Raw genomic sequence first — 60,948 nt, 5'->3', positions numbered from 1 at the left:
TTTTTTTCTTGTGTTTGCAACGATCATTTATCGAAGGGACACTATTAAATTCAGCGCCATGTGATGATAACGCACGTCTCATCTTTTTTCTCTCAACTCTTTAGCTAACATTCTCTTTCCGTGATATATAGAATTAACACTTTGAAAATCCTGGTATCGTCATACCGCTGTCATTTTACGTTAATTCATTCTCGATAGTTCTCTTCTTATCGATATGAGTAAACTAATATAAGATTAATAAAACCTGTCTAAAAGAAGAGAAGTTTTTAAAAATAAATAAATCTTTAAAAAATCTTTCAGAGTGTCTCTAGGAATCATCAGTACATATTTTGCTTGGATCATTTATGACTCCACTTTTTCTTTAAAAGAAAGCACAAGACTGCTTTTATAGATATAAAGAAAATACAAAGCACAAGAAAGCACAAGACTGCTTTTATATATAGAAAATTTAAATTTTCAGAACATGAAATAAAATTAGCATTAGAAATTTTGCAATCTAAGTTTTTTAATTCAATTTTTTTTCAAAGCTAATAAAGAATAAAAAATTCAAAAATAAAAGTTTTTCTTTAAAAAAATATATATTCACATATATTACCGCAAGATGTGTTAACGGATCCAGTGTGTCTCTTACTAAAGATTCGGTTTTAATTATCCGTAAAATGTGTACCGAAAATTCTGGGACACCCCGTATACACCGGTAGGAGCGGACAGGATCTGAACCTGATGTGCCAGTGTAGGGTTATCTCCTCGTTAAAATGTACATACATACGCTGATCTCCTCTCGCGCTTCCTCCCTACGCGCGACTTTCTGACAGCTATGCGCAACACGTTCGATTTTTATTTCCATCATCGCACAGAGATAAAATGCGAAAACGAATTCACACGCAATAATAATAATATCTTTAGACACGCTCGCACACATTTCGCCATCATTTCCCTCCGATTTTCGTTATTTCCGATTGGATCCTTTCTCTCCCCCCCCCCCGCCGCGGAGGATTTTTTCCCTTTTTTTCGATTGTTGACAAGTACTGGCGTTGTTGGTAAGAATAACGATACATATTGTAATTAATGGCAATTCCATAACATGCACGTATACCGCGTACGCATAACTATCGCTACGCATGCACATACGCGTGTCGCGAAGCGTACTACTTTTTTCCCTACCGATTCGCATCGTTATACAATTATTAAATATTCGAGATTTGCGTTTTTCGTTTCGTTTCGTTCTTAAAAAGATTTGTTTTTTATACTCCCTCTTCTCAGCTGTGGAACATATTTTTATGTGCGTATAGAGTATCAGCGACAAACACAACCTTGGAGGTTTCCTCGTTTCCGCAGACATATCAGAGGGGACCGTCGTGAATGATTCCCGTTATTATAAAATTTTCGAGAGATTTGATTTTTCATAATATTCGTTATTTTTTTCTTCCTTTACAATCACACGTTTCAACCCAAATTCAGCCAAGCGCTATTTCCAACGATGAGGTGTACGATGTGGACGGGATGTGGGAAGCTTGGCAGCGATGAATTAAAAAAAAAAAAAAAAAAGAAAAATTTATATCCTGAAATCGAATGTAACTTTTCGACGAGTTCGGATTCCGAATGGCGTAGAATCGTGTAAATGCGTCTGTTTACATTTATTCGCGAGAAAGAAATTGCAATCGTTCTTTATAGCTATATCTTTCCATCTCGGTCAGCATCGGAAGCCAAACTCGCTGAGGGATTATAGTCATCGATTTTAGTTTCTGGTCTTGATGGAGTTGCATTACTGCTGATAAACAATTCCGATGACAAGCAACCGACGACAGCGATGAGGCTGATCGCGCAGAAAGTGGAACACAGGTTGCCAAGTTGGTTTTCTTGCATTGACTTTTATTCGAACAATTTTTCACGTAAACGTCACTGTTAATCAGCAGTTACAATGATGATCGTGACGATGAGATTCAATAATGTCGTTGAAATAAAAATCTTGGCGAACATCCAAACGTCTGTGTGTCTGTGTATGTATCTGTGTGTGTATGCATGTACGTGATGATCGTCGAGGTAACCAACGGCGATCGTCGTGGCTGGTTCGCGACGTGTTAGGAACCGGAAACAGATACGGGCGAGGATTTCCTTGGACGATGTTCGCTACTGCGACTCGTTGGATTCGTCGTAGGGCGGATTGTTTCGCATCAACCTATCTTTATCCATCGATCAATCGAATACTCAAGCGCAGCCAACCATCTGAAATAGCAGCAAAATGTTATTCATGGTAAACGTTGGAAAGAAATAATATTAGAAAACCTATATAAATTAAATCAAGGATGTTCACAAAAAAACGAGAGGGAACAACTTCAATCAGGGAAAAGTTTTTAACTTATTAATTTCTTAGAGTTATTGAGATAATTGGAAATTTATGAATATAACTTTGATTAATTAAGTTTCCAATTAGATAGTTAAAATAAAATAACAGACATATGGCTGTATCACTTTGAAAATTTTTTTAAAACTTTTTTCTTGAGTTTAAGATGCGACTATGAATTGGGTTCTCAAAGTAACAATATGCGCAAGTATTTTTTTCAAGAAACTTGTGATGAATACAGTTTCTTATAATTCTTTTTCTTTTCGATTTTTTTGTTTATGGTAGAATTTTAACATTGCAATTTTCAATTCTAAGGGGCATCCTCCATTCTACTCAAAAGAAAAAAAATTATTCATACTTAACACGTAAGGAGATAATAAGGTGTCTACTAAAATTATAAAAATTCTTTGAGAATTCCTTGATTCTTAAAATATTTAAAAAATACATCTTATATTATAACATATAAATAAAATAAATTTTATATAAATATATTTTGTTAAAAAAGGATCTAAATTTAAGGACCGAATAAAATATTTTTCATAGGTTCTTTCAAGAATCATCTTAAGAATTATAAAATATATAATTCTGAATTTTTGAATACTAGTCGTAGCCTTCTCATTCCAGATATATATGTAGGTGTGTATGTAACTTTTCTCAAAAATAGCAATTTGAAATAAATAGAGGAAGCTTTAAAAGCCACGTCTTGCAAGTAAGTACAAATATTTATGAAACTCCACATTTTCCAGAGAGCAGACATTCTAGGTAAATAAACGCATTACATTTCAAAAAGCTCACAATATTCACCTTTTCTTATCCATTTCTGATTCGGTGGCGAAGATGTAACTTCGCTGCGTGGGATCCGGTGGTTGCAGCTCGAAGGCGTGCTTCCGGCCGCCGGAGCTGGGCGCGCTGCTGTGTACCCTGAAACCGTGCAAGCACGCCACGCCGAACGCCTTCTCGGCGTTGGCGTCATCGTAGAAGTACAAGGCGGCGTCCTTCAACACGCAATACCGCCTGGACCAGCCAGTGGGAGAGGACGTTTTCCGCGCGTGTTCCTGCTGCTTGCTCAGATATCCGAAACAGTCCGGCCTCGCGATAGCGCACGCCGCCATTTCTCTCATTCTCAGCGACGAGTCCAGCCAAGTATCGATCTTAGGGAAATTATCGTGTCGTTATATTTTTTTCATAAACGAGCTCCGATCGAAAAGAATATCTAAGAGACTTGACATATAATGTATAAAAAAATATGCAAATAAATTCATCTGCGCTCGCGTGCGTTCTTAGGTTGCATCGAGCTGTTCACCTTGCCTACCTGATTGTTCCTCTCGACTGCTTCGCGTATAACTATAGTCCATCGAGCTGCCGCCTCCTCGGTATCGGCCCCTAGTCGTAATGTCGGAGCGCCTTGTTTCTTTATCGCGAAACTGTGCACTCTCAATTCAGGCGTTTGCTCTACGTCGTACTTGAGGAGCATCACCGCGCCCACCGGTTGCGAATCCTGAATTTTGCGACAAGTATATTGTACATTTAGTGGCTCGCACAAAGCAGTCCTGAATTTTTACTTCAAATTTTCCAGACCGAATTATACAATTCTCTTCATTCTTACAAATTTATATTTTTAAATATTTAAAAAATATATATATTTTTTAAATATATATATTTTTAAATATATATATTTAAAAAAATATATATATTTTATAAATATAAATTTATTAAAAAATATGTTTTTAAAAAACGTGCATTTTTTGGAAAAAAGGAGAAAAGAGGGACTCGGATTCTCTCCTTCTCTTTTTATAACTTTAATTATCGCAGCCGGACGTGTCCCTCGCAACTCACCGAATCAGTCTTGTAGCAATACAGGCAGTTGTCACGACGTAGAGCGAACCATCGGCGAACCCACTTCTCCGTGCTCGACGACGTTGACTTCCTCCACAGATATCCCGAGCAGAGCGGCGCCTCGTCGGCTCCTTCCTTCGCTCCCGTGCGCGCGATTCGCGGCGCCAGGACGTTGCAGGTCCTCGCCACTTCCAGCTCCAGGACGTCCGTGCCGGAGTGCGCGAGCCTTACGACCTCCGAGTGAGTGGCGTCCATGACGCTTCTGCCGTTCACCGACATGATGATGTCGCCAACCTCGAGGCCGGAACTCTCCGCGGGCGTGTCCGGCTCGATCGCGGAAACCACCACGGGTTTGGAGCCATGAATGCGGAATCCAAACTCGCCGCCAGCCTCGCGTTTCACGATTACCCTCTTGTCGCTCTCTATGCAAGTTGTAAAGTGAACATTTAAGAGGTTTACAAGAATAGTTTTCCTGGAAACTAATATACGTTAATTATTGAACGAATTAACATTCAAAATTTTTTCAATTTTTTTGTACATTTTTTAAAATATATTTATTTTTATGAATAATTTGAAATATTAAATGTGAATAATTTTATTATATTTAATAAAATTATTAAATAATCTTATTGTATTTTATTATTATAAATCAATATAAGAAACATGTGCTTTATAAATATATTATTATATACATCTTATTATAATTATTTACATGTGTATTATTCATAAATATATGCTTATAACAAAAATATTTTCACGATTATCTGTATTGAAAGAAATGGTATTTAATACGCTTTATAAGTCCCCTTACGAGCGTTTAATATGCAAATCCGTCCCGCCGGATGGATTATATTTAGACGAGGAGCATTTGATGCACGAGCAAAAAGAGAATCGTATATCCGAGGTGGTAAATTGTTAAGCCTCGCGCGCTTTACGGCCAGGCCACGTGCGGTATCGAGCGACCACCACGAGAATAGTTGCGGGGCACGATTACGAGCACGGTTACGGGGCCGCTCTAGATCGGCCGGGGCGGAAGAAGAAGAAGAAGATGAGGAAGAAAAAATGGATCGACGATGGCGACGTTTCACGTGCAAAAAAGTGCGCGCGGCTGCTCTAGTTTGCGCCACAAACGTAATCGAGCATATTTCGAGCCCAGACCTTTCCCTTCGTTAACACACACACATACACGCAGAGGTGACCACCGTCAAGCTTTTATTTTTGCGCCATCGCCATCGCCACTGGCGATCTAGTCCGTTTTAGTCCCCGCTTTGATCATGAACGTGAAAGACGCTGGAAAAAGAGCGCGACTTTATTGTGCGCGCGAAGTTCATCGTATATACAGTATTATAAGCATTGCCGGTTCTATGAATATACATGGATAAAGGGATGTGTGTGTATCCTGTATAATCCTAGATTCACCGTACGTGTGTCATCCGTGGCTTCCTCGATCCATTTAAACGCGATGAAAAAAAAAATACGTCGCAATACCAATAATGTCGTAAATATCAATAACGTCACGTCCCATCAATGAAATATAGGTCCTCTTACATGCCCCGGTGCAATTACGTTGAGATGATATATATGTACGTGGACGCGCGCGTTTGATGACGACAGGTGTACGCTCTCATTAAGATACTCGGGCTACGTCTTAACGATTCTTGGCCGACATTCGATTGTCGTCGAGAGTACACCTTCCGATATCTTTGTGTCAAGATACGGACGCGTATCTTCGCCACGGTTATTTACGTCGTCGTTAATTTGGCGCCGTCCAATGTTTCATGAATAGAGATCGAACCATGAATACAAAATGACACATTATCCCTACATAGCTTCTATGAACGATAATAACTGTCTGTAGAGTGAGCCTCGCGATATTGCAATTAAGGATCGCGAGATGAAAGAGTCAACTTTCGAAATAATAAAAAATATCTTTACACATGAGCGTCTGGAAAGTGTATCGCTTTTCATATGAAATCATTTCTTAGAGTGAGTAAAATATTTTATAGATCATTTAAGGATGTTTTGTATGTACAATCCCAGCAAAAAGTAGCTGAAAATCAATATTGACGAATATATCTACTTTTGGTGGATTTTGAGTATGAGAAATTGTGTGGAATATTACAATTTGATTTTATTGTAGCTACGCAAAGAAGTAAATATTTTTTAATATTTATTGCGTTTTTAATGAAATATTCCGAATTGTGTTAATCGAAATAATTAATTTTTGGCAGAGAATTTCGCCTTGTGACAGATACATGGCTAACTTCATTGAATTATATTTAATATCTTTTTAATCAGTCAATATTTGTATAATATTATTTGATCAAATATTTCCTCTGTATCTAAACTTATGCAAATTTTAAATAAATTCTGAATGTTATTTCCATGTGTTTTTGTCATTTGAATCGACGTGGTTATACGTTTCCCATAAGAACATATGTTAATTCGGTGTAAATTAAAATCTTTATAACTTGTGAACGCTTTAGTGAATCGATTTAAAAATTGTAGATTCTAAACATATGTAAGGACATTCTGTACAATTTTCATTAAATTCTCAATATTTTGAAAATAGGTACAAAACATCCTTAAACAGTATATAAGTATCTTGTAAATCTTGATTTAATTGGCTTGAGATTTCAACTTGGAACATTTAAAGCGTTAATTTTTCTATTCATATTTTAATACCGCTAGTGATCGATACCGATGCACAATCGTCTCATTTTTACTTCCTTTTTCGGAACATTACCTGTCGTCGACGCGCCAAATCTCGCCAGAGCTTGACTTTCCCTGCACCAGACCCTGAGCATGCATTTCAGCAGCTCCTCCAGGGCTTGCTTCAGCGTCACGTCCTTATCCACTTTCATCGCGCACTCGGAACTCGCGGAGTTGCACACCATCGTCGGTCGTCGGATGAAAGGAAGAAGGGAAAATGATTCGAGGGATCGAATTTGCTACCCTGTTGTTTCTTCCTCTCCCCTTTTTTCCCTCGCGCGCGCCGGAGCAGATGGCGGAGAGTCGACCCTCCGTTTCCACGGAGGAAAACGGTGTGAATCGCGAAGACGACGACGCCTCGAGTGGAATGCGTCTCGGCGCCCTGACCCACTGACTGGCCTGCCAAAAGCTCCTTCTTCGAGTCACGCACCGGCCCCCCTCGCTCGTGGATCCCCTCGTCCCCGACACGGGCCACCTTCCGTCGACTTTACACGCGCAGATATCATGTCGCTCTCCCCGAGGCTCCGCTCTTCCTCTACTCCGTCTTTCGTACGGAATCGGATTTGACGTCTCGCCTCGACGTCGGCCCCTGCTCTCGTCGGGTGGGTTATATTTAGACCGAGTATTACGCGGTGCTTATTTAAAGAATCGGGAAGAAACACCCTCTCTCTCTTTACCCGCATTTTTTCCCGCTTGCATCGTGACCCGATTTCCTTTCTTGCTCTCTTAATTTTTCTCTCTCTCCAATTTAGATATCCTTGAATATTCATGAGTTTACTCTCGTTAGCGGCTACAGCTTTTCTACGCATCGAGAAAATTCAGAAAAATTTGCAACATCGCCTGATTCTTTATTTTTGTAGAGATATTTCATTCAAAAGCGTGTTATTCTCTCTGTGTATACAATCTCTGATTTTCCTCAGAGAAAATTGATCTTGGAATAAATTTTATTTATTTTAACGCTCCGGACTTATCCGTCTGATCTATTTGTTTATCTATCTCTTCGCGCTATTTCGCGACATTCCAGACATTCTCTCTTGCCCTCGCTTCTCTTCGCCCATCTTTCTTTCTCTTTTATCTCGCCCTCGTTCACTCTCGCGAACCCGATTCTCCCTCTTGTCGGCAGATCTAACGTGCGGATGCCTTCGCGAGACGATTTAAGAACATTCTTCGCCGATGCGCAAATCGACATTAAAGCGGCTCGTTTGTGCCGCATCAGACGTTTATGCCGAATGATTTTATAACGCGGAGATGAAATTTTGGAATGTGGTTTAGACTTCTACATAAACGTGAGCATTTATAGAACAGCTGCATTGGTGAAACTCAAGTCGACGATCGCGATAACGCTATTAGGCGCTAATGGACTTGCATTTATAAGATTAAAATCGATAAAACAGTTTATAGGATTTTAAATGTAACCAGAATTTTCTGTGTAACAGCTATGTTTTTAATTATAATCTTTTTATATCAACGCAAGAATATCTTTATCTTGTATGATTATTTTCCGTAAATATTTTTAAGGCAAAGATTTTACTTTTGAATTGTTTTTCATAAAAGAAGTAAAGTTTTTCTCTTTGAAAAGTAAACTTTGTAATTTTAAACTAATTATTTAATTAGTATTTCAAATAATAATAAGATGAAATTGAAGAAAACGTGTAAATATCGTGAAAATTTCATATGAATACATTTTACGTCAAATTCTAGAACGACTACATTTTTTTTCTAAGGTATATTGGTTGTCAGATAAAAATAACGGTGCTTGACTCACCGAAACACTTTGTTTGTATCCTCTTGTACATCTCAACGCTACTCTTTCGGTGCACCATCCTATGCGTGGCCGCTTGATATCTCTTCTTAAAATTCTTCTCGCTCTCCGTGGATTCTTGAGAGTCCCGTCTGTCCTTATGAACACTGTCCGTGATATCGTCGTCACCGTCTCTGCTATCGGGCCTTTTCCAGACATGACTCTCTTCGAGATCCCCGATATAAATCCATTCGCTGCTCGTGTACGGTTCCACATAAGTATCTTCGTCTTCTCGTCCTGTCATCAAGTGAAAACAAAAAAACAAATATATTATGTATAAAAGTTTCTGTAATGATGTTATTTTGTTCTCATTTTATAAAAAAAAGAGCAAAAGAGGAAGAGAAAAATCTGAAAATTTTATATTATTTATTTCTAAAATAATTGAATATAAAAGTGATACTTTTTTAATATTAATAAACTTTTGCATTTAATTTTGCATTATTATATATTTCTCATGTATATATACATGTACATATATAAGGATAATTGAATTCTAATTCACAGAAATTACAATAATATTGATATTATAATAACAACGATAGAGAAATAAATTATAATGAGAAAATTATTGATATAATAATTATTGCTAATGTTATCCTCAGTTTTCTAGAAACATTAATGTTATTACATAAACTGTTGTTAAATCTTTTTTTCAGTATTTATTTTTACTCTTGCATAACGCGAAATAAGAACGAATGCTGACCTAAAAATAAGAGCGGCCTGAATAAGAAATATGTCTAAATATAAAACATGTTATTTTAAATTGAATCAGAGAAAATATTACTGATTAAAACAGTGATATAAGATTTCAGATACACTGATTTAATTTAAAAAATAGTATTTCAAATATTAAAATATTATTTGCGAATTATTTATAAACACATATAGAAATATAAATACTAATAACAGACATTTTAAAATCTTCAAATAATACTTTTTTAGAAGTTAGATTATTTCAAATATATTTTGAATGAATAAAAATTATGTCAGTAGATTATTATTAACATGTACATTAATTATAACTTTATAATTGAGAATTAAAAGAATATAAATAATGTACATATACTTTTTAGGCAAATTGATTATTTTAATTCGCAATATATCTCGATATAATATATTAAATACAATATTTAAATACCTAATAAAATATAATATATAATAATTAATATATAATATATAATACATTATAATTAATAATTATATATAATATTATATATAATAATTATATAATTATATATATATCCTTTTTTATAATAAATCCTTTATTTATATAAGTCTTCAAGAAATTAACTTTTAAGAAAACACTCGGAACTACAGCGACTACATTGATCGCATGCATGAGTAACTAAAATGTATGAAATAAATTTGTGTGAGTAATATTTACATTCAAAGAAAGTCGTTGACATTGTAAATAAACACGTTAATTCATACTTTCGGTGTGATAGGCGACACGGTTGAAAGTTGTTAAAAAAATATTGGTACATCTTTTTCTTTTAAGTTTTATCTACGTCTCGAGCTCGGGAAAGCCAAGTAGTGCTCCCTCGAGCGTGCTTTTTTAGGAATTAAAGGTAAGATATCGCGAGAAGGATACGATAAGGATGCGAAAAGGATGCAAGAAGAAAAATCCGGAACGCCAATAAGACGTGAGATATTTCGCGAGTCAACGAAATCCGAGTTCTATTGGATCCGAGAATCGAAGAACTATGATTATTAGCTATCGATCGTATCCGCGTGGAGTATTTAAGCTCAGTAGTCCGGGTGACTTATTTAGGTCAGGAAATTCGGAATGTCACCGATATTCCGTGAGACGTGTCACACGGAAAAACAATAAATCGCTCCAATGCCAATTAAATTTTGTCGAATCATGCAAATAGAACGTCTACGATTATTGGTCATCTATGTTTTTTGGACGGATTAATTAGTATATATTAATTTAATATAAGCTAAAAATCCTTGCCATCTTTATTTTTACTCCAAATGACTAAATTTCCTCCTCATAATTGCTCATAGTAAAAACAATCATAGGAAAAGTTTTTATTATATTAATATATATGTATATCTATATTTTTTTATATAATTAATTTAACACGTAATATAAAATATATATAAAATATATAAATATACAAAAAATATATAAAATATAAAAAAATATTTAAAATATATAAATAGATATTTATTATTTATTATTTGCATAAATTAAATTCACCTGTGAGGATCTCCATGCTGACATCGGTACTTCGAGCTTGCAGCCTCCTTCTACCAGTGTCGTCGATCGAACCTCTACTCCCTGATCGAGAAGTGGCTCTCTCCTCCGATTTAGCTCGAATGTCCGATCTACCGGCGCTGCCACGGCGATGTCTACGGTCCCCACGATCTTCCGATCTGTACCTCTTGTCAAACTTCTTATACAGCCGGTGTCCTGTAACGTGCTTGGCAGATGTTCTGTGTCCTTCCGGGGAGTCCGCAAAACCTGCCGGTGGTCGAACGATCTCTTCCGACACCTCGGGATGAAGCAACAGGAGGGCACACACGATAGAGAAAGAAGGCAGACAGATGGACAGATCGAAATAGATTGAAAGAAGAATCTACTTTGCATTACATATCATGTTATTCGTTCGTGGACATTCATTCTATGGAAAAATCAAGGCGACTACTGTGTGATTATAGCTCCTAGTAATATCTTTTTTTATATTTTTCATTATCTTATATTTTTTATTATCTTGTTGAAATAATTATACTATTTACTTAATTAGATTAAACATGAAACGGAAAGCAAATAATAGATTATGTATAACTATAAATTATTTTTTCCACTATTCAAAAGAATTATAGATGTAAATTTTATAAATATTTTTACTTTCAAAAATGCATAAAAAGTGCAAAAAAAATATGTTTGATATATGTATTCATGATCTATGTATTTATTCGCTTATTAATTTATCAAGCAAAGAAGAGCAAGTCACATGTCTAATTGATGCTAGTGAAAAGCAAACTACAAAAAGTGAATGCTATTTTTAAAACAAAGGGGGAGAAAGGCAACTATCCAGAGGATTTACTTTACGGCTCCTTCTAAATGTCAAAACCTCAAGAAAATAATAACATAATGATTATAATAACTCTTTAATTTTTAGAAAGTTGCAGTTTAAATTAGTAACAAGTATAATATTCGGTATCTATAATTCGCAATAAAGTCTAATTTAAAGCTACAATAAAGCTGCAGAAAAATTAGATGCATTCTACGCCTATTTTCCTAGTTTTCAGATAAAGAGAATTACTAAAGAAAATCTTTCGTAGATGATGAATGAAATCGTGAATAAATATGGTAAAAAATGTTATTAAACCCTGTTAACCCTTTACACTCGAAATCTCCTCTCAGTTAATCCAATATTATTAATTGCAATGTGTCTGTCGATCGAAAGCAGTTATAAATAGTCTGAAATCGAACACATCTATTTTCCTTTTTTTATCGATGTTGTGGCGATAGTCTAAACATGTTTATAATTAGTCTTAATAAATAATAATTTTTAAAATATATTCTTATATATGCAAAGATGCACAAAAAAATGTTAACGTAAATAAATTCTAATTTTTATTTTTCTCAAGTGCCAACAAGTTCTTAATTTTAATTTAACCTGTGTCAACGTAAATAAAGTTTGCGAAATTTCGCGAACAAAAAGAACAGTCGCATAGGCAAAGAGATTACGCCGAGTGCAAAGGGTTAATGCATGCAGGGGGGGCGAGCGAGTGATGCGATGATAAGCGATATATCACCTCTCGGCCGCAATGATGACAGTGCGCGGCGTCCAAAGCGGCGACGGCCGAGATGCAGGGCTGATCGGCGCTCTCGCTGTAGAAGACGCTGTCGCTGCCGGGGCTGACGGATCTCAACGATTCCGCGGACAATGCCTTCAGTCTGGCCTCCGGGCTTTGCGCCTCGACGACGAGCGCTCGTTGACCATTGTGCCCCGGACTACGCTGATAACGACCGGGGCTCAGACGAGTGGCGCAAACTATATCATCCGCGAGGCGCGATTTTCTTCGCGGCAAGCTACCTGTCAACGCCGCGTTCTTATCCTGCAACGCGATTTCATTCGCGATAAATGAATAATAATTTATATCTATCACACCTATAAATAAATAATTGACATATATGTATACATAATTAGTAATTAATAATAATAATAATTCATTAAGTAAGAAAGTAAGATTTTAATAATTTATTTAGTAATTATATATGGCAGTTTAACTAATAAAAAACTTGGATATTTTCTAACATCGTATAGCATTTTATTTCAGGTAAATAGACAAATATATTTTTATTTAAAAAATATACATTTTTAATAATAAAATTGAATTCGAATTTGAAATAATCGTTTGAAATTATATTTAATTTAAACTAAATTTAATTTAATGTATAGTTAATTAAAATAAATAAAATAAGTTTATTTAATTATGATTTAAAGTTATTTAAAGTTATTTAATTAAACATTTATTTAAGCCGTCTAGAAACTTTATTAGTCTATTTAAGAATATTAAAATACTTTTACTATATCCTACTTTTTATTCATTAGACTGTTATAATAATAAAATAATGTGAAATATCAGAGAGATACATTTTTATCATTGTTCTATTTATCTTTCTAATAGATCTTTGATTCATTGTACAAACGAGAAAGAGACGAAATAAAGAGATATGGATGAATTGTAAAACATACAACACAAATACTCCTACTACAGCAAACTCTTTTTTTCTTTCTCTTTCTCCTTTCGTCAATAATAAAACGGACACGATCTTTACCTCATTGCTACGTCTTCTGGTCGAGAGGTAACTGCTGGTCTTTCTCCTTGGGCTTTCCCTGGTCCGACGATGCCTTCCACTTTCCGCACCGTCTCGATGCATGTGATGATGATGGTGGTGATGCATATGATAATGATGACTGCAGCTAGAATCGTCGGACGTCGGCGCATGAGGACCGTCCTCGACCTGTTCGACTCTCCATTCGTCCTTCTGAGGGCTTCTGCTGAGCGTCTGCTGTTGTTGCTGCTGTTGTTGCTGCTGCTGCTGCTGCTGCGTCGACTGTTGCATCGCGTCTCGCTTCCTATTATTCCGATGGGGACTCCGAGCCGACGTCGGTTTGCTTCGCGATCGATGACGATGACTCGGCGTTGGACTGACCTCGACATTTTCCGAATACGCCGGCTCCGCGCTGTGCTCCAGCTCGACATTGTTCGACGCACTTCCGAGGAAGTCCAGGCTGAAGGTCTTCTTCTTCCGACGACGCTCCTCTTCGCTCCACATGCGAACGTCAGGAGGCGATTCGGCGTAACCTCCAGACGACGATCGGTGACCCTCCTATTGAAATTCTTTCTTATTAATAGAGATTATTTTCCTGAATAAAAATATTTTAATCAACCTAAATATTTCGATAACAATTTACCGCGATTTTTATTTGTATACACTCTCTTCTTTTATTTTCATTATTTTTTTCAAACCTTTCATAAATTTAATAGTTGTCTTCGATATGGTCTCTTACATTACTTACATCTCGATCTAATTCAGTCTCTGAGGTATGTCCACTGGGTGAAGCGACCTGCTCGAGGTCGTTATTCGGATCCGTCATCGCATCCTTTAGATCGTAGCTACCCGAGCTGCTGCTGCTGCTGGACCTCATCGGCGGAGGTAGTTCTAATCCAAATGCGAGTTCCGCTTCCTCTAAAATCGGCGGCGGACTACACGGCTCCTCGATGACGGCCTAAGGCAGAAGGTACGTATCAATCAGATTTCTTTCTCGTATGAATGCGACAAGATTTCGTTGCGCGACTAATTTTGGAGGCAATCTATAAACTTATTATTAAATCAGATTAATGATATAAATTGAAGATTTCAAATCTTAAAGTGATCGTTAATTACACCTTCTGAAAGAAAATTAAATTTGCCAATCAAAGAGGGTAGCGAGCGAAAACGGGGACACTTTAATTACATTATAAATTCATCCGAAAATTCTTTAATATCCGAATAATCCTGGAAGATGACGGGGCTTACCTCGCTCCTCGCCAGGCTGTAGATCGAACTGGCGCTTTCGAAGGAGCTGCCTTCCGCGGCGGTCGCGGTGGTCGAAGCCGGCGCCGACGCCGCCGACGCCGCGGCGCTGGATGTCTGCGGTGGCCTCGACCAGGAGCTGGTCGTGGCGGACGTGCCAGTGGTGGTCCCGGTTTCCGTAGAAGTATTGGCAGTGACGTAATCCTCGGAGGTCTCGGAGAGATCGGTGTTGGTGCGGCCGCCCGAGTCGGTCCTCGCCAGGCTTAAGCCGAACTCGCTCGACGACTGCGACTGGGGCTGCGATAAGGGCGGACCTGGACTAGCGCGACGTAACCCGCTCCTCGGTCGGCCGTTGCTCGCAGAAATAGACGATTCGATACTGGAGGAAAAACGTGGGGACTTTAATGCAGAGATCCTACGAACGGAAAAGGGGAGGCCAGGGGAGGAAGCAACATTTCAATTTTATATATATATATATATATATGTACATATTAAAAGAGAGAGAGAGAGAATGAGATGTTATATACATTAATGCTGATGAATTATCACAAAGGAAGAAGTTATGTGTATTAATAACGACATGACTTGGAAAGGATCGATTCTTCCTCGTTGCCAAAACCTCCCTAATTCCTATTAGATAGGGACTTAGATTGATACCGGAGAAAAATTATTATGGACTAAAATTATAATTATGTTTTATCAAATACGAAATAATAAAAGATTAGCAATTAAAAAATTAAAAAAAAATATATATATATAAATCGAAGCAAAAACAAGGATAAGCACGGATGGCGGCGTATATACAGAAATAGACGATTCGATACTGGAGGAAAAACGTGAGGACTTTAATACAGAGATCCCACAGACGGAAAAGGAAGGCCAGGGGGGAAACAACATTTCAATTTTATATACATGTACATATTATAAAGACAGGGAGAGAGAGAGAGAATGAAATGTTATATACATTAAGGCTGATGAATCATCACAGAAGAAGAAGTTATGCATATTAATAACGACATAACTTAGAGAGGATCGATCTTTCCTCGTTGCCAAAACTTCCCTAATCCTCTATTTAGATAGGCATTTGGATTGATATCGGAGGAAAATTATTATGGACTGAAATTATAACTATGTTTTATCAAATACGAAATAATAAAAGATTAGCAATCATAAAATTAAAAAAAAAAACAAAAATATATATATATAAATCGAAGCAAAAACAAAGATAAGCACGGATGGCGGCTTATATACAGAATAGACGATTCGATACTGGAGGAAAAACGTGGGGACTTTAATGCAAAGATCCCACGGACGGAAGAGGGAGGCCAGAGGGGAAGCAACATTTCAATTATATACAATATATATATATATATATATATATATATATATGTACATATTAAAAAAAGAGAGAGAGAGAATGAGATGTTATATACAAATGCTGATGAATCATCACAGAGGAAGAAGTTATGTGTATAAATAACGACATGACTTAAAGAGGATCAATCTCTCCTCGTTGCCAAAACCTCCCTAATCCCCTATTTAGATAGGGATTTAGATTGATACCGGAAGAAAATTATTATGGACTGAAATTATAATTATGTTTTATCGAAATAATAAAAGATTAGCGAGCAAAAAATTAAAAAAAAAAAAAATATATATATATATATAAATCGAAACAAAAACAAGGATAAGCACGGATGGGGGCGTATATACAGGGTGTATATCGTAAAATGTTACAAGCGATGTTTTCCTTGAAAGTAGAATTGGATATAGCAAATAACTTTTCTCGTTGGAATTTTAAGATTCGTTGTTGATCTTTATGAAACAAGCAGAGTATCTCGCTGCCAAGTTTTCTACGGCAGGAGGCCGAAGTCTCCGCTCACTTTTATTTAAGTGAAATCATCTTTCTTGCACGAATCGATTTTTTTTTATTATCCTACATCAAATTATTAACGTCAAATCGAAGGAAAGCAAATATTTTACGAGATATTTTTTATATCCCGACACAAAATGTATAAAATATCTCGTGGAATATTTCAAGATAATCTCATCTTAATATTTATATACATGGAAGGACGTGAAAAAATATCGATTTCTGATAACGAAACGAGTTATGGTGATTACGAACGGCTTTGATAAAACTTGTCAATTAACTTTAATTAGCGATTAATTTATCAAATAATATTTATATTCTATTGATATATTTTATTACAATATGAATAGGATTATTAAATTTTTATTGTTTGATACATGAAAAGAAAAATTAGATTAAAAATAACACGGATTATAAATTTAAAAATTTTGAAACATTTTTCTGTAAATAGATTCATCTTAGTTGAATCGCTAATTAGATTAATTAAGGTTTGATCAAAGCATAAGCTCTAAATGTAAGAAGTAAAAGTCCAAAAATGCCAACTTTACATTCTCGTAATTTTAATTTTATCAGAATCATTATAAATCAAAATACTTTTTGATAAAATTCAAATGCTATGTAGAACAGTTTTTAATAAAGTTATAATGACAAAAAAAGTTTAATACGAAATTTTAATAAATTTATAATAACAGGAAATCACTTTTAATTAAGAATTTAAAAAATTGGCATAATTTTTTCCGTTTTATTTTTGCGCTTCGAGTATTAATTGTTGAAATTTAATTTTGTAAAATGTATCAAGAATTCTAAATTTCTTTAGGGTAAAGCTTCTATCAAACTATTCAACTCCATCAATTATATCGATTTTTAAAATGGGGGGATCGTAGAAACGAAGGCAGATGTGGATGTAAATGTATTATCTTCAGCCTATTTTTAAATTTTCGATATAATTGACAGAATGTTGTTTTTCCAAAGACATCTAAAAATAAGACAAAAAATGTTGCGAAGATGATTTAGTTTAGAAGTTACTTAAAATTTGGGGTGCTCTACTATCGGATCAAAATACGTTATAATCTTACATATCGTAGGCATAAAAATGTGCTGTTGCGGATACATCATTGTAGTAAATTTGTTGAAACTGTACCGGTAACAGATCTTGTATTCTGTAATGGCGTCTGCAAAAAGTATCTCCTTTAAATAAAGCATACACAAGAGCGCCGATACGAAAAAATTCTCATTTAACATCTTTCGATCGAAATTTTCGACATATTCCCTCGCACACGTCCTGACTTTAATAACTTTCAACCGCGCGTAAAACTCTCTCGAAACAAATAAACTAGGGGCCTACCTTGGTGTGAGGGGTTGCACCGGAGTGGCCGGTTCCAGGCGTATTCGTGGACTCGGCGGACAAGGCTCCACTTCGTCCTCGACATCGAGAGCCTCGGTGTCCATCGAGGAGCGTTGCTGATGTTGCAGCAGCAGGAGGTGCCTTCTTCTCGAGGACGGCGTCAATAAAGCCAACGAGTCCGCTTGGAGAACTGTTGCTTGCGACTCGTTCCATATCCCGTCGCTATGGTCCCTGGTGACGTCGTTGGTCAATGAATCGCTCGACGCGAACGGCGAGGCCGCCTGGCCGATGATGCTGGTGCCGGGAATGCCGGTTCCGATGCTGAAGGCAGCCGGACATATCGCCGCGGGCAATAAGGCGCAGCTCGGCAACGAATCGTCCTTCGGAGTCTGCAAGATCCTACGTGGCGCTGAAAAGAATACCGCCGATGCTAATTGAATATTCATTTATTACAGATGATTTCTTAGGATCATTATTAAGGGGTAATTTTATTGCCTGATATTTAGTCTGATAGTCGAATTTAAAGACTGCTTCAACAATCTCACTGATTTCATATATATAAGCTCACTAATAAAAATGGATGATATTGTGTATGGATGATACATGACGTACCTGCTGCTGCAGTTGGCGATGTGGGTGAAGTAGGGAGTGACCTAGGAAGCATAAAGTCGTCCGACGACAGACCCTGCACGCCGTCCTCGAGGGATACGCTCCTCTTTCGGAAAAGACCCCGACGTATTAGATTTTCGTGAAACTCCTGAAATATGCGACAGAATGTTTCTTACAACCTATTCTTTAATTTCGACAAAAAATCAATTCTCACAAAACAGCTCTAATATTTTTCTTTTGTTACCTCTTCATGATGATCCTCGTGGGGCGAGAGGCTTCGCAACAAGGACAGATCCTCGGGCGTCGAGGAAAATTGGACGGGCGTTCTGACTCTGCCCCAGGAGTCCTGCTGATTCCTCCTGCAGGTGTGAGGATAACTCGGCTCGCTACTTTCGCCGATCAGCTCGCGTCTCTCGATACGAATCTCGCCGTCGGAGAAGGTCTTTTGAAGGGGTAGGAATCTACGCGTAGGCTCGGAGATTCGGCTGAGAAGCGCTCGCGCGTCTGGCGACACCGGTGCTGGTTTGAAATTTATGAAGATCTCCTGATCGTCGATGTCGAGGGACTTACGATGATAACGAGGCTGAAACGAATATAATTGTGGGTGAATTTCGAATTACATTTTTGTTTTTCACTTGCAAGTTGTCTAACAACTTTTCGTCGTCCAACCAATGTTTTTTTTAATATTTATTTTTATTTACAAATTTGATATTTTATCTTTAATATTTTCTAAAATATTAAAATATGTATTATATTTATTTTTATTTTAGATAAAAACAGTTATATTTAGCAAATTATTTAAGATAATGTTTGATAGATTTATTATACATTAATGTAGCGTATTTTAAAATATCTGCTTTCATCATTAACGTTTTTTAAGATACTATTTTTATATTATTTTTACATCCTAAATTCTAAAAACTATCTTTATCTCGTGATAAAATTCTGTTTATACTAAAAATAAGTCAAATAAATGAAAACTAAAATTATCTTTCTTATCCAAAATACAATTTCAGGTATATTTTCTTCTTCTAGATTATTTGAAGAGTTATATCTAAGCGGGACGTTTTCGATGGCAAAAACATGGCGCGGGATAACAATCCACATTTTTTTTCTTCTCGTAAAATGTGCAAAAAAGTGTCGGAGTACTCACAATTTCGGCGGGGACAATGTCTCCATTTGGCAAGGATTCTTCAATAACGACGGTGGTGGAGGAGGGGGGCAGCGGTGGCGTCGTTGAAACGAGAAAGGGCGACCTCGGTGGTTCCTCGCTTTGCGTCCTGTGAAGCGGTTCGTGCTCGATCTCCTCCTTCGTCGGCGCGCCTACCTGGCCGCCGCCGAGCGGAGTCCCCAATTGTCCGGCTTCCGAATAACTCTTTGTCAATTTTCTCCCGTTGAAAATACCATTCGTTTGTGCGCCCTGCGAAACCATCTTGACCCGATGGATGGTTCGGGGACTAAGGGTCACCGGGAGCACGCGACCGCGAAACATCGCTGGGATCTCGGTCTGCGTCGCCTGGGTCTTCATGGCACCGCGTTTAGGTGGTTTCTCTGGAACCCAGGGAGATCGCTACAAGTGGACTAAACTATCCTGTAAATCGACGTTCTTGAAAAAAAAATAATGCACTATTTTTTTAATATCGATTTATAGAATATAAATTCTAAGAATATAATATTCTAAGAATATAATATAAAGAATTTGTTTAAGGATGTTTTGTATGTATAAATCCAGCAAAAAGTAGCTGAAAATCAATATTGACGAATATATCTACTTTTGGTAGATTTTGAGTATGAGAAATTGTGTGGAATATTACAATTTGATTTTATTGTAGCTACGCAGAGAAGTAAATATTTTTTAATATTTATTGCGTTTTTAATGAAATTTCGAATTTTGTTAATCGAAACAATTAACTTTTGGCAGAGAATTTCGCCTTGTGACAGATACATGGTTAACTTCATTGAATTATATTTAATATCTTTTTAATCAGTATTTGTATAATACTGATACTAATATTATTTGATACTGATACTAATATTATTTGACCAGATATTTCCTCTGTATCTAAATTTTTGCAAATTTTAAATAAATTCTGAATATTATTTCCATGTGTTTTTGTCATTTGAATCGACGTGGTTGTACGTTTCCCATAAGAACATAATTTAATTCGGTGCAAATTAAAATCTTTATAACTTGTGAACGCTTTAGTGAATCGATTTAAAAATTGTACTGAAGATTCTAAACATATGTAAGCACATTCTGTACAATTTTCATAAAATTCTCAATATTTTGAAAATAGGTACAAAACATCCTTAAATGTCCTTTCGATTTTTGTAAAATTAACTTTTCGAATTTGTTAAGGGAAAATAGAATTGTTAAAATATAGAATTCAGCGATTTTAGTTCGACAAATCGATATATAATTTTATACAAATTTATTTCGTCGTCACGTCACCCTCCGATATATTCATATCCCATTTCGTCTTTTCCCCCAGGTCAGAATTTCTCGAGTGTTAATCTAGCTTATAACGAACTTTGCCGGCCACGGATAAATAGCCTCAACTATTCGTCCGGCTTAATCTGTGATACTTGGCTTGGGATCAAAACAGCTCGTACAGGATCATTACGCGACGCAAAATATCTGGCGCATTAAATTCCAATAAAATTAATCCAAGCGTTTTAGATTGTTGTATTTATATTTCATACGTTTGTACGTACGTTTAGAGTTTATACACGTGTATATGCGAGAAACTTTGCGATCGTGTTACTCGATACGATTGCAAGAAGCAAGTATACTTACCAAGTACGAGGACACGTGGCTCAATGCCAGGGTAAGGATGAGTTAAGGGCAAGGACGAAGGCAGTATAGCATTCTGCATTGTCGGCTGCGAGTCTATAAGACGTTCCGGATTATGTGGCCTCGGTGGGCTTCTGTTTCTTGGGACTTCGAACGACGTAAGTGTGTGCGATCGCGCGAAGCTCACGTGCTTCGTCTTAGGAACCTGAGGTCCTTGCATCGTCGTCAAGGAAGGAGGAAGGGGTATCACCGGCGGTAACACCGGCCGCGGACCTTCCAGTCTCATGGATTCTTCGTCTTCCGGCACCCAGGTGTATCTTGGTGAGAGAGAATCATGCGTTTCGTCAAATTACGTATTGCATTAAATTTTTTCTTATGATTGACTTGTCTTATCAATTAATATGAGTAAAATTGGAGGCAAAATTTCTCTTAAAAGTGATCTGATATGAAAGAAACTATGATTAATTTAAAAATTGTATTATTAATTAATTTAAAATATTATCAAGTTAAAAAAAGATATTAAAATTACCTTTATTAAAATGATCAAGTTAATGTAATTTACGCGTAATTGCGATAGAAGATTACTTTAATCGATAAAATAATGTATTGATTATATTTTGTAGTTAATAATAAAAATGAAATGGACTGGATAGAAGGCTGCATTGTCAAAAGATAATGGTCATGTACATAGACATTGTTGCAAATATAACTGGATTACACGTGTTACAGATACTATCGCAGGAAACAGAATGACATTATGTCATTCTATCGAGAAATAGATGACCCTCAAATGCATTATATACGTAAATCGTACATGTATTAATCGTCAGAATATTTTAGATGCTATTGTGCAAGATTAATTTTCATTTATCGCAAAACAATCGCGGAGAATGAACGATAAATAAACTAATAAAGATGATAATAAATTTAAAATAACATCGCTGGCGCACACAAAAGGCGCTATAATTATACCGTCGTACTAAAATCTATTTTATTGCCTCTGGATTTTCTTCTGTATATTCCGCATATAAACGGCGATTTTGCGCGCAACTATAATTTTTTAATTGACCGCTTTCCGTTGACCTTAAAAAGCTGATAAAGGGACGCTGCGGCACTCATGCTAATCAGAAATAAACCCAACCCCTTAGGTGCGCACGCTATACACTGGGGAGACCACGGAAGGCTTTACACGTAACAGTCGATGGAACATCGTGCGCTATATAAATATCGTTTTTATATCAGGTCTATCTAAAACCATAGGATGTTTCTTCTCTCTTTTTCTCTATTAATGTAAGTGCAAAGGTGGATTTTCGAGATAATTTTTATTGACTACGTAAAAATCATGCATTTTTGCTACAGATTTCTTGCCAAAAATTCATCGCTTTTTTTTAAATGGAAATTGTTCATACTTTTCAAATGCATAAAACTCATTTTTTTAACAGTTTTCATTTTATTTCCGAATAATTGTTTAATTAGAAAACGAATTTTTATTTTTATTTCTATTTTTATTCGAATTTTTTATTTAATTAGAAAACGAAGGAACGATTTGGCCGTGTGCGAAGGTCTTAAATTCCAATTTCATTGCCTTTCCGTTTGCACACTCGTCGCTACGACGCGACACGCCTTTCCATCAATTACGTTACCAAAGTCCTTACCAATAAATCGATCACTAGATACATACATTCTAAACGCGTCCCGCCAGAGTAATTTGCCCCAAATATCCGAGGAACTCGGCTCCTCGACATAGCCAAGGAGCCAAATATTATTGCCTTTGCACGTGTTGATGCAAGTATATCGCACTTATCGGTAACTGACAATCACTTTTGACAAAACAGTCAAATTGCATTTTACGAAAAATATTGACAATACACGTGGACGTGAGAAAAATACATCAGTGACTTGTGCTTACATCTCTGTAAAAAATTGACAGCTAGCTTTCTTAAGAGTTTAAATCTCGACTCGTTGGTCACTTTTCGAGATCGAGATCCTGTATTTACCTTTTTGGATCGGGCACGGTGCAGAAGGATCTCGGCCTTCGTCTGAAGTAAGAACTCTCGATCCAATCCGCCTCGTCCTCGAGATCGTAGCGCGACAGGCCGCGGGCGTAGGTCGGATAAGGCTGACGGTACATGATCTGGAGGGGCCTGCGGGGATAGGGCGCGTCGCAGAGGTTTTCGTCGCTGGGCACGCTACGCACGCACGCCGAGAGGATGGAGTTCCTGGTGGAGCTGCACGGCGACGGGCCCCTCGTCGACAGGCACCCGAAGAAACCGCCGCCGGACTTCTCGACGGCGTCCAGCTGCCGGCTGGTGATGCAGTATTGCTCCTTGATGTCCTCGCGCGAGTACAACGGGGTCGCGCGACGATCCCACGAGTCCAGGTTGCCCGGAGCGCCGTAGCCACCGTGGAGGTCCACCTGCGTTGAAACGTCCACCTGTCGCGAACCGAGAGGATCGTATGTAAGTGTACTCTCGCGTACGTCGCGGGAACTGGATTACGTCCGGGGCTGACACGTTGATTGATACGCGAAATGATTTATGAGATCCGAGAAACGGGGATACTCTTGGAATGCATTGCTGCGCGAGACTATTCATATGTAATTTACTGATGAACTATGATATTTTGATACTCTCCAGAAAGCGATTAATAAAGTTTCCTCCCGAGTCCAAATTTTGCTTTTATTTACATTTATAGAATCTTCTCAAAGATTTCCATAGTTTAATTTTGTAAGGATGGCGATCCTACTTTATACTTTAAGTAGACAATAAATGAATAATTTCCCGCTTAGAAGTTTGAAAGAGGAGCTTTCGACAAAGCTAAGTAAAGATTAAGTTTCGAAAGAAAGTGATTTGATTACTTAAAACATCAAGATAAATGATAAATCGAAAATTGAGATCGAAATTAGCTGAAGATTCTCGACTCGAGTATCGCGATGAGAAGCTAATATATTCGAAGAAACAAAATTGAAAAGGAGAGGATTATTAAGAGTTAGCCGTTGAAAAAAAAAAATAAAGTAAATTCTATATGGGACGCTATATTTTAGTCTATATATATTCAATATTTCTAAATGATTATAATTACAATTATATAATAAAATTTTCCTCTTCACTTCTTTTTGTCCATTGGAAAAACGCTGAGATTAAAAAGAAGTTTTAAACCGTATGCGAGATATTAATGATCGATATTATTCTCAATATTAAAAAAAATTTCGGCTGAAAGAGAGATATTACTTGTCGATATCAAATTTCGACAAAGCTAAAAATTAAGTTTCGAAAGAAAGTGATTTGATTATTTAAAACATCAAAATAAATGATAAATTCAAAATTAAGATCGAAATTGGCAGAAGATTCTCGACTCGAGTCTCGCGATGAGAAGCTAATATATTCGAAGAAACAAAATTGAAAAGGGGAAGGATTATTAAGAGTTAGCTGTTGAAAAAAATTTCTAAATAAATAAAGTAAATTCACTATATGGAACGCTATATTTTACTCTATATATATTCAATATTTCTAAATGATTATAATTACAGTTACATAATAAAATTTTTCTCTTCACTTCTTTTTGTCCATTGGAAAAACGCTGAGATTAAAAAATTGTTTTAAACTATATGCGAGATATTAATGATCGATATATTATTTTTGACATATTATTTTCGATATTGAAAAAATCTCGGTTGAAAGAGAGATATTATTTGTCGATATCAAATTTCGATAAAGCTAAAAATTAAGTTTCGAAAGAAAGTGATTTGATTACTTAAAACTTTAAAATCAATGATAAATCGAAAATTGAGATCGAAATTGGCAGAAAAATCTCGACTCGAGTATCGCGATGAGAAGCTAATATATTCGAAGAAACAAAATTGAAAAGGGGAGGATTATTAAGAATTAGCCGTTGAAAAAAATTTCTAAATAAATAAAGTAAATTCACTATATGGAACGCTATATTTTACTCTATATATATTCAATATTTCTAAATGATTATAATTACAGTTACATAATAAAATTTTTCTCTTCACTTCTTTTTATGCATTAGAAAAACGCTGAAATTGAAAAAAAGTTTTAAACCATATACGAGATATTAATGATCGATATTATTCTCGATATTGAAAAAATCTCGGCTGAAAGAGAAATATTACTTGTCGATATCAAATTTATAGCAAACTCTGTTTGGAAAAATATAACGCGAAAAAAACTGGGAGTGTTTCTTTAAAAATAGCACTCGAGACTTACGGGTGGTAAAATAACTTGACTCTTTCTCTTGTAGAAAAATAAAATGAAAATACACACACGAAACTCTCGTCGCGCGTAGAAGTTATTGTTTTCCGCGGGGCATTTAAAAACCGTATCGCTCTTTGATCGAATACGGTAAACTGCTTCATTCATCGAAGTTTCATCGCTATACGCGACTCATTGTGCCGAGAGCCATCGTTATCGGAAATCGTAATAGACGCTGCATTAAACTTCTGTAATTTCCCGGACTTCATTACCGTTCTTGCATTATTCCTTGCTAAACATGGAGTTCCGCTATCTTCCATCCGCGCCATGGACCTACCATTCTAGTCGTCTAATGGTTATCGTATTATCAGTTTCCGGTAATAAGATTCGTTTAGATCGTTCATCGTTGTTAAGCGGCAAGATCGACGACGAGGCAAGGACGGGGGAAATAAACCGACGTTCGCGGCCTCCTCCGAGAGAGAGAGAACAGCATTTCTCTCTAGGAGACTGACCTACATTCGATCGCAGGAAACGGATTTTCAAGCGCGAGCAACGTCCTCGTTCTCAAAGGATGAGAGGATGATCGGAATAATATTACCTTTTTCATCCAAAGAGGAAGCTCGTCATCTCCGTGTTTGCAATGTTAACATATTTCTTTAATTAAAAGTCGTTGCGCGAGCGAAACTGCAAGCGGTTTTGGTTTTTACGCGCACGTGAATAAATATATAAAAGATATACAGGAATTAATAATAGAGGAGAGAGAGGACGGATTGCATATATAAATAAAGATATTTTCTTCAAAGGTCGCTCTTTTATAATATATGGAAAATTAAAAGGTAGATATAAGTTAGAGTAAATATGCTTATCCATTAATGAAATCAACTTTAAACATTATAATTGAATTTAATTATCGGTAATAAGATTCGAGCGGCGCGCAGAAGTGATTAATAAACTTCAATAGCTGTAGCTTTCTAAGACATAAATGTATCTGTAATACATGAAGGTGCGTAAAGCATAAAGGCTTTACATTATCTCATTTAACGTGACTCGTGTGTAATAATGGTATTAAAGTATTATTTTTTAAATCAACATAATCAGGTTACATTACAGAATATTCTGCATACATTATACAACGAATAAAATTTCTAATCATCTTTGCAGAAAGATAATCTCGCGAAATGAATTATAAATTAATTAGCAAATTAATTACAAATAAATAATTAAATACCAACAAAATTGTGACTATAATGCATATTAATTAGGTCCATCTATTTTTCATTTATCCTCTATCATTATGCATTTCTACTAAAAAAAAAAAAAAAAGCGCCATTCACATAACTCAACCGACTTCAGCGCGATCGGACGTGCACCTACATCTCTCTCCCTCCCTCCCTCCCTCTTCCCGACGTAAACACGTCCATCATCGAGAAGATCGAGGATCCGTACCTGGGGATGATAAACCTGGGGCGTCGTTCTGTCGACGGCGTTGGCATCCCCTCGCATAGCGGGCGGCATGCTCGCGGATGCCGTGGGCAGATTTCTCGGATTCATGGCTATCTCGGGACCGGGATGAATCCGCCTGATGCCCGCCGGGCCGCCGGCGGGTCCCATGCTCGGTGCCTTCACCATCCTGGGCCGCACCCCGAGCACCCCGAGCGACCGGTCGCGAAAACTCTGCGAACACGCGCACCAGCTGGCCTATCGATCTACACCCGCTTTATCCCTCTCGAGCGAGAGAAGTGTCTCCCGGCTCTCGGGGATGCGATGAGGCACGACCGTGAGGGTGAGCCGCGAGCCAGCCAGCCAGCCTCCTCGTCGACGTAGACTATCTCGTCGGCGAGTCCCGCGGCCGCGGGACGTTCATGGTGCGTCCCTCTCGCCACCCGATGGTGGTGTCCCTCTCGCGCGGCACTCGCGAGACACACGGATCTGCCCGCGATAAACTGTCGTCCTCACGGACCCCAGGCGATTGATACGACGACGGCGAGCGCGACGGCGACGATGACGACGGTCTACCGCGACGCGACGTTGGCAGACGCGAACGCGACCGGAGCGACGCGTCTCGGTGGTCCTCGCGAGGGATGACGAGCCCTTCTCTCGGCGAGTCGGAGAGAAGCGACTGAGAGAGGGTGCGCGAGCGAAAGGGATAGGGGATAGGGGTGGGCACGGGAGAGACGCAGGCTGCGGGATAGAGGGGGATGAATGGAGGGAGCGGAAGCGTGGGAGAAATTGAGACGAGGGGAGGGGAGGGAGCGGAAATCGTGTGGCAGATGTTGCGGAAGAGAAAAGAGGGATGACGATGATGATGATGATGATGATGATGATGATGATGACGAGGTAGCGATCGGTGGGAGTATTTGTAACGTCCCCGAGCGCGTGTAACGTTCTCTTTATGAACGCGGTAAATCCTCCTTGCGTATTAATACCGTGATATTTATCCGCGTTTTATAATGTTGATGGGGATGGGAACACGCGTCGTGAATGTCTTCTCCCGGATTATTTGCGAGTCGCGCGGTAAACTTTCATTCTATTAATTAATTGGCGACACGATCGCGGTTGTTTTTACTGAGAAATTTCAGGGGAAGAAATCTTGGTTCTTTTGGTAACCGATAGATCGCTTCGAGGGGTAAGAAGCATTCTTCTCGTCATACGATATTAATACAGAATTCTCGATATAATCCGATCAATCGTGTAGAATATCTACAATTATATATTTATTCTTGCTCTTCCCCTCTTTCATGCCATATTTTATGCTACCCTTTATTTAGATCCCCTAATCACCTAAAATATATCTACAATCGCTAGGGAAATGTCCCCCGGTTAACGTCCTTGGCGTTAAATAATCATTCTTCTCGTCATACGTTCTGTACATTAGTACAGAATTCTCGACATAATCCGATCAATCGTGTAGAATATCTACAATTATATATTTATTCTTGCTTTTCCCCTCTTTCATGCCATATTTTATGCTACCCTTCATTTAGATCCCCTAATCACCTAAAATATATCTACAATCGCTAGAGAAATGTCCCCCCGGTTAACGTCCTTGGCGTCAAATAATTACAGCTGGATCACTGTGTAATAAGATTGTCGTGGAATCGAAGATAAATCAGGAAATAAACGAGAGAATTGTTCCGTTGCGAGCACGTGTGCGTTTACGGGACAATGGCATTAGCTGAGAGGGAAGATAAAAAACATGTTAAACATACTGGTATAACTGGCACGTCTCGTGGCGCGTGAGAGAATGAGAAGGAGAGAGAGAAAGAGGAAGAGAGAAGGGAGGGTGGATGAAGAGGGGGATGGGCGAGGGGGCTGGCGGCACGGTAAGGATAGAGGGAACGAGATAAACGAGATGACACAGTTGCAATATTGAAAAGACAAGCCGGACGCATGTTGGCACGACGGAAAATGAAACAAATATGACGTCACAGACGGATGCCGTCCTTAAAGCTACGACGCCCACGTTTCGCGGTAAATGTGCATGCGCGCGGAAATACGCCTACGGAGCATGAAGGGAGACAAGGAGGGAAAGAGAGAGAGAGTGTCCGGCCACGTCGGGACCAGATGGAGCTCCTGCGTGTCGTCTCGCCGTCACCCTCTTTGTTCCGGGAGTCGAACTACCCTGTAAAGTTCGAGCGACGCGCGCGAGGCTAAAGTATTTTTGTCGCGACACGGAATATCTCTTAATTAAGAAATAGTCGAATTTCATTTCCATTAGCTTTTCTCTCGTCGAAACTGACGTTTTTGAAGTTTCTTTTTGTTAAATTAAAATAAAATTTGTATTTTTTTCGTTCCTCTACAATAAACACATGTACATATTTGAACATTGTATTGTTTTTCACGTAACATTATTCACTTTAGTGCGATAAATTTTACACAAAGTTTATACAATTCAATAGCACTGCTTTCTATATTAATTTTATGACTCGAAAATTTGTTAAATTTGTTAAAATTTGTCACATCACGAATAATTGTTATGTATTTTTTCATTTTATGTTTTGTTTTTATACATTTATACCTATAAATTGATTATGTAAATGTTTTTGAAGCATCCTGTATTCTTCGTAGTTCTTCAGCTGATGCAGAGAGGTCGCAGGAATGACAAATGTGTATCTCTCTGAGTATAATATCGAAGCAGATCTCACAAATATCGACGAAACTCTATTATAACGGGATATTAACATACTTTTTAATTCAATGATTATATGTTATTTATTAAAATAAAAGTTTTTGAAAGTTAAGTTATAATTTAAACAGTATATAAATATTTGTGATCCTCAAATTGTATTTTAAATCAATATAAAATTAGAAAAATGATTTGTCAATTGCATAAAAATATTAGCAAAAAAAATATATAATAATAAGAATATATAATAATAAAATAATAAATAATAATAAATAAAAAGTATATAATATAACAATTATAAATTATAATATATTTTAATTATTATTATAAATTATATCTAACATAGTTTATAATTATACAATTACATGCACAAATTAAAAAAAAAAATTTTCTTGAATTTTCTTAAACTGTTATTATATATATATTATGAGATATATAAATATTATACTAATTTAATAAACTTTTAAAGATGGTGATTATCATTGTTCAAATTATATCATGTAAGATAGAGATAAGATTATTAAGATAATTAATTTTACTTTTACATAAGATTATTAATTTCAAAAAGATACATGATGAATCTTTTCCAACAAACAAAACGTATGTCACTTTGAATCACCTAATGGTTGATTATATCATTGCTCGTAATTCGTCAGAAATATTTCGGAAACGTAAATAATGTTATGATATTATGTTTTCGTGTGTCATACGTTCTATCATTCAATACCATCTGGAAAAATATCTAAAACTTTAAAATGTTCCTGAAATATTTTATGTGTTTCCTTTTTTCTACGAATTATTTTATGTAAAATGGATCGACATGCAACACAAATTTTTTATATAAACATAATACATCTAATTGACATTTATCGTGAAAATATATATCTCATCAATAGCTACAAAAGTTTTGTTCAACGCGCTTAACGAATCATTACATGTATACGTCTTAATCGCGCAAAAAGAACGATGGAGACTTGCACCATTCTTTTTTCTCATTTTTTACAGAATTTCAACGAAGCAATAAACCGCCCGTCTATCGCGTGACTTTGCACTCTAACTGAACAAATGGCGTTTTGGATGTGTGCGGCGTGCCACGCAAATAAACACGAGCGAATTTATAGAACGGACCAACCAGAATATGTGCGGCGCAGGTTATTCCTTTTCACTGAAGCCTCGTGGTTTCGCGCGCTGTCGAATAGTCATCAAGCAAACTCGGCAAAGTGCGTGAGATATTCTCTTCCTTTATAAAAAATTACTTGCGCAAAAATATTTATTCACACTTTATAAAAAAAATTTACCCAATTTAAAAAAAAAGGAAAAATAAATTTTCTATCAATTATCTAGCTATTTATTGACAGAAAAAGTGAGAGAGAGAGAGAGAGAGAAAGAAAGAGGATCGATATTCCATGTACTTCTAAGAGTCGCTTAAAATTTTTTTTATGTAACGAATATATTCTTCATTTCTGTATATGTTTTACGAGAAAAAAAGGGTCGACAAGAATGAAGGACGGTAAATGGAACGATAGGGTGACATTGAATGTGGGTGGCGTTCGACACGAAACGTATAAAGCGACGTTAAAGAAAATCCCGGCGACCAGATTATCGCGACTGACGGAGGCGTTAGTGAATTACGATCCGGTACTGAATGAATACTTTTACGACAGGCATCCGGATGTTTTCGCACAGGTGCTCAATTATTATCGCACGGGGAAACTGCACTATCCCACGGACGTGTGTGGTCCGCTTTTCGAGGAGGAATTGGAGTTTTGGGGTCTCGATTCGAACCAGGTATCTTTGGTGCAAATATTTTAAATCATTAGCAGAATATCTCAAAAATGCAATTTTTTTATGTGTTAATTATTTAAAATGTATGCAATCGTTTGCAATTTATAACGCAAGCAACAAATTAAAATTTGTATTTTAATATAAATTTTTCCTACGTTTTTTGTTAAAATAATAAAAGTCATTATCATCAGTTTCTCAAAGAAATTGAAAAGTTCGGCGAAAAGAAAATAATGAAGATTGAATTATCGACATTTTTTTAAGAAAATTTTTAAATAAAACTTGTATCTTTCTTTCACATTTAAACAATTCGAGAAATGAAGCAAGATGATAAGAAAAGACCATTGTTTCTTAGACATTTGCTATTAAATATCGAATTAAAGAAATTCTTTAAACAAAATACTTTTTGTTTCACATCGTGTTTTTAAGTTCGTGCTTTATACGACTTGGCATAACTGATTCGCATAAATCGATTACATCGCTCTCGCGAAGTAATTTAACAGTTCCTTAATTAAGTTGACTTTCTGTAGGTAGAACCGTGCTGCTGGAGCACATATAGCATTCATCGAGACACGCAAGCTACCTTGGCAATCCTCGATAAGCTCGATATCGAGGGCGAGAAGCTCGGCGACGAAAAAATCGCGCGAGCTTTCGGTTTGGAGGAAAAGTATCACGAGGACACCTTAACCAAATGGCAGAGATTACGTTCTCGCGTTTGGATCCTTTTCGACGAGCCATACTCGTCATCGATAGCCAAGTGCGTAGCCTGCGCGTCCATATTTTTCACCTGTCTGTCGGTTCTATGTTTTTGCTTGAAGAGCCACGTGCCAAAGAATAATCAAGAACAAGAAGATCTACTAAAGGATCATTGGAACAATATCGCCGCTGATTCCTATCGAGCATTTTTTTACCTGGAACACGCTTGCAACGCTTGGTTCACCGTAGAAATCGCGCTTCGCTGCCTCGTACGATCTTATTGTGTATTTTCTTTAAAAAAAATCGTCTATTAGATACATTTCGTTAAGTGTTCAGGCTTCATCTTGTACCAAAACAGCCTGCTGTTGATGTAATGTCAACTATTCCTAATCGATAAACCGAAATTATCTCCGTTCACGATGATAGGTAACGTGACGAACGCAGGATGATGTTACTGTAACTTAATTGCAGGTGAGTCCCAGCCTGAGGCATTTCGCGGTGTCGCCGGTCAACGCGATCGATCTAGTGGCGACGATGAGCTTCTACACCGAGTTCCTGGCGGAGCCGAACCTCTACCTGGAACTCCTGTCGATAGCGCGTGTTTTACGACTGTTCAAGTTGACGAGGCACTCGCCTGGACTTAGAATACTTATCCACACCTTTAAAGCGTCCGCCAGAGAGCTGACTCTACTAGTCTTCTTTCTTGTGCTGGGAATCGTGCTCTTTGCCAGTCTCATATTCTATGCCGAACGCCTGCAGGTACATTCGTGGGTTCTAGCTTCACGAGGATGGAGAAGTAAATGTTTCATAAGAGCAGAGTTTTGAGTACGGTTCTAGTAGGAGACTTTTACGAGAATTACCTGAAAGCGCAATTCGCGATTTAAAAAAATAATATGGAATCTGATTTGATATTGACCTTTTTTTGCGCGCAGGCATGCAACTTTGGTTGCAGAAATATAAAATGGAGTTTAAAGAAACCTGTGATTTCTCACCAGACTGATTAATGTTTTGAGAACAGACACATCTTGGAGTATTTCAGAGAAACAGAGATCGAGTTTAATAATTTAAAAAAGCAGGATTCTAATGCTTTTCAGGAAAATCCCAACAACGATTTTGACAGCGTACCGCGAGGCTTGTGGTGGGCCTTGGTCACCATGACCACCGTGGGCTATGGCGATATGACACCGAAAACTTTCCCCGGGATGTTCATCGGCGGATTGTGCACCCTCGCGGGTGTTCTTACTATCGCTCTTCCGGTTCCGGTCATTGTCAGTAATTTTTCCATGTTCTACTCGCATACGCAGGTAACGTTCGCGCTGTAGCAAGCTTCGTTTCGATCGATTCCTTTACATTATAAATCTCGCAATCTCGTGATACGGCTATTCAATTGAGTTTGAGTTTAAGATTTTAAATAGAAATGTCGAAAGAAATTAAATGTAAACTTTCAGGCACGTGGCAAGTTACCGAAACAGAGAAGGAGAGTTCTACCTGTTACTCCGAGACGAACGAGGCCGTCGTGTCAAAGTTACACTGACATCGAGGATCACCTTTTGACGAGCTCAACTTCCAAATCACTAGCGAGTTTAACGTCTCGATCAAGCGTCAATGGATTAGAAACAGTATGTTGACGATTAGAAGATTAGGAACAATTGCAATTGTATTGATCCATGATACACATATATATTATATATTTTTTACAATTGCTCTATATTATTTTATGAATTATAATTTACAATTTTGATTTATAATTGTCTTTTTCTCATATTTTCATATAATTGTAATCGCTGTATATTATAGCCGAGAACATGCATATCGATTAATATGCCGGAAATACGAAGGCAATTACGAAATCGGAGAACACGAATACTTCAGTCGCATCGAATAGAAATTTCAGCCCAAGTGGAAACGATATGATCAATCAACAAATGTGCCTTCGACAGAAGTTTGAGAACAAAATGCCACTTGCGTCTGCTTGTACAGTTGCTTTTGATACTTTTACGATAATGTCAGAAAATAAGCATTAAGATGTCGATAAAGAATAATATCTTATATTCGACTATATCTCGTTGCAATAACTTTGTGTTGTAATATTATTTTTTTAACACGTCGGATGTAATATTTATATAATTATATTTATATATTTATATATTATTTTTTTAATACGTCGGATGTAATATTTATATAATAAAAAATGTAATTTAAGAAAAATAATAAATCAAGAGAAAAGTGTTAAAATAATAATCATTCTTTCAATATTATTTTCAATATTCATCCAATCTGCAAGTCAATTTAATCCTTTTAATTCCGAGAAAATTTTAGCAAACAGGCTCGCATAAGCCTCCCTCAACGCCAAGTTCGAGGCAAACAAAGGAGGATGACGCGACGTCTCGAGAAATATAGTATCCGCGGGTGATCGCTATTATCTTCGGATTATCGAACGCTAATCCTCTTCGACTCTGAAGCGCGGCTAATGGAAAAGTGTCAGGGTTGTTCTCGCGGCGTATAATTCGGTACACACAGAGCCCTGAGGAGCAAAGGCTGTTCCTGAAGAGGCGTCAGCGCGCAAGCGTAAGCCATCGACCGATGGAGAAATTCGCTTGAGAGTAGCGACGACCCCACTCGAGCATCGGCCCACTCGGGTCTCGGGACACATGTACTTTGTAACCCATATGTACTTTGTAACGTACGCCGTACGTTTACGCGATGCTTCGTAAGGTATGCTCGCTTCTATTTTTCTTTTAATCCTTCCATTGAACTCGGCTCGAGTAATCGCCTGTCATCCTGTTCCGAAGCAAACTGCTATTTTTTTTTCGGCCGTCCAATAGTTTCATCTATCTTTCTCCCTCTCTGTTCGATTGATTTACGTAGATCACGGCAGAGATCAGAAAGGATACCTCTTATATCTTCTAGAGTGAACACCATTTCTATTCGAGTGGATTTTTATTTCGGGAAAAATAGGAAGACTATACGATTTTGATAGCAAATTTAAAAGGTTTCTATGATGTACTTTAAGCTACTAATTTTGTGCTGTTGATCTTTGTTTGAGAAAATATTTTGATCGTCTTTTTCGTCTTTGACACAATTTTTCTCGATATTACCTGATTTATGAGATGACATATAAGTGATAAAAGAAACTCCTTTTAAAGAAAAATGAAGAGATTTGTAATATGACTTTTGGTTTTTGTAGATTGTGTACAAGGATGTGTTGTAAAAGGATGAGAAATGAGCATTGCATTTTTGCAAGTCAACAGGATCTCTGTGATTGATATATAATCATTTTTAACACCAATCGAAGGGAAAATCGATTATTGTGTTTCTCGTCGAGAGACACCCCTCTTTCACTCATTTATATGGCCAAGGTCTAAAGTAGAGAGATGAGAGAAGAGAGAAGGATTAAAGGGGGAGAGTATAAAGAAGAATGAGACGAAGACAGGTGTTTTATGAGCTATAAAAAGCGCAGAACGACAGGGGTAACTCGGATTTTTCCCCTCGGGTTTTGATCGTCTTGCAGTGAAAAATCGCAATCTCGTAGGATATGTCGAATCGAAGAAAAAGTGGCAGTAAAAGAGGATGATTGCGTGACCTAAAAAAATACGTCGGCTTTAGTTAGCCTTGTCGAATTTGAAATTAAAAAGCGAGAGCTTTAAAATCGCATGATTTTAATCGTGAATGAGGCCTTGGAAAGAAACGGAGGGACCAGTTAATTTCAGACATAAATCGATATTTTGAATGATACGAGGGGGATCGGAATGATGATAAATTTCACAAATCTTACAATGTTCGTAATTCAATAGTATCGACTTTTTTTTCAATTTTGCGTAGGATGGACGTACATTTTTTATATCGCGCATATGGACGGTCGCAATGAAATATCAATTGAATATCCAAGCTTTCTTATTTAGATTTGCGTATATTAATTGGAAGTAACACGATTAGTCGATCGAAATTGATACTATTGATATCGCTGCTTAAAAAAAAAAGTGTGTTTTAGAAATAAAATATGCTATAAATCAGATATATTGATTGCAACTGTAACGTAATAAAGTCGTGAAAAGTATAAAATATAAAAATAAATTGAAATCATAGAATATCCTTTTTTTATCCATTTTCGAGAATAAACATATATACTGTTTTTTGTCGGGAAACAAATTTAATAAATAAAAAATATAGTATATTTTATTAGATGTATCGAATATGTGTTTTTTTTACGATCTTTTTGCGATATTTTTTAATTCTATAATTGTATATTCTTTTAATCAATTAAAAATTAAATAAATCTCTAACGTTTAATTTTCATATATATGTAATTATTTAAATTTATTAATCAAATTATATGGCTGTCTCATTGTTCTTTATATTTTACTCTCTTTTGATCCTTCTTCTCTCTGTGTTTATCTCTACTTCAAGCAATAAATTCAAGAATCATAAAATATCTTTTGTATTTCACAGTGTCTCGGAATGAGACACATACAAAACAATAACGATAACTTGCGTAGCCACAAAAATTAATCGTGACAAACGTCATCCTTATGTGAATATATGTATGTACGTGAATATACGAGACGACCACGAGTTAAAATATTACGTCGAACATTCATACTTTTTGCCTATCCGTCTGCAATATATTAATCAACTTTTATCATGTCTTACACACACAATTATCGAGTTATAAACGCTTTCAAAGGTACGATAATAATAACAGATGAAGGAAGCTCGAATATATTTTCATTATAGATTCCCTGGACAGGAAAATTTGACGATAAAGGCTGGGCTCCGGAGAAGAAGGTCTGGCTTAATATAATTTTAGAGGCAAATCTAGGAGTCGTCGCTTCGAACGCGCCAACTCGAGAACCACTTGATATCGTCGCGACGCTCGGGGTGCGCGCGCGCTCACCCTCCGCACGCCGTCGCCGTCGCGACGCCCGACCCCACTCCGACGCCGACGACGACGACGCCGCCGCCACCGCCGCCGCCGCCGCCGCCACCGTCGTTGTTCCTCTCACCAGATCAGTTCCGTACGCGCCGCAATCGAGTCACCCGTCGGTGCCCCCTCGTCTTAACCGCTGTCGGTCGGTCACGGGGACGACGACGCGAACCGGCGACGATGACAATGAGTCATCCGTGCTGGTGTTGCCGGATAGCGCCGCGATGAAGGCCTGACCGCCGCCGATGATCGTCCATTCGCGAGCACGGCGACGGGGAAAACGCCCTCTGCGACCGCGGTGCGTTCTCCCTGCCTGACCTGACCTTCTGCCGGAGACGGAAGAGAGAGAGATAGAGAGAGAGAGAGAGAGAGAGAGAGAAGAACGAGGGAACTGGCTCGCGCGAATCCAGGGACGAAACGAACACGACATAGTGCCTACAATTCATTGTGCGAGATCACCCGGTGTGCCAATCGTCGCGGAGCGCCATCGTCACATCGCGACGACATGGAGAACGTGGAGAACCGGAGCAGTGCCGTCGACATGTCGCGGAAGATCTCCGAGACATGAAGAGAGCGCGACCGAGGGTGGGTATCCGAGAAGCGTGCACGAGGGTTTTGTACGCGAAGGGAGAGGGTCGGATGTTTGCGCGCTCGAGTGGAAACGTGTCAATCACGAGGGCCTTCCTTCGGAATATCCTGGGAGAGTATTATATATTCGAACACGCACCCTCGTCAACGAGTGTATCGCGCGATTAGCAAGCGTTGAAAGGTTTCGTCTCTTTCAATTATCTCTCTCCGGTTGTAATAAAATTATCTCCAGCTCGAGGATTATCTCTCGAGGATCATCTCCGGCGGACGTTTGTCCACGTTACTATTCGGTTCCTCGGCTTCGCTGGTCGCGAGACCAGTCGATTCGCGTTCGACCTACTCTAGTATTCCAACACGCTCGTTCAGTCTAACGCCCATTGATTTCTCGGATCGTCCGTCTCGCTTTTAACGCGCCCTCCCTCGTTCGCTCGAGCTCGCACCCTGGCACCCCCCTCGTCGGGTTCTGATTCTCGCGAGCGATTTGTCAACCACGTTCGCCAAGAGAATGAACATTCGCGGAGGCGAAATAAACGGGACGGGGCGCTTTATCGGCGCTCTCGTGCACGCAGACTATCGATTCTCGCGCGACAAGGGGTTGGTCGCCGCCTGACGGCCGTCACCGCCACCGTCGTCGTCGTTTCCGACGTTAATTTGTAGACTCGGTCGCGCGAAAAGGTGCCTCGTCAGTCCAGGATTCTCGCGACGTACGCGATAATGAAGACGCTCCCGCTGAGATCGTTCCCTTCCCCTGCCCCCCCCCGCCCCCGCTCCCGCTCCGGTCGATCATCCCCCTCGTCTGAGAAACGCCGCCGCTCGTGCACGTGCGAAAATACATGGTATGTACGGTATGACGTCATCGGGAATGCGCACCGGCCTCCGAAGATTCGATCGGATTTTATCGATGCCAGACGTTTCCCGCCGCCGCCGCCGCCGCCGGGGTTGGCGGTTGGCGATCAGGGTTGATTTAGAATCGCGCTAATTCGAGGACTCCGGCACGTCGACCTCGTACAGGGTGCGTCCCGCCTGATAACGCACGCCATTCGGCATCCGAATGGCGTGATTTTCTCTACGCGTGTCTCCGTCCCTCCAGATTTTCTTCCCCCCCCCCCCCCCCCCCGAGGAGTCCCGCGAGCGGAATCTGATTTGATAATCGGGGCAAAACTCCTCGTTCACGCAGGAAACAATCGCGCGAGCCGTATCGCGTTCGCTTTTGTAACTCGTATAACTTCGTTCGCACACGTATACACCGCGTGTACGTGCACGTCGGACATTACAAAGCGACGCGGGATTGAAAAACCGATACCACCTGTCCCCCTTTGATTCACGCGACACCTTTCTCCTTTTTTTTTTCTTTTTTTATTCGACTCCACTTTTACGCGGTAAAAGATCACAGAATAAACCGTAAATGTTGTACGCAAATACGTCCCCTCCCGTGGATTCGTTTTTTTAATAAACTCGACTATTTCGAGTGAAATCTGCATCGCTCAATTTAAGTGAAAAACGATACAGAGAGAGGGACGTGAAATCTTTGATATCTTTTTCAATATAATTCGCTTTTTCCAGGGACATGTTACTTATTTCTCTTTTTCTAGCACTTGCGAAATTTTCATTTCATTCGAGGCATGAATTTAGAAACTTTTGTTCGGTTTCCAGTTATCATTAATTGAGTGGCGTTATTCCTTGGTACTTTAAAATAATGCAGATCGTAATCGCATGCTTATTCCCTTTCAGTTTCGGATTCAGGACTGAAATGCCATGTTTGAGGACCTTCTGTTATATATATCGGGCGGGAATTATCGGTATATTAGGTATGCGTATATAATTTGACACACATGCATTGATGTTACATGACCAAGTAAAGGTTACTTAGAAAGCAATTTTCCATACAAGGGAAGTTTACGTATAAATAACTCAACGACAAAAAAAAATAATTGGCAAAATCCGATTTATTTATATTCACGACATGTAGGCGTAAAAGATGTCACGAGTGGGATAATCGCGCGTACGCAGTTGTAATAAATATTTTTTCGGTAATTTTAATGGTGATATATTTAATAGTTTTAAATCCTTTATAATCATTTAATCCAATTTAATTCTCTATAATTATATCGCACATATTTTAATCATAATCCTCTTTCCGCGGCAGCCTCAACATTCGAATTCTGATATCAACTTTTTCCTCCGCAAAATAATTGTATTTATTTCTTTGTTCATTACGTCAGAGAGTGAAATGAAACTTGAATGAATGCGATTCTCGTAGAGAGACAAAGACACACATATACATCCGGGATTAAAAGAACCGAGACAATTTCGGACGCTGGTTATTTGTAAGACGTACTTTTGATTAAATGTACAAGCGGCTTTTGATTAAATGTCAAACGTCACAATCATCGTAATGTTAAATGGAGCAGGGTTCGTGTTCCGGTCGACGCGGCCAATTGAAATGGTCTTTGAAACGGGCAGAACTTGAAGCGGCAACGACACCATTATGGCATATTCCTCATCCGAGTTACGCTACGTAATCCAAATGATATTATAGCGACGTCAAAGCAACGTCAGGACAATATATTACGATAAAATCATTTTGCACGCTCCTCGCTTGATCCTTTCAGGATCATGGATGTGTGATTTAATGCAACGGAGAATAAGATTATATGCAGCTTACGCGATTTCAATCTTGCACAATTAGAAATCATTGCGTAAATTCTGACAAAAAACTCTCGTGTTTTAATCGAATGCAACGAATCGTCCGATTAGTAAAGCTCCTGGACATTTCTCAAACTATAAAAAGAATTATAATTATTTTTGATATAAAAAAAATTTACGCGCGTCTTAAACAAGATTTAAATTGAAATCGATAAATTAATAATCATTTCTCACTCTTTAAAAAGACATAACTAAAATCGAGAAATTTAATTCCAGAAAGTTTAATCAGATGAGAAATAGATTTAATTTCGGATGACGCGATGGCAATTACTAATTGTTCGCAGATCACATGGGTTTCTTTGAGTCGGGGCCGGCGGTAGCAGAGCCGTGATCAAAATGAACTTGATAAATATGGACGCGGAGAACCGCGTGGTTCTGAACGTGGGCGGTATCCGGCACGAGACGTACAAGGCGACCCTGAAGAAGATCCCGGCGACGAGGCTCTCGCGGTTGACCGAGGCCCTCGCCAACTACGATCCGATCCTCAACGAGTACTTCTTCGACAGGCACCCGGGCGTCTTCGCCCAGGTACTCAACTACTATCGCACCGGGAAGCTGCACTATCCCACGGACGTCTGCGGCCCGCTCTTCGAGGAAGAGCTCGATTTCTGGGGACTCGACTCCAATCAGGTCGAGCCTTGCTGTTGGATGACCTACACGCAGGTATATCGTGAGCAATGTTTCAGTCAAATATCCGTGCCTAATCACGCCTAATCACGCCTAAGCGTGCACCAAAGGCCGCATTCGAGGTCTCAGAGTGAAAAATAGGTGTATATTATATTTTTATATTATATAATATAAATATAATATCACACAAATTTATTATATAATTTATTATATGATAAATAAGATGTTATATGTATATATATATGAAAAATAGAATATATGCAGTACGATATATATTCTGCTAGATAAATTTTTTTAGCGAATCAAGCAGACTACGATAACGAGTACAGATTTGTAGTATATATATATATAAGTCTTGATTCAGAATCATTTGTCCGACACGCTGGAAAAGTTTCTCGCTGATTCATTCCATCTTCAAAAAGTACCGTATCTTTTATCACGAATCACGCTCACAAATTTCTTCACGACTTTAATGCACAGCGTCTTTTCACTCAAGTGCTCTTAATTATTAATGTCTTTTTTTTAATGGCAATCAATTTTGATACTCTAGCTAGAATCTACTTGTCAGTGAAAGATGTGTAATTAATTTTACATGACGCGTTTTATTTAAATTAATTCTCTTTCAGGCTAAACAAGATCATGATATCCAAGACGATAAAAAAATAGAGATGAAAAAGCATAATAAATAAAGGTAGATATTTTTAATGAAAGAATCGCTCTTAAAGAAATCTATGTTTTTCTGATACATGTTTTTGAAAATAAATGTTAATAAATTTTGTAAAAGAAATATGGAACGTATGATTCAATAGTGTGTCGAACTCTGAAAATTAATCGTTAATTAATCGTTATGTCGTGTCTGAAAATCTGAATCTGAAAATTACTTGACGGATAAAGCAAGAGAGTAAATATACATGATCGCAAAGGTCATGTCAGTAGGTTGATCAAAGCGAAAGAGGTTTCTTTTTCACGCAAGGAAGCACGCACCGCGCGGTTCGCTTTTCTCACGCGCGCGCTTTATCTCCCACAAAGGCAAAAAAAACACCCTCGAAAAAGAGTTTCGCAGGTACGAATAACAATCCTTGTTGCATCTCTCTCTCTTCCCCCAATCTCTTCGCCTCCGACGCCTTCGCCCCCTTGCAGCACCGGGACACGCAGGAAACGTTGACGGTCCTCGACAGATTGGACCTTGACACCGAGAAACCCACCGAAGAGGAACTGGCCAGGAAGTTCGGCTTCGAGGAAGCGTACTACGAGGGGACTCTTACGTGGTGGCAGAAGCTCAAGCCTCAGATATGGTCACTATTCGATGAACCCTACTCCTCCGTCGCAGCCAAGGTACGATTCAAGTGGATTTTATGCTAAAATCATTGGCACAATTATTAAAAGTACACTCGTACATCTGGATATCTTTCAGATAATCAGCATAGTCTCCGTTTTCTTCATTTGCGTTTCGATACTCTCCTTTTGCCTCAAGACCCATCCGGACATGCGAGTGCCGATGATCGTGAACCGTTCGGTAAAGACTAACAACGTAACGTCCTGGGTGGTGGACAAGACCCGCACCAACGCCCACGATGTCTTCTTCTACATCGAATGCATCTGTAACGCCTGGTTCACCTTCGAGTTCTTGGTACGCATCACCGCGAGCCCGAATCGCTGCGACTTCATCAAGAGCTCGGTGAATCTGATCGACATGGTAGCTACCCTGAGCTTCTACGTCGACCTCGCGCTGCAGCGATTCGCGGCCCATCTGGAGAACGCCGACATCCTCGAATTTTTGAGCATCATACGGATAATGAGGCTGTTCAAGCTTACGCGTCACTCGTCGGGCCTCAAGATCCTGATACAGACCTTTCGCGCCTCGGCCAAGGAGCTCACGCTTCTGGTGTTTTTCCTCGTTCTCGGCATCGTCATCTTCGCCAGTCTCGTGTATTACGCGGAGCGCACCCAGTTCAACCCCAAGAACGACTTCAAGAGCATACCGCTCGGTCTGTGGTGGGCTCTGGTGACGATGACGACCGTCGGTTACGGGGACATGGTGCCGAAAACCTACATCGGGATGTTCGTCGGCGCGCTCTGCGCGCTGGCCGGTGTCCTCACGATCGCCCTGCCGGTGCCCGTGATCGTTAGCAATTTTGCGATGTATTACAGTCACACGCAGGCGCGAGCCAAGTTACCCAAGAAGAGACGCCGCGTATTGCCCGTCGAGCAGCCACGTGTGAGGGCAGGCGCGCCGCCAGGTGTGCCCGGCGGACCCGGGACCGTCGGGCCCCCCGGCTGCGCCCAGCAATTGTCGCACCTGCAGTCCGCCGGGGGCGCGGTCGCCACTGGGCCCCACGGCATGGGTCAGACGCCTGGCGTCGGGTGTCCCGGCGGTGGCCAAGGACCGCAGAATCGCCGAATGAACGCCATTAAGACGAATCATCCCAAGGATCCGTTCGCCACGAAAACAGGTAACTCGAACGCGCTCGATTGAAAGGAAAAAAAATATATATATTTGCATCTCGCGCGAATCTCGCGAGCTCTCCTTTATCCTTTTGTTAATCTTCCACGTGTTATGCGACGAGAATTGTATGAAGGATCAAGATACCTTGTAATTGGCACCGACTCGCGCTGTAATCTGATACAGAGTTTCAATTCTGGTCATTTCACATCGCACAATTCTGCCTAATTTGGCAATTTGATAGAGATCAGACCGATACAGAGACCAAATCCAACCGAATTCGGGATATAGATTTTTTTTTGTATGTCGACTGTAGATTATCGCGTCCGTTTGTGCTGCGTGCTTTTTGTACCTTATCCTTATTCACGAGAGACCACACATCATCACGCGATGCATTTTATTTGGACTTTTCAGGAGACTTATCTAAAAGTTGTTTGAGCGCGCAAGGTTGATATCTCCATTAACCATATTGAAATTTATGCCAATTGTTTCGCGCACGTTAATAGACGGGATTACGAAGAGCGCGAGGTGAAATGGAGAAACGATCGATCGTGAAAGCTTAATGTAAATCGCAATTTTGCGAAATCCTGATTATACAATGGCTTACATACGCGTTTCCATTTTCTATATCTAAGTAATCTCTCGTATATTCTTTACAAATTCAAATTTCGCGTGTTAACGCTTATGTCGTGCGCGAGAAATGAAGTTGGAGCAAAGTAAGCTTATAAATATATATGTTTGACACATAATTATTAAATATGTATAATGTAAGCAGGGCTGCGAAACGAAACGTGAAATTCAAATCCTCGTACCTAGTTTACCTTTTTAAATCGTGTTACTTAGTTTTCACGTTTCTCTTCATCTTTCGATACACGACATACGCCTAAAAAAATTAATGGCGCGTTTATTCGGTGCCATTTATTTGAGTTCCAAAAAGAAAAATATGTCGAAGGTTGACAAATGTTAGAGTTCGCGATTTTCGTGCGGATCTTACACAGTAAAAAATAAAATGTTAATTTTAACATTTTCACATGTCTCAGAAAGTTCACTCTAAATTTTAAGTTAAAATAACTCATTCGTCGTATGTTTCTTATTGACAAAATGATGAATAAAAATGTTAAATAATTGACACAATACTTTGCATTTATTTTTGTTATCGTGAGTTAAGTGTAATGTAAAAATGATATACAAATTAATTAAAAATTACATGAAAAAATAGTTACGATAACTCATAAGAAATATTGAGGATATTAACATATAATAGGAATTATTTTAACTTAAATTATTTGTAATAGAAACATTTGATTTTAATAAATTTGATTATTTTTGTGTGTCAAAGTTCAAGATTATTTGAAGATTCACTTTAACTTTTCTTAGAATGTTAAATTGACTTTGGGACATGTTGATTGCTTAAAATGATTATGTTAAAAATATTCAAAATAATATTTCTAAGAGATACGTACAAAGTGTTAAGTTATGAAATTGACATAAATGTAACACATGAAAGCGTTATAAAAATAATAACATATAGGTTGTATGTTAATTTTACATTAAAGTACTAATCAAAAACGTGGTAACGCAAGAAAATTTTAACATATATGAACGTACAATTTTTTACTGTGTAAGCGTCTACCAAGCCGACCGACCAATCTCTAGTGTCTCTTTTTCTTTTTTTCCTCGTATGGTGGGTTGCAGAGGAAGACCGGAGGAATTGTAACCTACGAACCAACGGGACCAAGAGAGCCGGAGGTTTGGATTAACCATTTTGCGGTCGTAGCGCGCTCACAGAGACAGACGGCTATCACTCACTGGTCGGAATTAATTCGGAGCGAACGACGTGGCGTGTACACCCCCTAATCAAAGATTGTCCTGTACGATCCGTAAAAATTTCATCATTCAGGAATGCGCTTTGGAAAGAGAAAGAGAGAGAGAGAGAAAGAGCGGGAAGGGGGTAGGGAAATTAATTTAATACCTCGCTGCATTGCGGAAGCATTGCGGAAGCATTGCAGCTCCTTGTTGCCCACATTTTACAAACAAAACGGCTAGGCAAAATAAACACTGCCGTGGCGAGCGTGGCGGCTGAGATCCGACCGGAAAACGAAAAGACGGTAAAAGTCCTGCGGCGGCTGTGTCATCAGACCGCAAAGAGCGTACGTCTATTATTTATCTGGAACGTGTAGAATTAATCGAGAGGAGGAGAAAACGACTCTCTGTCCGGACAAGAGAGGAGGAATCACCGGAAAGGCAGCTCGGCAGTTTGCGCTTCACGTACCTCTTCCCCGTTAATTCTATAGATGCCAAATAATATTAAATACACCGCCGTCGGGACGGAAGAAAAAAAGGAAGCTGATGGCGAATGCGAGAGAGTCTCTCGACGAGATCGTAGCACGAGTCATTTGTCGATCCAAATAGGCAAATTGTGCGTAGAGAGAAAGAGAAAAAAAGAGAGAAAGTCAAGGAAAACTCGTATAGAAAACTTTCCTCCCTCCTTCGCTTCATAATTTGAATTTTTTAATATTCATAAAAGACATAACGCAAGCAATTTTATTGCGCTAGCGGGTAAACCAATCGATGTATATTGGCATTATAATATATATTGGCTTATATTGTTGAAATCTTTTTGACAAAAATTTCGTCTAGATTTTTCTTTTATAATCGATATAATGTATAAATGCGTCACGCGATATATATATATATATATATATATATATATATATATCTATAATTTCCGCGCCTAAACGAGAATACTTTATACTTTTATAATTTATTCTTCCCTCCTACACTTTCTCTTCGAATATATTTACTACGAAAATAATCGCAATCTTTCTTTCCTACTGTCTCTTAGCTGAATCGCGCCAAGTAATTTCGAATATTTATCGAATATTATAGTTACGGATATTTTATTCTAGAGAGGATGTGTCATCAGCGTTCCTGTGCGTTCCTTACTTTTCAAAATGCTGCCTTTGATTTCCGAGTAATTGGCGATTAACCGGCAAACGGAAATATCCTGCGAGAGAGTGCAGCCGAGTGTCTTATACCGTCCACCAGACCATCATGTTTGTGATTCAAGTGAACATCGCGCGCCATCCGCGTGGCTTCTAAATTTAAGATAGAGGATGAGAGATCTCTGAGATAATACACACTCGCGGCGAGAGGGATACGGTAGAAACCCCGGGGACGTAAACTTCATTACGTCGACATTATACGTTTGCATTGTCGATATCATCGCTACGGTCTATGCGCGTTTCCTCGATTGAAGAAGAAAAAAAAAAAAAGGGAAATCGATTACTCATCAAGAGAGCCCCGCGTCCCTATCTTCCGCAGGCATCGTCTATATCTACCGCGCAATTCTGTATTATTTCCATCGTTAGCGACGTTTCCTTCCCCTCCACGAGACTCGTGTAAACGGATAGAACGAATAAACGACAGTGGAGATTGCATCCCCGCATTGCAGCACGTGTTTTATAGCGAGGTTATCGTTAGATATATCTGCCCGTCGTACATTTTTCACACCCATATAAGCGCGTACGACTGTCATTTTCATCGCACATTCAGCGTGCATTTTCACTCGATTCTCACCGCTTATCCGGCGCACAAACTGGCGCTTTTCGATTCCTCCCCCTCCCCTTATCTTGTCACATTGAACTTTATAAATTAGACATTCGACGGAAGGGAGGGGATTCGGGGAGAGAATCGCGCCGCCATGTTTCGCATTATCGATGACGAACGGCCGGATGAACGGTGAAAATGTGAAGAATCTTCATCGACGCGCGGGAGGATCTTCCCGAATAAGACTTCCCTCCTCTTAGAACGGCCGCTTTTAGGTGCGGTGAGATTGCGCGGATCTGTATCACTTTGCGCACCCTGAATATCACCGGGACCAATCCTCACTGAGCTCCTCCGTGCTCTCCCCTATATATTCAAGATTATATCATACGTATCATAATACCAATGGAAAGGGACAGAGTCTCTCAACGGCTGTTCGTTGCCTACACGTGCGAAACACACGCGGGGTCATATTAGGGCGTACATTTGAGAGAACGTGTCTCTCTAAACGTCACGGATATATGCGTATATTTGTTGTGCCTGAGAGGAAAGGGAAGGGATGGCGAAGAGAGGGGGGGGGAGGGAAGGGAGAGAGGAAGTGCGGAGATAGACGACACAAAAGCATATCACATAGGCACATGTGCGATCAAGTGTATGGATCCCGCGAAACGTACAGTCGGCGTTTCATCCCGTAGACAATCGTCGTTTCTTCGACAAGATCAATCGTATTACGCGTTTCCGCGTTCGCGTGATTCGATATTTGGGGACACCGCCGCGTTCCTCTCGACTAAATTTCGAAATCCCAGTCAGTCGATCCCTGCATCACCGGAAACATCCCCCTACCCGTCTCGGTCTCTTATCGTCGACTCGATTCTCACGACGAGAGAAATTGATCGCGTTCAATACCCTAGCGTTAATGAGACTGTGAAAAGAAATATCCTGTAAATGTACCAAGACGACTTCACGATCCTTGGATTAATATTCTCTGTCACGCGCGCGCGCGCGCACACACTTTAAATTCTCCGAAAATCCATGATTTGCATCTATGTTTTGATTTGCAAATGAACAACACGCAATCGTGACTCTTCATCCTACTCGTAGAATAATATAATTATATAGCAATACCGGGCATGTTGCAGCCTTGATATTATTTATTGCGCACAATCGTTGCTTTTATACGTGCATGTGTCTATTCCGTTAATTAATAAATTCAACTTTATACACACCGAGTACCTGATGTTTCTCATGAATTGTTGTCCTTTTTCGTTTTGAGCTCGAAATTTCGCGACTTAATACGCATCTCTGCAATGACATTGGCAATGGGAAATTATCTTGAAATTTGTAACAATTTGCCAAATTTTACGTGGGTGTCTCTCTCTCTCATTTTACAATAAACAAATTACTGCCCGATATAAATAATTGCAGGTAGTTTTTCCTAAGCCACATATATGTTGAATCTGCTTATAGCGACAGCGTGGCGGAAAAAAAATGATTGATGTGTCATTGAAGAAGGAAATTGATGAAACGACGATATAAATGTCCCATCGCGCAAAACGATATAATGTCCCAACGACACAAATTACTTTCATACGGAAATCGGGTATAGAATGTACATTATTATTACAGGGGAAAAATACATTTTCAGATAGAATGAAGATTATTTACATCGTATATATCGTAATAATGGAGATATTATAAATATGAATTAATAAATTTCCATTACATGTAAATCAGGCTAACGTGAAAAGTTGAGAGCAAATTAGCATTTAAATAGCGCAAAACATGAAGCTCCAATACATAAAATTAATTAAACCATGAACTCTAAGTCCCCTTTGGACGTCCTCGCGAAGGGAAGATCTGCTTTTCTCAACAACGGAAACACGTGTCAGTTGTGAAAAAGAGATTAAAAAAAGTGCGGGAAATATAATTATTAAATATACATGTGCGTATATATTTTATGCGCTTATTAAAATAAATTCTCTCCACATTATTTTTAATTTTGTTAGCTTAACATATAACATATATTACGGTTTAATATATTTTCGATTCATATTTAAAGACCGTAGAGTCTGTTACTATATTCTCAATTTAATAAGCCACGAAATGCCAACCACGAAATATTTTTTTTCCCAGATTATTTCACGCGTATACTCCCCCTCTCTCTGATTGTATATTTTTAATTTTCGATTCTTTGCAAGTAATAATATCGATATATTGCGAAAACAAACGGATAAATAATCTCCAGTTTTTAATAGCACAATTACGGTTTATATATTTTATCTGATCTTTTGATATTTAAATTTTCAATTTGTCGATCGTTATACAAAAGACACGCACACAAACACACGAACACGTAAACACACAAAACGCACATATAAAATATAAAAGAATATCTTGATGTCTCGAATCGTTTCAAATACATTCGCGCGTGACACTTTTCGCCAAGTCGAATACCTATGTCATCCCCCTTTAGTCTGATGCCTAATAATAAGGTGTATGAATAATTTGTGCTGGGAGACCGTTTTCAACATTCGTCCTCATTTGTACGCGCTGCTATCGCTGCTTGAGTTTCACTCACAGTTCACAATCGCCCAGATTCTTTGTGCCTTATAAAGACTGAATTTCCATATCCAGGGTTGTGTATCGACTCTCCGTGTTACGTTCTTCTTATCCGCCTTGTCATTAGACTGTATACTATTGTCCGTGCTGTGCTGTTTGCGCGTTTGCTGAGTCGAACAACACTTGAGACAGATAACGCAGGAAAATCCGCTCGTGTAATTCAATTTGCCAATGGCAGAAAGAGTTGAGCACACTAATGACTATATTTTATAAATCACGATTTGATGCAAGTTTTTCGCAAAATACGCCGCTTCTCCAGCTCGTCATTTTAGGAACACAAAGAAAATCCCGACTGAAAGTGGAAAATAAAAATTCTTTAAATACACAAGTATTTAAATTAAATATTTAAATTAATGCAAATTATATGCGGAATATATTTGACTCGAATTTGCGCGCTGAAAAGCCATAGATCGCGTGTCAAATTGAAACGGGCGCGAATAGGCATATATCGTTTAAATGAAAGAATTTCCATCGCTCTCGCAATTTCCTACGTAGCAATAACACGGCGAGTATTACACGATCGTCAATCGTCATGCAGCCCTGTAAATGGAAGCCAGCCATAATTCGACCCTGACTAGACTATACCGCGTGTCGTGCCATACAAGTACATACATTCACGCGCGCCCACATACATTTCGCGGAATGCTCGCATGCATGTTGCAATATTCAACACTGTTGACTCGAAATAAGAAAGTAGAAAGAGAGAAAGAAAGAGAGAGAGAGAGAGAGAGAGAGAAAGAGAGAAAGAGAGAGAGCCTTGTGTCAGATCGATGCGGAGACTTGAAATGCCCTTCCTTCCCTCCCGAGAGAAAAACCAATCGCGTTAATTTAAAGGACGAATGCATCCACGCTTACAAGAACAATCTTCCGAGGCGATATTATACAATACATGATTAAGTCTCTGATATTTTCTCTCGGCTCTCCTCGTCGTGATAAAAATCTTCGTCTCAAGTAAGCCCGAATAGGTTTGAGTGAATTGCCCGGCAATTCGCGCCCAATTGTCTGAGGATATAAAGAGAGATACATCGTTGTTCGACCCTGTAGAGCGATCTTTACTTTATCCAAGAGTTTTTAAGTTCGGGACTAGAAGATTGAATGCGACACTTGAGACAGAGTACAAGTGGGGTTGCTTCACGTGCGATAGAGCCATCGATACTTAAAAGTCCTCCCTCGCGTCTCGAACGACCCTTAAAACGGCAAGAACTGGAGAGGGGAAGGGGGAAGGAGAGAGTATTGAAGAAAAAAAAGAGAACAAAATATAATAACGATGCATATCGGCGGCATACAATGAGCGCGCGCACACACACAACAGTTTTTAAGGGGAAAAAAGAGCGAGGGTGCACAGACGTGCGCGCGCGCGCACATTTTTGCGCCCCTACAGTTGCGGTGGCAAATATTTTATGGTACCTAAACTCTTTTCGTGACGGCCACAGCGTATAAAGATTATTAGCATGATTTATGCGGCGATGTGTATACTTTTCGCCGATCACCATCGCGTTCGCTCCTTTCGCTTTACGTTGACCAGACTGCTTGGGACGTCCGGATTCATCGCGAGAGTCGTATCTCGCTGCACCTCGTATGTATGTCGAGCGTTCGATCACATCGAACTTTGATCGTAAACAGGATCGCGATAACGCGCCACGAAATTGTTTAATGAATATCGATCGAGAGCTCTTTTTTGCGTGTTTGTTACGAGCGTCAACTTTATTCCAAATACGTTTGATTATTACTGTTAATCTCGTACATATTTTCATGCCAGTTTTGTAAATACGACATGAGAGATGGACGCGAGACCTCGCGGGTGTCTCGAAAATGTCTCGATTTAAAGGACCCGAGGAATTTGGCGATTCTAATCGACTGGGGCTCTCGTCGCCTTTCCGAAGCGTTTTCCGTTGGTTCCGCTGTCGTCCACTATCCGGATCAATGATGGAAGAGAGTCCAGTGATTTTCTAATACCAAGTTTTCTATATAATACGTAGTATCGATTAATAATTAATAATTAAACAGGATGCGCGCGGATGATGCGGGCGCAAATTGAGTCGAATTCTCTCTCTACGCGGTTCGGATGGCGAAAATTCGAAACATTCAATTGACAAAAATGTATCGCGATGCTGGGGGAGATTTATATACTCGATAATTTTCTCTCCGGAAATGAACAAAAATCTCGAGAAATATCTCGTCACGCGAACAAATACTTTGAACGCTCGCAAATTCACAAGGTATTCACTGAACACATCCGAACTCTCGTACAGAATTCGTCTCGGATCTCGAATCTTTTATCGAGCGTGTCCCAGAGTGTCTCCGGGAGGCGGCTACGACTCTGGATTTAACGTTAATCTCGCGCGAGAGGCATCGTCGTTTATACTCGAATCTCTCGCATCATCCGCGCTCACCGCAAATCATCACGAATTGTACAGTGCTCCGTTGTATCGCTCGACGATGTAAATACAACGACGAACGTCCGATAGTTTTTCTTTTTTCGGGAACACGTAGCTCAAAGCTGGGCGCGGCGGGGTGCTTAATCGATCCGAAGATATAATTCGTCGACGGTTTCTTGAATTTTCTCGCGTCCCCAAGATTCAGACGAGAGGCATTTTGACGTAACAACCGTCACGGGAATAATCAGCATTTTTTCATTAAAAACAATAATAAATTAATAAATAAATAAATCATTCTTCACGTGTATATATATATATCTTATCTTCGAAATGATTTTTATAAATATGGATTTATCTATTTATATCCACATATACGGCCTCGAGATACTCCTCTCGCGGATTAAACGCCCCGCGAACGTCCGCAATTGTATCGGTAGAGTATTAGGACAGATTCAAGAAAAAAGAAAAGAAAAGAAAAAAAAAAGAAACGTGTGCTCCCTCCTCCTCTTCCCCTCCTCCCCTCTTCCTCCCTCTTCTCCCTCGCACCAAGTGACCATGATCAAGTACACGCGCAATCACCGTATACGCGAATTCACCGCCCTCTCTTAATGCTTAACGATCCTTTTTGACTTTCGGTAGGTAGGCAAAGCGATATGATTTCGAATTGTACGGAAAGCGACGTGTCTCGCCGACGACGACGCCGATGTAAATTTATATATATATTCGCATGTCGTCGAATTACGTCTCCATTATGTTACATTACCCGCTGATTTTATCATTGCTATTATTATTATTATTATCGTTATTATACATACGCGACACTTAAAGATATACGCGAAGTAGCTTGATGTAAGAGGCAAGGGCTGCAACGCGATCTTGGCCCCTTATCGGGGACAAGATGACGATGCGCGCGTTCCTTCTGGGAGAGCGATTCGAAGTGATGTTGCCATCGTCGATATTATCGTATATATCGACGACATTATAATTTATTCTTGTAACGTCATTATATATCGTTATCGCTAACGGTCGCCGCGATCCTCATCGGCATCTTTCGCGACAGAGTCACCGTTATATGTAATGATACACACACATGAGAGTAATTTGCGCTGCGCTAAATCTCGCGTTCGACCAGTTTCGATGGATAGATAAGTGGATAGATTCAATTTCTCGTGATTGATACACATATACATATTTACGCATACACACACACACACACATACACATACACGTTGCGTATCGCGGCCGATGATGATCGTGATGCAATCGAACCAGAAAAAATAAACAGAAGCGGGACACAAAGGCGAATTAAATATAAATATATATCTATCACTATATCGAGAGTTGTGCGCTGCGTTTACGCGATTTAAGCTAGTTCATTTGTAAATAAAAACTATTTGACTCTTTGACCTCCCGTGATGTGTTAATTGACCCTGTGTAATTACTCTCCTACGTCCATCGAGACTTAGATAAACCGAGGGAGGGTAGAAAAATCAAATCCCCTTTATTATATCCCGATATCTAAGATCTCTTTCCGTTATTTACGTCGTGGAGATACGATATCGCGCGCTGCGGAAACAATTTATGAGCGGTACAGAGTCAATATCGTCCCTCCCTCTCTCTCGTCCGAGGGCGATATTGCCTCGTAAGTCGTGAGCATCTTGCGGAGAGTGGAAATTAATTATAAAGCGCTCTCAAGCCACGCAAGCTAACTGCTGATACGTAAGACACATGCCGGTGTTGTCCGCCAGCGTGCCGGTCGTGTTGCTCCCGGGGCCGAAAGCCACCCTTATACGGAAGGGCGTAGTCCAGGTCTCCACGCGGCAGTTGCCCTCCGCATCGAATTCGTCTCGTCTGCACAGCGAGTTGCCGCAATGCTCCAGATTGCAGACACCCGCCACGTTGTTTCCCGGCTGGAACAGACATACGTATTTTCCGCTGCGGTCTAATAAACCAAATGTAACTTATTACATAGCTTACTCACCTTACTCTAATATTTTATTTTATTTTATTTTATTTTATTTTATTTCATTTTATTTTATCGGGATCAAATTGTTTTCAACTTTAGCGAATTGGTATTTACTCAGGTGTCTCGCGTGGTTACTTTGCATTAATCAAATTGATTAATAACTGATGTACAAAAAAATAGAAATTTTTTCTTGCCTTTGTAAAATTAATCAATTCTTATTAAAAATGCGATGAGAAAAAGAAATATAACACTATTTTTATTAGCTCTAAATTTCCTGATGTAATATTGAACTTTTTTAACAAAATAAAATATTTAATTTAAAAAAATAATACACGTAAGCTTGAGAATTTAATATTAAGGCTTCAAGGAATTTAATATTAAAGCTTAAACGATTTTTCCGACCAGTTTTCATGTCTTTATTGGACTTCAGGATGTATCATTTATAATAAAAACAGACAAATCATCTTCATGAGATTGCGTGTGGCTGATGGAATATTTAGATAACTGATAGTTTACTTTTGTACATTTTATGTTGAAGCGAAGCCACCAAGCAAAAATAATAATTACTTTCGTAATCTTTAGACTCTCATATCATATGAATGGCAAAAGCACATTAATTATACATTATTTCTTAACGAACCACGGCGCTTCACTATAAATGAATTAGTAAGGATGTGATTCAGAACTTGTCTCGGTTTCTTAATTTACGACTAAAATAATGATGATATGTTGTCTTGATTAAAGGAATAATTGCATGTTTCTGAGATGAAAAAGTCAAGAAGAAAATAAAGACTCATAAAAAATAAAAATTAATTAAAAATATTAAATATCAATTTTTTTCTATAAAAATTAATAAGAATTGATTATTTCAGAGGCAAGAATATTTGTCATGTTTACCAGCATAATAGATTTATTTTATTTTATTTCAATTTAATTCAATTTGATTAAATTTTTTTTCTTTTTTTAATTATATTTGTCATGTTTATCATGTTTAGCATAATAGATTTATTTTATTTTATTTCAATTTAATTCAATTTGATTAAATTTTTTTCTTTTTTTAATTATATTTGTCATGTTTATCATGTTTAGCATAATAGATTTATTTTATTTTATTTCAATTTAATTCAATTTGATTAAATTTTTTTTCTTTTTTTAATATTTCTTTATCATGCTAGCTACATCTACACGATAACAATTAAATTAAAAAGAAGAAGAAAACGAGTTTGATATTGATTTCCATAAATGAAATTTTAAAATTAAACGCGCGACGTACCGTAATAAATTCCTCGAAATCGCAAGGGATAAGTATTCTGTCCCTGCAACGTGTCCCGATCGCCGGGGCCGCCGAATTCGTGCCGGTGGTGAGGACCATCTCCTGCTGCTCGGGCGATCCCGCTCCCGAGCCTTCGACGACATCCGCGTTGGAGTTATTCGCGATGCTGTTTAGATCGACGACGGGGGAAGTGGAGACGTTTCCGTTGCTCGTGACAGGAGCCGCAGGAACGTTCGTCGCGTTGGTCCTGCCGGTTCCTATCCGAAAAGAATCCGGCGTGCACGGCTGATAAGCGATACCGCACATGTCCCTCTCTTGACGCACGCACAATAAGTGATCGTGTCCGGCGAGATATCTGCCGTTCGGCAGATAATTGAATGTCCTCAGCGTGCCGTTTGGCGAGCGAAAATATTGGAGACACCCAACTGGCGCACGTTGCTCGAAGCCCAATTGCACCACGCGCATCTCCCACATTCGTGACTGCAGGCCGCTTGGCAGACGGAAGTTTAAAGTGATCGGTTCGTTGCCTTCGCTTGCGTCCACGTATACTATTAAAAATATATGTTTACGTGTATACATACTTATGTATGTAAAACATATAATATATATAAATAAAAATATATAATAATATATAAAATATATAAAAATATGAAATATATATACTCTTGGACAAAATTAACGCATAATTTTTTTTTCACTTTTTCTTTAAAAACTGATATTTAAATTTTAACGAAAAATTTTAAAGAAAAAGTGAAAAAAAAACGATGCGTTAATTTTGTCCAGGAATATATATGTTTCTTTGAGCTAAAACAAACGCATTCTATATTTAAATCGCTCTATAAATTTTGTTGCGAAAAGGAAGTTGTAAAATACAAGGAGAATGAAGAGACCCAAGCTCTCACCGTGTTGTCCGCTATTCCATCCGCACAGTTCGAAAGATCTTCTGCCGTTATTAATTACCATAACATCTCCATCGCATACGCCAGTCATTGCATTTGGTTGGCCCTGAAATTTGTTTTTAATTTCTCTTTTTCTCTCTGACTTATTTACAATAAGATTATACATATAATGCTCCTAAATTGGACGTCTTTTCAATAGCAGACTCCAATTTAAAGGATTTTCTTTAGCGAAAATATCAATAATTTTTGAATTCTGAACGATTGAAAAAGAAGAGCTTTTCGTAAACTAAATCTTGTCATAAGTCAAAAGTTGAAATAAAACTACAAGTTTTGTAAAAAATTGAAATTAGGAATAATAAATGTAATAATTATACAATAAATAGAGATGTATGAAATTTTCATTATTTATTATAATTTTATGTTTGTGTAATTTTATATATGTTTTTTACAAATTCTTTAGTTAATTTCAGATGAAATTTACTTTAATAGGGTTTTCATTTAAACTTAGTTATAGAATAAGTAAATAAGTTGAAAACTCTTGCAAAAAATAATGACCGCCCTCAACATTTTCGCTCCAGAAAAATCGACTTTAAAAAATTAACTAGACAATTTACTGGAAAGGACATCCACTTAAAAGGACATCCACGGAACTATTATATATTAATGTATTTAACCATTTTTTTACACAAAATGCAATAACTGAATATTGATTTCTCAATAAGAAAGCATTGTCGCGGTTTCTGGAAGAAGAGGGTTTCATTTACGCGCATCGTGTTAGCATCGACATTGTCTTGGCAACTTGCGGAATATTAGAGTTTAGGGGAATCGACGTTTGCGATTGGCCGAGGCGGATCCCGCCGGTGGATAACGTCACAACAATGAGACATATCCCTGAAACTTACAATGTTAAAATGGACAAAGTCGATCCTCAACTGGCTGACCTCCGTATCGATCTTCCGTACAACCACCGTACAGTTCATAGGCCGGTCGATGAGGTTGGGAAAACCAGGACTGGTCACATAGGTCAGATTATTCTGTACCTCGTTGTCGCAGCTTGCCGTGACTGAAAACCACATTAATTGACCGGCACAGTTAACGGGATAGAGTTGCGGTACCGTATGTTTCGAAATATTTAATTAGACAGCAGAGTCAATCTAATGCGACTCCTCTTCCTAATTTCATGGGATTACGCGTCTATGGTCTAGTTTCCACCGAAGTCTTCAATCCAATTTTGCTTCCGTGCACATCGAATTTAACGTACTGTTTCTACTGCAAGTATATTAAAAACGAGAAAGTTTTTGATATTTCAGTAAAGCCAACTTTTGCTTTTTTGAATATAAACAAACAATTTTTGAAGAATACATCAAATATAGTTAGTCGAATAAAAAGAAAAAAGACCACGTTTATTTTTCATTTTTCTAAATAAATTTTTCTTGAAATTGTTTCCATCGGTTGAGGATTTTAATCTCTCTTTGAAAATGAAAAGTAGAGGTTGACATTATTTACTTTTAAGCGTTTCTACCGATTAAATTCAATTCTGTATCAATTCGCTGCCACTCCGATAAAATTTACGGATCGAAGAGGGAAGTAAGCGTAGTCAGACGCATTTTCCATCAATTTAAATTTGGTTCTACACCGCACTAGGTACGAAGTAATGGAAACTAGATATATAAATCCTATATAAAAAATATCGAATCGATTATCATTTTAAAATCGTCAAAATCGCATTCGCGATTAATAGGATTGTATAGATGCAGGAATAATAAATTGGCGCGTGTCCAATATTGAAGTTACTCATATAATGACGCTATTAGCCTTCTAAAGTTAAGTGGGAAATCGGACACCTGAGTTCGATATTGAGTTAACTTCTCTAAGAAATAGCTAGTAAAAGCTGCTGTTTTTCATTACTTCTCTCACACGTATGGTCTCTGTACGTTAAATAATTCTTTCGAAACAATTTTTTAAAGTCAATCGACTTTGCACGAATTGATTTATATATAAAAGAAAAAATCGTCATAACTTCAATGCTAACTCTTCGAAAAACATTCAATGCAAACTTCTGCTTCTCCTATATAAATCAAATATAATAATTTTTTGAAACATATTCTAAAATTGCAATTAATTTTAAATGCAATTAAATGCAATTAAAATTAATCTATATAAAAAACCCAAACTCAGATGTACAATTTTTTGTTAAATATCGACTTTATTTTACGAATTAATTTATATAAAAAAAAATCAATTTGAGTTCAATGCTTTCTTAAGAAATATAAGTTTCTACTTCATCGTTTCTTATCGTTTTATATGGTACGTTTTATAATTATAATAATAATTTCTTTATAAAACGATTTTTCAAAATTACAATTAATTTTACGTAAAAGAGATATGACATAAATATCTAAATTCAAATATATACAATTTTATACTGATCAATTAATATAGATTTTATATCGATTGATCTATAAAAAAATCAGATACTCGAATTTGACGCTAATTTCTTTAAAATGATATTCAACGCAAGCTTTTGATTTTTTTGACACTATATTATATACTATGTATCAGTATATAATAATATTCCTGTAAAACAATTTTTCAAAATTACAATTAATTTTGCGCAAATTAATCTATATCTAAAAAAAACTTAAATTCGAAAGTAGGCATAAATTATAATCATTATTATTACTAGTTGTTCGAGCAGAATTGGTTATTCTTGTCGAAAGTTCTTGATCAAAATTCATATCCATGGACGGATTAAGTGCGAATGCCAGACATTCTAACATTTTCGCAAACTATCCGCCCTAAACGTTATCGCGTGACATTCTAGCGACCAGCCTCCGGTTTCGATAACGAGTTCTCATTCAGGTATTCAGTGACCGTTTTAGAATCTCGGAGCGCTTTCAGTAACCCGCCGCTCCGGTTAGGAAGAAGCAGTTACCGCCTTTGCATGTAGATCTTACTTCTTCCATCCCGTAACGGGGTGGAAACTTGGTGGACAGTATAAAAAATGTATGAACGTCTGATGTCGCGCGTTGCATTCAACGGTAAAAAGAGTACAAAAAGAAAGAGATACAGGAGGATAGCTTTTGCGAGAAGCACTCGCAAACACAGCGCATTTATGGTATCGTGCTTACGTACGCGTAATATCCAAGATTCCATTTAGATATGCACAAATATATGTAGATATGTACAGATATGTGTACAGATACTTTTCTCTTGAAATCGATACTAATTCTATATAATAATTATGATTCTTGACAAATTTGCACTAGGCGTTTTCGCTTATTTGTATCAAAAAACATTTTAAATATATTTACTGTACATTTTAAATATCTAAAACTTAAATATTTTGATAAAATTTATTTCGATGAAAAAAAAATTGCAGATCTGAAGAAATAAGGTTTGAGATTCGAGTAAAAAAATATAATTTATATATTATCTGAATAAATTTTTAGAATAAAAATAAAATTTTAAAAATTAATTTAAACAAAAAAAATTTTAATATAAATATGTGATAAGTTATCACAAAGATCTGCATCTATAAATATACAATATAAATTTTCTTTCCTATCGTTCTTCGCCGCTCATTATATAATCGCCGTTCTAATCTCGTATAGAAGCTATGAGGAATTATTTATAGCTAAAGGTCATGTTCATACATCTTTGATCGTGAAAGCATTAGGAATTTGTTTTGTTCGTGTTATAGAATTCTTGTAAATTCACATAAGTGCACATACGCACACAAATGTGCGCGAATATATGCATCCTCTTTACATTGTATCTCGAAATTCATATCAATAAATCATATCATATGTATTGCATATACATAAATTATTACAGGAAGACGCGATAGCAAAACTCGGGCATGCAAGATGCATCGAGAAGCAGACGTACTAGTAGGAAGTGGTGTTCGGGAAATCGGTCAAGAATCCGTACGTACGGTATGGCCCTGTTTTCGACAGAGCATGCACCGTGGCGGAAAGAGCGGATGGATGCAGACCGGATAAAAAGCAACAAGGAACAATTGAACGAAACGGAGACGGAAGATGGAACGGTCGCGAAAAGCCTAGCTGTATAAGAACTGCTTCCGCGTTAAACGAGAGACTTGGAGACTTTAAAAAAAATGCGATATAAATTAAAAAAATACTCATCTATTTTTTAGTAAAATTTCACGATCGAAATATACTTGAACATACTTGAAAAAGAAAATCGCCGTAAAAAGTTATTTTAATTTAATTAAAAAGATATCTCTTTAAAAATTTAATATTATTGCATTTAACGAAATATTTCTCGTAAATATGTAAATTGATTAAATTAAATTGCTTGAAAGTAAATAAGATTCGCTAAATTTTCATTTACATATACGTCTGCGAAGTATCCTTTCGCGCTAAACGGTCCATTAATGCACGTAAATGATACATTACTTCATAAATTTTAACTTAATTTTCGCTCCTTTCTGGAATTTAATGAAGCGGTTATATACAAAATTATTAAATCTAATCTCTTGAAAATTAAAGCACTTGACCACTTAAATTTCAGAATTAAAAATACCCATAAAATGTCCATTTTGCAGCAAACTCAAATGAATTTTATAAAGTGCAATATTGAATTGAAATTCTCAAAAAATGTATCATTAGAAATTAAAAAGTTACTAAATACAATAACATTTTGAGAAAAGCATCTTCAAATTCGTGAAGAAATTGTCGGGCTTCTCACACAAAATTCTATTCAAAATAAATCTAAAAAACTTCACGATTACAAAAAAAAAACAAATATCAATTCTAATGATATAATGTACCTTACGATTTAT

The 60,948-nt window shown here is 38.1% G+C and overlaps 4 protein-coding genes across 7 annotated transcripts in view; 2 read left to right on the top strand and 2 right to left on the bottom strand.

Moving 5' to 3' along the window:
• Positions 1–1,015: 1,015 nt before the first annotated feature.
• LOC105251801 lies at positions 1,016–27,642 on the bottom strand. Of its 2 annotated transcripts, XM_011258823.3 has the most exons (18): positions 27,015–27,642; positions 23,352–23,788; positions 21,358–21,671; positions 19,714–20,111; positions 18,805–19,143; positions 18,564–18,708; positions 17,952–18,360; positions 17,683–17,778; positions 14,737–15,112; positions 14,237–14,446; positions 13,492–14,046; positions 12,465–12,767; positions 10,900–11,194; positions 8,658–8,930; positions 4,181–4,602; positions 3,657–3,842; positions 3,149–3,495; positions 1,016–2,226 (listed from the first exon to the last, which is right to left on the bottom strand). In XM_011258823.3, the coding sequence occupies exons 1-18, from the start codon at positions 27,195–27,197 to the stop codon at positions 2,175–2,177; spliced, it is 5,340 nt and encodes a 1,779-aa protein (XP_011257125.2). In that variant the 5' UTR covers positions 27,198–27,642; the 3' UTR covers positions 1,016–2,174. The 2 variants fall into 2 exon arrangements, with proteins under 2 accessions (XP_011257125.2, XP_011257127.2); XM_011258825.3 differs by lacking the exon at positions 17,683–17,778 and having other exon boundaries at positions 27,015–27,594.
• A 3,442-nt stretch (positions 27,643–31,084) lies between these two features.
• Positions 31,085–34,229, top strand: LOC105251802 (potassium voltage-gated channel protein Shaw). Its single transcript, XM_011258826.3, has 6 exons — positions 31,085–31,482; positions 32,007–32,441; positions 32,644–32,931; positions 33,267–33,476; positions 33,621–33,791; positions 33,970–34,229. The coding sequence occupies exons 1-6, from the start codon at positions 31,195–31,197 to the stop codon at positions 34,084–34,086; spliced, it is 1,509 nt and encodes a 502-aa protein (XP_011257128.1). The 5' UTR covers positions 31,085–31,194; the 3' UTR covers positions 34,087–34,229.
• Positions 34,230–37,188: 2,959 nt separating this feature from the next.
• LOC105251803 (potassium voltage-gated channel protein Shaw) lies at positions 37,189–46,066 on the top strand. 2 transcript variants are annotated; one of them, XM_011258827.3, is made up of 5 exons: positions 37,189–37,681; positions 40,675–41,053; positions 42,158–42,352; positions 42,432–43,470; positions 45,156–46,066. In XM_011258827.3, exons 2-5 carry the CDS (start codon positions 40,727–40,729, stop codon positions 45,218–45,220), a joined length of 1,626 nt encoding a protein of 541 aa, XP_011257129.1. In that variant the 5' UTR covers positions 37,189–37,681; positions 40,675–40,726; the 3' UTR covers positions 45,221–46,066. The 2 variants fall into 2 exon arrangements, with proteins under 2 accessions (XP_011257129.1, XP_025267244.1); XM_025411459.1 differs by having other exon boundaries at positions 45,146–45,273.
• Positions 46,067–52,425: 6,359 nt separating this feature from the next.
• LOC105251804 overlaps positions 52,426–60,948 on the bottom strand; it is an 11,690-nt gene continuing 3,167 nt past the window's right edge. For both annotated transcript variants that reach the window (XM_011258829.3, XM_025411392.1), the window contains 4 exons: positions 57,044–57,204; positions 56,145–56,247; positions 55,243–55,790; positions 52,426–53,913 (listed from right to left, as the gene is read on the bottom strand). In XM_011258829.3, coding sequence (XP_011257131.1) covers positions 53,695–53,913; positions 55,243–55,790; positions 56,145–56,247; positions 57,044–57,204 — 1,031 coding nt within the window. In that variant the 3' untranslated portion in view covers positions 52,426–53,694. The remainder of the gene's footprint in view (positions 53,914–55,242; positions 55,791–56,144; positions 56,248–57,043; positions 57,205–60,948) is intronic.

Source organism: Camponotus floridanus, unplaced genomic scaffold, assembly GCF_003227725.1.
Source record: "Camponotus floridanus strain SB8 unplaced genomic scaffold, Cflo_v7.5 scaffold4, whole genome shotgun sequence".
Taxonomy (NCBI): Eukaryota; Metazoa; Arthropoda; class Insecta; order Hymenoptera; family Formicidae; genus Camponotus; species Camponotus floridanus.
The sequence above is the reverse complement of the archived record's forward strand: the minus strand, read 5'-3'. Positions and strand labels throughout refer to the sequence as shown.

Bases quoted from the DNA above. Each gene is read 5' to 3' on its own strand.
- LOC105251801 (XM_011258823.3), bottom strand. From the start codon at position 27,197: ATGGTGAAGGCACCGAGCATGGGACCCGCCGGCGGCCCGGCGGGCATC. The intron at 20,112-21,357 runs GTAAGTATACTT...CCTGGGTTCCAG, and splicing joins GCCACGTGTCCTCGTACTTG to AGAAACCACCTAAACGCGGT. The intron at 11,195-12,464 runs GTGATATATCGC...CTTCATCCCGAG, and splicing joins GTCATCATTGCGGCCGAGAG to GTGTCGGAAGAGATCGTTCG.
- LOC105251802 (XM_011258826.3), top strand. From the start codon at position 31,195: ATGAAGGACGGTAAATGGAACGATAGGGTGACATTGAATGTGGGTGGC. The intron at 32,442-32,643 runs GTACGATCTTAT...ACTTAATTGCAG, and splicing joins AAATCGCGCTTCGCTGCCTC to GTGAGTCCCAGCCTGAGGCA. The intron at 33,477-33,620 runs GTAACGTTCGCG...GTAAACTTTCAG, and splicing joins TGTTCTACTCGCATACGCAG to GCACGTGGCAAGTTACCGAA.
- LOC105251803 (XM_011258827.3), top strand. From the start codon at position 40,727: ATGAACTTGATAAATATGGACGCGGAGAACCGCGTGGTTCTGAACGTG. The intron at 41,054-42,157 runs GTATATCGTGAG...GCCCCCTTGCAG, and splicing joins GTTGGATGACCTACACGCAG to CACCGGGACACGCAGGAAAC. The intron at 42,353-42,431 runs GTACGATTCAAG...GATATCTTTCAG, and splicing joins ACTCCTCCGTCGCAGCCAAG to ATAATCAGCATAGTCTCCGT.